The sequence below is a fragment of the Saccostrea cucullata genome, unplaced genomic scaffold (assembly GCF_032062105.1).
Source record: "Saccostrea cucullata isolate Sc308-1 unplaced genomic scaffold, CSIRO_AGI_Scuc_v1 ctg2188, whole genome shotgun sequence".
Lineage (NCBI taxonomy): Eukaryota > Metazoa > Mollusca > Bivalvia > Ostreida > Ostreidae > Saccostrea > Saccostrea cuccullata.
In genome coordinates, this window is record NW_026936388.1 from 1 (window position 1) to 71,574 (window position 71,574).

Below are 71,574 nucleotides of genomic sequence, written 5' to 3' on the forward strand. Positions count from 1 at the left end.
GGTTATTTATACTTTCAGGCTAATCAACCGAGTCTGTTTTGATATTTGAAATATCGGCACACTAATATTTGTGCGTTTCAATAATACATCAATATCTCATTGTGTGTTTATAAATATTGATAAAATAGTGTGCGTTTCTAGTTTTCCTCTTTTATATTTGTCCAGTTCAGTGGCCAGTAATTACTAAATATAGTACAGTGACGTATGCGGAGACTTGCCAAAGTTTTTGAGTCCCGGGCAACAGGAAAGATAACTCCAAAAAGGAACTTTGATACCAAAGATTTTGAAAATGTTTTTTCTACACCAGTGCATTTAATTTTAATTCAATTTTTTGATGTAATCTTATTCCTTAATGTATCTTCTCTACAAAAGGAGTCCTTATTGATTTTTCTCAAGATTATTTCAGAGAAAATGAGATTTACGTACTTTTTATATATAAAATAAATTTCTGTAAAAAATATGTTGATCGATAAAATTAAGTTTTTATGGTAATTCTGTGAGCTTAAAAACATACGAAAGGATGAGACAAAATTTGTTGTGCTGGGTATGAACACGCCTTGGGAAAAATTCTTGAAACTTGAAATAATTATTTTAAAAAATCAGTATAAATTACATTTTCATCCCTGGACAGATTTTAAAGGTTGATATGCTTGTTAAAAGTAATGCTCAATAATATGAGAACATAAGCTGTTGGTGTGTGGAGGACCCTTAAATCTGGGATCAAGTCACCTATTTCCTTTTTTATGTCCTCCTTCGAAGGGAGGACATATTGCTTTGCTGCTGTCTGTTGGTTTGCAAGTCAACCTTCAGTTTCTCTTCATTTTCTTCACAGAGGTTGTGTATATTGAAAAGAAATTTCATAATAAATTTAACATGAGAATATATCTAGGTCAAGTTCTAATTTGGGTATGATTGGGCCATTTTGGACACATTTATGCCTCTTGGATGTAGAAAAATTCTAATTTGCTGTTTTCCTTCATTTTCTTTGCAGAGATTGCATTTTTTGAAATGAAACAAATTAAACAATCTCATATTTTCACACAAAATGACCAGCATTCCTGTCTAAATATTTAGTTGTTGTAATTATGTTAAATACACTGTATATGTTTTCATTTGGAAGAAAAGCCGGCCCCCTATCTTTCTATTAAAAATGAATTGCTATTAATCTAAAACATTATCTTGTGATTTTGTCAGACTGGAAAATTCATCTTTTTAACAAAAAACTATTTTAAATTCTAAAATATTTTAACATGGGATGAACATTCTTAACACCCCTTAGGACAAGTTTTATTTTGGGTATGATAGGGCCATTTTGGACAGAGTTATGCCCCTTGAACTTAGAAAAATTCCACTAATTTGCAGTTTTGATTCATTTTCTTTGCAGAGTTTGCACATATTGAAATGAAATTTTGTATACAGATTAAACATAAGAATATATAGGTCCAGTTTTGTTTTGGGTACAATGAGGCCATTTTGGACAGAGTTATGCCCCTTGGACTAAGAAAAATTCCACTAATATGCAGTTTTTGTTAATTTTCTTTGCAGAGGTTGCATGCATATGTATTAAAATGAAATTTTGTATACAGATTTATCATAAGAATATCTAGGTCAAGTTCTGTTTTGACTACAATCTGGCTATTTTGGACAGAGTTATGCCCCTTGTACTTAGAAAAATTCCAATTATTTGGGGAAGGGGCGGGGTATAAGTGTTTTACAAATATCTCTTGCTGTATTCTAATACACACTATATGTTATTGATAATGTAACCCTTTTGATTCTGCAAGCTGTTTTTAAATATATCAATTTCGACCGATACATAAAAAGAGAGTCAGTTGATGAGAGTATGCAGAATATTATATATGTATATCTGATCATGATCAGTTTTGGAAGTTTCTGTTAAGGATATACGCCGACTATTTTATATTTTATTTATTTAACAAGAGTTTAAATTTTAAACTAAATTTATTTTTGTAGCTAAACCTTTGCCCACAGAATATGTCAACGCCTCATCCCTGGATTCCTGTGGGTGTGCCAATGTGTTGTGGGGCACGATTCCAGGAGGGGTCAAGACCTCTTCTCAGGTCACCCTGATGTCACAATGGAACAGTGTACCTCTGGTATAAATTATACACGTTTTTCTTCTTTTTAAGACTATTAAATAGCATAGTCGAGCAATCCACTGAGTACATGCAATATTGTATAAATTTTAGCAAGACGCAAATTTAGCAATTTGTCCTTTTAGATCAGTATTTTATTTTTAGGGAGAAGTAATTAGGGCCCTGCAAGGATTTGCGGGTGCCCTATAGTAATCACTCTGTCCGTCCGTCTGTCTGTCTGTCTGTCCGTCTGTCACACTTCCGTCCACAAATTTTCTGTTTTTTTTTCTAATAACTTTTTTTATGGTTGCCCAATCAAGTTCAAATTTGGTATGGTAGTTCAGTAGGCAGAAATACATATTTTGATGATGCTAAGTTTGATTCTCTATATCTTCTGGTTTGGAGAGAGGTACATTGTGCATTTTACGGAAGGTGCGGGGTTATCATTTTGCTTTGTGGGGTTATTAATAGTAGAGTGGTGACTTGAGAGGTTTCATTAGGAATTCAAACAAATGGTATATTGTGGGGTTAAAGGTCTATATTTGTGGGGTTAAAGATCTATGTTTGTGGGGTTAAAGATCTATGTTTGTGGGGTTAAAAATTAATTATTTAATATCAAGTCAACTTCACAGGCAACTAATTATAAGTACTTAAAATTGTTACTGTTTATCAGAAGAACTTAGAACGGATATAGCAATAACATTTTTCAACAACTGCATAGCAGTAACAATGCAAAAAAATGTTTTTATTTGAGGATAACTGTTGCATCAAAGTAAATTAACCCATCATGTTTTCACATGAAGATGATAGACAAGAATATCCCAGAAGTGTTAAACAAACAACCCCACTATGCTATATAGATATAACAGACAACACTAACCCCATAAATTATAAGACAAACAACCCCAGTATGTACTCTTAAAAAGATAATAGACAACACTAACCCCATTAAGCGTTTGGACAGCAACCCCACTATGTACTCTCATAAAGATAATAGACAACACTAACCCCATAAAGTGTTTGGACAGCAACCCCACTATGTACTCTCATAAAGATAATAAACAACACTAACCCCATAAAGTGTTTGGACAGCAACCCCACTATGTACTCTCATAAAGATAATAGACAACACTAACCCCATAAAGTGTTTGGACAGCAACCCCACTATGTACTGTTATAAAGATAATAGACAACACTAACCCCATAAAGTGTTTGGTCAGCAACCCCACTATGTACTGTTATAAAGATAATAGACAACACTAACCCCATAAAGTGTTTGGACAGCAACCCCACTATGTACTCTCATAAAGATAATAGACAACACTAACCCCATAAAGTGTTTGGACAGCAACCCCACTATGTACTCTCATAAAGATAACAGACAACACTAACCCCATAAAGTGTTTGGACAGCAACCCCACTATGTACTCTCATAAAGATAATAGACAACACTAACCCCATAAAGTGTTTGGACAGCAACCCCACTATGTACTCTCATAAAGATAATAGACAACACTAACCCCATTAAGCGTTTGGACAGCAACCCCACTATGTACTCTCATAAAGATAATAGACAACACTAACCCCATAAAGTGTTAGGACAACAACCCCACTAAGTACTCTTATAAAGATAATAGACAACACTAACCCCATAAAGTGTTTGGACAGCAACCCCACAATGTACTCTCATAAAGATAACAGACAACATTAACCCCATAAAGTGTTTGGATAGCAACCCCACTATGTACTCTCATAAAGATAGTAGGCAACACTAACCCCATAAAGTGTTAGGACAACAACCCCACTATGTACTCTCATAAAGATAATAGACAACACTAACCCCATAACGTGTAACAACCCCATTATGTTCTTATATAGATAAAAGATAACATTAACCCCACAAAGTGTTAGACAAGAACCACAATATGTTCTGATAGAAAATATCAGACATCTTAGTAACCTCAGAGTGTTAAACAAACAACCCCGCTGTGTTCTCATGTAACAGATACCAGTAACCATATGAATTTAAGTGTTTGAAAACCCCAAGTATGTTCTAATATCAAAAAACTCTACCAGGGACTGGTAATAAAAGAACAAGTACCCCCACTATGTTCAATCGCAACTTCTCGAGCCTTTCTGACTAGCTGACAAACGACCTCGAATGTATTAGTTAGACGCCATGGCAACAACCCCCCCCCCCCCCCCTTTCATGATCTTCGAAATAAATGCATGAAGACCTTTTATCTGTGGAATATGGAGTTTAACTTTATTCAATGCTATGATATTACATAAAATATACTATAAAAGGGACTTCTTAATTCCTCTATCCTATATTTGAAAAAAAAAACAAGAAAAGCAAAACCTTTAACATCAGGTGATGTTAATACATTCGAGGTTGTTTTTCCAAACTCTGACGGAAAGACCCTGAGTGAGATGATGCGATTGCCAGTACGTCATATCCTTTTTTTTTACTATTAAAAATACCAAACAATACTCATAATACTTTTTCCTATTTTGATAACATACTCGAAAATTTGTTTTAAATATTTTTCAAACTATTTTAAATTGGATAATCTCTTTATCTTTACTGCTTATTTCTAATGATAATTTTTCCTTTGAATCTGCTGGTGCATGAATTTGAAGTGTACATTATGCATCAAAAGCATACATAATTTCATTGTAAATTAATAATAATAAATAAAAGAGATGATCCTGATTTTTAAAAAAAAATTTAATCAAACTTTTCAGTTACTCGACAAGTTGAACACAGATAAGAAACATGTCAATAAATGTAGAACACAGAAAAAAAACCCTCAAAATTTGAGACAATCTTCATAGATGTAAAAAAAAAAAACCAAGTATATAGTGAGTTGTCAAATAACTCTAAAACTTGCATGTTATTGCTACTTATTTTAAACAAAATATATTAATTAAAATGAAGTTTTAAGAAAAAAAGTGTAGTCTAATATCTCATCATTTTGCATTTTAAAATTGATCTTAAAACAAAAATAACGATGTACATCCTTTTGGAAAATATACTCAAACTTAGAGCTGCACCCCCACTCCCATCCCCTAAAATAAAATGAAAAAAAAAAACCAACATGCAATTGATTTATAATTTTCAAAAAATTAAAATCAAACAACATAAATGTACATTTCAGTTTAATAATTATTTCTCACATTTAAAATGAGATCGCTAATTAAAAAAGACGAAAACTATGACTGTCAATGTATAGAAATTCGCCATGCCGAATGCAATGTTCATAAAAGATCCTTTTGTCTTAAAGCTGAACACTAATAAACATAAGTAATCAGAGATTACATAGCTCAATTCAAAAAATGATTACTTCAAGTTAAAGGTACTTCACATTTAACTAAATAATATTACGACTTATATATTTTAATAGCATTTTACACAAAAAGATATTGAAATTTCAAATTGGCGGGTTTGATTGACACTCTCACAAAACATAAGTTTTTAATCAGAGCAAAACAAACACACAATATATGTCACATACTTGAAACTCAATTCAAAAAAATCCACGATGATTTGTAAACTTCAAGTTAACACTCTCATTTTTCAGTTTTAAACTACATAATCAAGAAGTTAATGTTAAGGTTTGCAGTTTTAATAACTTTTCAATGAAATAAGATTTTTAATTACTTTTTGTGTGAAATGCTCTTAAAATATATAATTCGTGATATTATAAAGAAAAAATGAGAAAATATTAACTTCAAATCTGTGTCCAAGTACCTTTAACACGGTCTCACATTTAACTAATAATCAAGAAGTTAATTTAAGGTTTGCAGTAACTTGAGAATAGACATCCAAATACTTGAAACTAGTTGCCCATCAAGAAAATGTAATTCAAATCCACGACCCATGTAAATGTTTTCTTTTTAGATTAACTTTCAAAAATCGATTCATCTTCTTTTTTCTGAAAAGTAAGTCAGGTCCTGAATGTCGCCGTTTGGAGAAGGCAATGGCAAAAATGAATCGGGATTGTGCTTGTTCTTCTGAAAAGTCTTTAACTCATACTTCATGTATACCTGTCAAAAAAAAACAACAGTAAAATATATTTCTAAATGATAATGTTGAATTTTTTTACAGGTTATGTTTTAATTTATTGTAAAATAATATTGTTGTCTTGATTTTATGGGCACTTATAACATGTACTAACCACCGATCTGGATGTCTTTAATAGTTGCTTTCCTTAAATTTGTGAACTATATTCAGATCACAAATTGTGTGTTCAAGTCATAGGTTTGTTCTTTCAACTTTATGAATGTCCGACGCCTGCTGGTGTTGCTGCAACAATAGAGTGGCCTAGATCATCAAAGTTCCACTGATGTTCACTTTCAGTGGTATCTGAACTCTACAAAGGAATACAGAAGCAAATGTTTATTTATAACACACACAAAAATTCCGAGTTACTAATTAAAATTCATCGAAATTTATTTATAGCATAGTTGTCATGTACTGTGAACTACTTTCTTATATTGGTAAAAGGTGAAAAAGTACAGTCAAACTTGTTTTAAGCTTTGGGAAGTCCAGAAACTAGACAGGTGGCCTCTTATTCCAGTTTGCCAAAGAAGTAGCCAGTCGGTCAATAAATAAACAGCAATAACCACTACAGTTGATTTAATTAAACATGTCAATTTCACAAAACCTTTGTATGTGTGTATATATATATTAATCCATGCTTATTTAAAAAATATCAAATTAAAGAATTCCAAATTTTTAAGGTTTTGTGCATGTTCAGTGGCGTAGCTACCATGTATGCTTGTATGCTCGAGCATGCACATCATTTTGAAAAAAAAGATAATGAGACTCTATGACTTGACTCCTTCTCAGTCATGTACAAATTAAATTATAACTGTAGTATCAAAAGTTATGTTTCTTCTAATTTTCTTTACATGTACACTTGCGTAGTTTTACTACTTAAAAAAAAAATAAAGTCACTGACACTGTAAGTTCGAAAACCATTATGGCAGCTACCGTAAAAAATTGAGCATTTCATTTTCTCAAATGAAATTAAGTTTTAGGGTTGAATTTACAAAAATATTTATTTTATAAGATGAATTAATAAGTAGATTGTTCTGAGCCACTTTAATTTTATTTATTACCTTATGTAATATTCTTTTTTTTCGTAATTTTTGCGGATAAAAAACATCGCCGAAAATTTTTATACTAGCCAATCTACGATAGCATGTCCTGTATTACTTAAAAATTAAGTCTTTTTTTTTTTAAATCGTCTCTCTACAATTATAATTGCTCCTTGGGTTTATTTATAATGGTAAAACGTTGTCAAGATATGTATTTTCTTCACTTTCTTTTATGATTTTATGAGTGTTTAAATCGTCAGAATCCAGGAGCTTCCGGGGGCTTCGCCCCCTGGGCCCCCACCAGGGCTTTGCCCTGGACCCACTCGGGGCCTCAGGGCGGCCCCCAGACCCTTGCAAATTGGAGCATGCACTTCATTTTCAGCCTAGCTACGCCACTGATGTTTCTGTTCCTACAAAACAGTTAAACTTCATACATTCATAAGTGTTCAGAGTTCCCGAAACGCACCGGTCCACTAGGGATCCCCGTAAACTTTGAATGGGACCGGTAAAATCTTAATTTTATCGGTCAAAATGTCTGATGGTTTTTTTTTTTTTTTTACAGACTGTATAACGTTTACATATAATCTTAACAAAATCATTTAATTCAATTGTCCTGACAATAAACAAATGCAAAACTAAAGGAATGAAAAAAACGTCAGGGGCGCGCCAGATCTTGTTTAAATAAAATGTGTAAAATTGTCTACTATAAAAAGCTACATATTAAAATAATAATTTCCATAAGTCTGGGAGGAAAAACAGTTTTAAAAACACTGTCAAACAAATATTTTTCCCTCTGATATTAATATATGCACTCCGTAGTTCTGACAGTAAAAAAATGTGACAATCTACTTTCGTTTTGAAGGACGAATTTGCAGGGTTGCAAGAGTTGCCTGCTATTTCTGCTTGATTACAGACAATTTGTTACCATTTATTATTTTCTCTATAATTTAATCTATTAGCATGATAATATTATACCAACTTCTGGATTTTTTAAATGTATTTGATAGCATTTAAAATACATGCGCGTTTTTCCCCTTTTCTAAAAATAGCGGACTGACTTGAATGTAGTAAAACGACAACAAATTCACTTAAATCATCATTTTCATGATAAATTTGCATATCTTTATATCATTAGTACATATTTTTAACTGTGTGGAGGTTATATAATAAATTTTAACTAGTCAGAAATATCGGACGTTTTCCAGGCTTTTTAAAACGAGTTTGATATTTTACGTAATATTTTTCCTGGCACATAAAATACCAAAATCCTAAATCCAAAAGAAAAAAGCCTGGAAAACAACATATATTTCCCACTAATTCCAAACAATCAACCAAGAGTTGTCATGTTGCAGATTTTATTTTAAAAAAATTTTTTAAAAATCTGTCAGAAAGGACATAATAATTTTATACGATGAATTAAGCGTTGGTCATCACACGCCGTCGGCGACGTCAAATCCTGCATACACAGGCCTTATAGAAAATATTTTAATCATTTTTTTTTTTTAAATCTGCATTTGCCATCTTTTTATTTACACATATTATTTATTATATCGACACAATTTCCAATCCTATAATATGTTAAATTTACATACAAAAAATTAATGTCAGGTAAATTTTACAACTGTCCGGTGAATTTTGAATATTTACAAGACAATTGTCCGACATATTTTTGACTAGTTTCGGGAACTCAGAGTGTTCTTTTGTTACATTCAAATATATGATAATTGAATTACAGTATCATTCAAGAAGAAATACATGTGCCTTACTACTATCTATTTTTTTAATAAGAAAAAATACACAAGCTTTAATTAAAAGACAGTTTAATGGTGAATTAAAAGTATGAAAATTTATTTTAGTAAGTGTCAATAAAATCCATTTAAAAACTTCACTATCATATGTTCAGGTAATGATCAGCAGTGTAACCCCCCCCCCCCCCCCTTCAATTAATCCTCGATCAACTAGTTTGCTGAAGCTTTTAGAGTCTGGTAAATTTTTAATATTATTTTTATAAAGCTGTCAGAATTTCTATCTAACATGCAGACACACACAAAAAATTATTCAATTGACCAAAGATTTGTATTTACGCAGTTTAAAATCATTCTACACAACACAGGTGTCAAGTGCAGTAGAGCGTAACTAATCCCTATCGATCGTCTCCTGATAGTGAAATTCACGAGATAATCATGCTATACAAAACATTTGTTTTGACAAAAATTGCAATTAGAGCTTCTACACGGAATCAAAATCTAACAGGTGTGAAAATACTGATAGCCCTGTATTAGCTAAGTCACATACTCTCACTGTAAATATTCAAAGTAATGATGAATTAATATTGTAAATTACAAAATGTAGCTTTAAGCTTGAATTTCTTTAAGTTTAGCTATGGAAAAACTATTAATTGTGATTTAATTCTTTTAAATTTTCAATCGTCGATCTTGAAAAATAAGTACAAATTGATCTTACATGACAATTATATTTTTTCCATTAACACAAACAGAGTTATATAATTTTATATACGTATCTAAAGGTAATTTGTTTAATTTCTTTAATAGGTGAATTTTATTATCGGGCACATAATTACACAAGCGAATGTGAAAAAAATGTGACATAATGGGTATTTTAACAACTGATTAAAATGTCCTGCACTCATTTATAAACATTGATTGTCATTTATCAAATTGATATACCACTAAATTTTACAACCTAATTATACAACCCCATGTTGATTCCTACAAAGCCTACTTGCTGTGAAAATTTATTGCAGTGACATTGTTAATTCCATTTTTCCATTCTGATTTTCTCTCTATAGATTAAGGTACGATTACAAGTACATGTAAACAAATGTGTGAAGAGTAGATAAACAATTGGTACGTATCTAGAATGAATTCAGAGAGAGAGAGAGAGAGAGAGAGAGAGAGAGAGAGAGAGAGAGCAATTATACTACGAAACAGGATAAAATTAAAGCCAAAAATATTCAATTTGAAAAAATTTAAACACGGAAGATTTAAAAATTAATCGGGAGGGGCGGAACAGGCGTGAAAAATCCAGAGATTTTGTCTCCCGTCGGAAGAATCACATGTATTTATGTTATGAGATATCTGCATGTATTTACCATAGATATAGAGAAAATTCGAATTAAGAAAAAACACGATCGTTTTTTGAAGTAAATAAGCCAAGTAGTACTCAAATACGGATTAAATTATGGAGATTTATTGACAGTTGGAGCATGTTATATGGAAAATTTAAATGGTTTGGATTTTTATAGCAAAAAACGAGTGAAAATACGTACCAGGTGTGCTTTGCACGTATTGCATGTGTATAAATAATATTATCTTTTTTTACTGGCCAACGGGGCGACCTTCATGCAGAAAACCACTAGCCCGACCCCCGGGTATCGGTCGATTTTCATTGCAGACCTCTGATTAAAAAAAGAACTATCAGTGCATTCATTATAATTTTTTTCACAAAAGCCCGTTTTCAATAGGTATGTGTTTATGTGGACTACAGATGTCCTTTCCTTGACTTTAAATAAATTCTACAACTGCATAATGTACGTATGAAGCATGTCAAACAATTTACAAAGCTTTTTTTCAATGTGGTGCAACAAAATAGTAAGACTTACTGCATTTGCTTTTTGTGTTTCCGAATTTCCTCACTGCTAATACAAAGTGTCCAAACACAGCTACTTCCGTAATCTGCGCATGCGCAGTTAGTTTTAAATATATGCGCATGCTCAGGTATTCGGAACTCCTCGATTCAATTACCGAACTCCTCTAAACAGCAGATTTCTGAATGTCTGAGCGTTTTGGGCTAAGGACATGTCCAAAATTTGGACAAAGTCTTTGTGAGGTTAAATCTAATTTTAGGTTTTTCGACCTCATAGAGTAATTTTGAACGTAATTAGACCTCTTCATTATGGGGTTAACCCCACAGTACCCAAAAAACCCCACACTGCTGGAAAATACGTTAATTTTACCCCACAATGTACCTCTCGTAAGAACTTTTTATGGTTGCCCAATCAAGTTCAAATTTGGTATGGTAGTTCAGTAGGCAGAAATACATATTTTGATGCTAAGTTTGGTTCTCTATGTCTTCTGGTTTGGAGCTCGGGTGGTGGGGTAGATTCCTTAACTATGCATAAGAATGAATGGACAACTTTTTTATGGTTGCACAATCAAGTACAAATTTGGTATGGTAGTTCAGTAGGCAGACATACATATTTTGATGCTAAGTTTGGTTCTCTATGTCCCCTGGTTTGGAGCTGGGGTGGTGGGGTAGATTCCTTAACTTTATATACGAAAGCATTGGCAAAGAGAGATATTACTGCTGAAGATGTTCCCATTGCAAACTGAATGCTGTTATGAGTCCCTTGGGATTAATTAGCTTTCCTCCTGAAGAAAATCCAGAGCATTATCTTTATCTGTCAAATTGAGATGAATTACCACCTCTGTCTGCAAATGGAGTTTGTTTTGAAGTTAAGTCAATTTGGAATGCTATGAACACTCTGAAATGTGGATTTAAATATAAATTTTTATAATTTATTTTTGTTTAATAGTTATGATTTCATTGGATTCTAATAACAAGAAATAGATTAAAGAAGATTTTTTGATTTATTTTTTTTCACTTTATGTTAATTCAAGAATATTATTAATTTTTAGGATAGTTGTATAAAAACCCCATTCTATCGTTGATACTGAAAAAGTTCTTATTGTAACTTTAGAAGAAAATGATGAGAGAGGTACAATTAATCCCTTGGGATTAATTATCTAGCCTGCTGCAGAAAATTAAGTAGGCTTTTCTTTATCTCCCACTTTAAGATTAATGAAAACCTCTGTCTGCAACTGCTGTTTGTTTGAAGTTAAGGTCAAGCCTTCATGATATTTGCATTCATTGAAGGCTGCCATTTCATATAACACAAGCTTCATAATTGTTTAAATATACATTCAATGTTAAGTTGTTCTTTACTGCCTAATGTAAATACAAGGATATTATTTTCAGGTTTTTGAATATTCATGAATTATCTTGAAATTTTAAGAATACAGTTGCTGTTGCTTATTCTTCGTACATTTTTTAATTATTCCGTAAGCTGCACCCTATTAATTCTACCCCATGGCGGGGCCCTTGCTGACTGGTCAGTTTTCTAGTTTTAGCAATTTTAAATTGCTCACTAAAGAAAGCTATTAAAACTATAAAAACACAATTAATTTTTTAGCGATATTCAATTTTAGCAATATCAGCACTCTTGCTAATAACACCAAATTTAAATCCTGGCTAAAAATTCTGCTTAATATATGGTGTTTGAATTCACTTCAACATATTAGCTTGCACAAATATTGCACTTGTTAAAGGTTTCTAAATTGTTGCAATTGTATTCACAAAATGCAAAAAAATCCTCCCCCTCCCCCAAAAAAATTAAGATACATTAAAATATAAAGTTTTATTTTAAATATCTGCTAGGTTCATGATGTTGATGTTAATAAAAGCCTTGTTGTGTGTAACCTGATTCCTGCCACTACCTACACAGTTACAGTGAGGATTAAACCTTTAGGAGGCTTGTACTACAGTGATCCAGTTGAGAAGGACTTTGATACATGTGAAACAGGTATTGTTAACCAATGGTCTTACACGTGTGATTAAGGTATTGTGTACCATTAATGTTGGCTATTGGAATAAATCAATTTAGAGTAGCACTTTTATCCAAAGTATATTTGACTTTTTCTCTCTCAAAGCAATATACATAAAATAAAATAGATAAATGCTTTTTCTTTCAAAGTATATTTTACTTTTTATTAGGTGAAGGGAATTCAAGTTTGTTCAAATGAAGGGCCAAGCCCTCTTCCAAGGGGAGATAATTATGAATTAAATAAAAATTAATGGCATCTTTTAAAAATCTTCTTCTCCAGAACCATTAATAGGGCTAAGAAAGATGAAACTTATGTTGAAGCATCTTCAGGTAGTGTAGATTTAAGTGTGTTCAAATCATGGCCCCAGTGGATAGGACTGGGCCACAATGGCTGATCAAAGTTTTACAAAGGAATATATAGGAAATATCTTCTTCTCCAGAACCACTGTGCCAGGAAATATGAAACTCATGTGGAAGCATCCTCAGGTAGTGTAGATTCAAGTATATACAAATCATGACCCCCGGGGGTAGGGCGGGGCTACTATTGCCGATCAAAGTTTTACATAGGAATATATATAGAAAAAATCTATTAAAATCTTTTTCTTTAAAACCATTGGGCCAAGAAAGATGAAACTCGTGTGGAAGCATCCTCAGGTAGTGAAGATTCAAGTTTCTTCAAGTCGTGGGGTAGGGCGGGGCTACAATGACTGCTCAAAGTTTTACATATGAATACATAGGAAAAATCTTTTAACAATCTTCTCAAGATCAGCAAAGCTAGGATTGATGAAATTAATATGGAAACATCCTCAGTTAGAGTAAATTCAAGTTTGTTCATATCATGACCCCTGGGGTAAGGTAGGGCCATGATGGGCAGTCAAATCTTTACATAGAAATATATAAGAAAAATCTTTAAAACTCTTCTTCTAAAGTATGGCAAAATTAAACATGAATGCTTTATTGATATAGTGACATTCTCAAGTAATAAAATATTCAAATCCCCCCTCACCCAACAAGTAAACTTTTCAATACTGAGCTGATTTGTGTTTTTTTTAACTAGCCCATTGTGCTCAGGTGAGCAATGTGACCCAGGGGCCTCTTGTTATCATGGTAATATACATGATAAAAAAGATATTGCACATTCTTTCAAGCTATATTATACTTTTTCCTCTCAAAGTAATACACATAAAAATAGATAATGTGTATACCTTTTCACCTTTCTCCTTTTTTCTCTCCTGAATTTCTTCACATGAAACTTTCCTTTGTTGTAGCCCCATCTCTTTCTCCACCCCTGCAGTCCAGCGGTTTTTCCTCGGGGGATTGTACTTCAGGGTATAGATCTATAATTGTTTACTGGGAGGTAGGTTTTTTTTTTAAAAATTAAATATGGTACATCATCATTTTATATAACCATCATTTAAATAGCAGAATCAGATTTTGGACCATATCTATATTAAGACATGATCTTTTGAAAATTATTTGACAGCTTATAGAATGTGGGTGTCAAATCTGGAAAATTAAGATTTACTGTGATATATGTTTTTTAGTTCACTAATGAGATGATAGCTTAAGGTTTTTTTTTAAACACTGAATATTGAAATATTCACAAATTACCATACTGAAGTTAACTAAATTTTCGTGACACCTTATTTTCATGAGATAGTCATTAACTCTAAATTAGTGAGACGAAATTTTCACAGATGGGGATTTTTCCTCTATACATGTATAATCGTACGAATACTTATATACATGAGAATGAAATTTTTGCAAACACAGTCTTGCATAATTATGAGAAAATAAAGTTCTCACAAATAAAAAGTGATAAACCATAATTAATAGTAAATTTTGCATCTCAATTATTGCCTTCATTCCTCAAAAGCACTATCATCATAATTTATACTGTAGAAAATTCCGCGAAAATTTCAAAATGGACCTTTGAAGGAATACAGGGTGGTGTACGGTGATGACGATTGGAAGGGAGTAGCTCCTAATGCGACATCAGCTACTTTTAACATCCCTTGTGGAGGCCGTAACATAACCGTTCGAGGATGTAACCTTATTGGATGTTCACCTAACTCCTCTATATACATACACGCCTACACAGGTAAAGAAAAATATTGATAGCTCTGCAAGAAGTTTATAATTCAAATACATGAAGTTGAGTCAAAACAAAAGAAATGTTCAACTAAATATGTTTGTAGAAATTCATGGAAATTAATCTTAGCTCTTGTCATCATGTCATAAGCTTATTTTTGAAGTTACATATTCAGTGAAGGTCCTTAGTAATTATAGGGAATGATATCTAATTTTAAAGATTAATTAAGTACTTGCATGTGAATTTCTTAAAAGTAATAGAGCACAGGCAGTCAGGCACAGGGGTTGAGCCTTGAGGCCCATTACCTTTAAGGAATGAAAAGGTGTTTGGATATTGACAAGTTTTAAAATTTGTAATATCGTTTGTCCAAATATGATGAAACAAGATGTGTTTGTGAAACACACTGATGCCTTTATATGACTTTATATGACCATGCTTATGGTAAGGGTGAAAATTTCTTACATGCAAGTAAAACTCAAAGGTAAAAAAATCAACATAGTTGGTACTCAAAGAAAAGTCACAAAAAATACACCTGTGAAATATGAAAGCCCTAACACCAACTGTTCAATAGTTATGGCCAAAGTTAAAGTTTACAATAGTAGTTCAATTTCCAAGGCCACCAGGTCACAATAGTTGGTACAAAAGGGTAGTACATGTCATATGCAATACACTGTGAAATATGAAAGCCCTAATATTTGCTCCAACAAATCAAAAGAAATCAGCTACTAAGCTATTTATTCATATTGATTTAAGGTATTTGAAAAACTTTATATCACTCTCACTTTGCTGAAGTATATATAAAGATACAATTTTTATGTCCCCTACTTTTGTCTAAAAAAAAACTTTATCCTTGCATGCCCATACCTTTTGACTGATTGGAGCCATAACTTTCATATTTCACCTGTGTATTTCTTTAGAAAAAATCTTTTCTTGGGAATCCACTTTTAACATTTTTTATTTTAAACCTTGGATTTTGAGCCACTTTTGCAAATTTTACAAATCTCATCTGGGTATTCATTGTCAAAAGACATTTCCTTGGGTACCAACGATTTTGACCTTGATCTTCTTGAAACAAACTGATTTTGGCAATAGGTTTTTAAGGATTGTTGCTAGGACTTTTATTTTTCATGTGTATTTCTTTCCTTGGGACCAACAGTTTGACCTAGGTGTACTTTTGAAAAAATGTTAAACTTGGCTGTAATTTTTAAATGATTGGTGCAAGGGCTTTCATGTTTCACAAGTGTATATATTGTGGAAAGATCTTGCCTTTGGCACCACAAGACCTTAAAGCCAACAATTTCAGTACTTTGACCTTGACTTTGAAGTTTGACCTATCTTAATAACTTTAACATTGACCATAACTTTTGAATGGTTGTTGATTGGGTTTCATATTTCACTTCTTGTGACAAGCTTAAGGTCTTCTGTTTGGCACCATTAATTTTGATTTTGACATTTAAGGTTCACTTTACTTTTGAAAAAAATCAACTTTCACCATTACTTTTGAAAAGTTCTTGCTAGGGCTTTCATACCGGTAATTCACATTTTATTCCTTGAGACAAGACTTTTCCTTTGTTAACAATATTCTTGATCCCTTGACTGTGGCATTTGACTTGTATTTGTCATAAGCTGCCACTCAGGGGCATCAGTGTTTCAAAAACACATAAAACCTGAATAAATGTTGCATCTAAGGATACAGTCATCACCCGAATATTTGTTTGGATCCTAATTTAAAAGATTACATTCATTGAATTGAGCTTTGTAATTTTTGATTATATACCTATGTTTTAACTAGATGTGGTGTCCCCCAAGAGAGTTATAGTAGAACAGAAGGGACAATCAGAGGTGCAGCTGTCCTGGTTTGGGTTGGAGAGGGAGGCCATTGTTGCTACTGATGTGGTGTGGTGCAAAGTCAAACCAGCAGTGCTGCAGTGTCAGGTAATGAAGAAGACAAAATAATTATATAAAAAGCTCATTTGTAGAAAATCAAGGGCAGAATTTTAATCTATGGCAGGTATTTTCTGCATCTCAAACTTTTTATTTAGATAAATAGAAAATGTACAAAATTTGCTTATGGACTGCATTGTACAAATGTACATCATAATGGATGAAAATTACCGTTAGAACCAATTTTATTTAACCATGCCAGATATGTCAGAAAATGTTTAATTTTCTTTGACTTTCTTTGTTTATATACTGTAGAAGTACTTTTTTCTGCATGGTATTAATTGATGCTATGTAAACGGTTATAAATTTTCCGCAGAAATTTGTTCACACATTTAATATAAATGTTAGCATACAGTGACAGTCAAGAAATGATGTCATTTTCTACCTGCACATTAAACAGAAATTGAGATTTGGCGGAAATATGACCCCATTGAAAATAGTACATCTACAGAATTCATAATTGAACTTGAAATTTAATAATTCTTTATTCAGGATGAAATACATATACTTAGAAGACTGGGGAATATGAATCACACAGTTCTGAAGGCAGACATGATTAGTCAAGCTCTGGATGATGTCATATTTGGTGTGGCAGCCATCAATGATAAGAATTTCAGTAGTGGAATCAAATGGCAGGAGGAATGCAGATATGTGAAGGATGCAGGTAAGAAATGTGAAAGATGTGGTTAGAGGACTAGAAATGTGCTGAAGGCAGGTATAATGCTAGAAATGTTTATTGTACATTTTTGTTGTAATTTTAGAGCCCTCACCTGTGGATGGTGTGTCCCTCTCCCCAGACCCTCCTAAAAACAGCCTGGTGGTGACCTGGAGTCCCCTCAGATGTGAGTCAGTGGCCTCAGATAACGCCTTCATCAAGACATACCGGATCATCTACTGCAAGATGAATACACAAGAATCTTGCGAAGGTTTGAGCATAACTCATGGGGTTGTTTTAACTTAAATGTATCATTACATGTACATACAAGGAATATGCTCCTCAAATTTTATGTTACATACCAAATACAGTAGTATTGATATTAATAATGATTAATTGGTTTCATGATCTAAAACTAAATATTCAGTTGTAAAACTTGAGAAGAAGTTAATTTCTTTCATCTTTAAGGAAAAAGCTGATGGAGCTTTTTGATTTTAACCAATATTGATGATTTATAGGCAGGGAATATTCTGTGAGTGTTCCAGCAGACAGTACCACACAGTACACACTAAGAGACTTGGAGGCAGACACAGAATATGGTGTGTGGGTACAAGCCATGTCACTCACGAAGGAGGGGCGTAGAAGTAAAATGGTGACTGGACGACCTACCAATAACGGTAACATTATTTTTTCTTCTGCTTAAACTGTACTTTCATCAAAAATTATATAGAGGGATGTTAAACAACAAACAAAAAATCTAGAAGATTTATCTTTCTTTGCTACATATGTTGAGAAAAGTAATGGCCCGGAGGTTAATATGAATAAGAGCTTTCATGAACTGTATTTTCATGTGATACAGGAATTTATAAGGGATATAATACAAAGTTAAAATGAAAGAGCAATTTTACCAGATTTATTTAAAAAACCATAACTAATGGTCATTTTTAGAAAGAAATTAAGGTTCGGTCCATACTTATTGTGCGTGCACCTGTTTTCTTTTGTTCAAAAAACTCTGGCTTATCTCTAATTTCTTTAGAACATAACCTACTTATTCAGCCAATCAAATGCTTCCATTTCTCTCGAAGAATTGATTCTTCATGGTGAAGAATTTTTCTATATCTGAAAAATTCAACGGTGTCTGATTGGTTCGCTTGACAGTTATATGGGTGTGTCTTCGTTGGTCTTTGTTCAGCACACAAAAAGAAACTATTCAAAACCCACGTGCTGTTTACAATCATGATATTTAAACTTTCTAGGCCTTGCTAAATTTTTTTCCCTCTGTAATCTTTTGTCGTCTTCTTGAATATTATTTTTTTCACATTTCGGTACATACAGAAAATACAACCATTGTCATGTATATTAGAGACGAACCTTGTCTTTCAAGACAGATTTAATCACAATTTTCATCAAATTTTTATTTGATATTAGACAGCCATACCCACTCCTGCTGACTAGGGCCTTGTCATTTTAACACGATCATTTTTCAAAAATGTAGATATTACGATTTTATTACATGGGTATTCATAGGAATCGGAAATATTTAGCCCCCCACTTCTTTTGCAAATATATACATAATATAGGCATTGAAAATTAGGGTTTACCTTTTTTTGTTGGTTTAGCCCCCCCCCCCCCCACACACACTTTCAATTTGCTTCCGACGCCTATGGTATTCATTAGTTCAGTAACTTTAATATCTTCACCATACCATTTCCCAAGTAAATCAAGGTATTTCATATAATCCCGTGCTAACCTGAATGGGTTGGGAGTCCATTCTGAAACCACGTGTGTTCGATGTTGATTGCGTGCTCGATATATACATTATTTTAATCCTTGCATTTGATTGGCTGAGGTTCTGTTCTAAGTCAGTAAGATCATACGAAGAGAAATCTTCATCACGAAGATTTCTCTTCATATGATCTTACTATTACATAACCTTAAACATTTATATTATATTATAAGACTAATTCATTGATATTGTCTTTGTAGATTTACCAGGGGGATCAATAGCAGGCATTGCTATCGGAGGAATATTTGTTCTTATACTTGTCATTGCAGGATTCGTGTTTGTTTGCAGGTTTGTGTTTTTGCGCTCAAAGGTTTAAACCCAAAATATCATATTAATAATAAATAAATAGAATACATTTTTATTTCATGGATTACCTGAAAATGCATGAGAATTTTTTTTTATTCAATGAGTACCTTATTCTATTAAGGGCTTTATACAAGTACAGGACTTGCATGTATGTCATTGACTGCATTATTTGGAAATATCATGTGTTTGGGTTTATCCTTTAAAAATATTTCAAAGTTTAGGGCAATTTGCAGTTGAAACATAATCAAGCATGAGTTTGATGAAGGTGAACTTCAGCTTATATATAGATACTCATTTTACCTGAAGGTATTGTTTATCATTTTTTTTTTATCCTTTACAGACTCTTTAGACGTAAATTAGGTCTGGATGAAAAATTTGAAATAGAAAATATACAAGTTAGGCCCTATGAAAATCTGGTATGTATGAATTTTGTCAAAATATTTAATCATAGACAATCTGATGATCAATTTGGTATATAGACTTTGGACTTGCTGTAAATCATTTTTATTCACAAGTATTTTATATTAGCATAATCACAGGAGTCTGTCTGCTTGCGAAAATTTTTATTCTTGCATACATTTGAATAATAACGTATTATATACAACACAAATCACTGCTCTTTAAAAAATTTTTTCTAATAAAAACCTAATAGCTAACTAGCAAAAACCTAAGAGCTAACTAGAGAAAAAGTTCCATAATGAGCTTTATTTAGATTTACCGATATAAGATCAGGAAGTCTGTAAAGAAAAAAATATTATTGTAGTGGGGAGGAGGTATTTGCTATAAGTAAATAGCTCTCACTCTTGTAAATTATCTTTTTTGTTTTTTAGCCCACTGAAAGCAATTTGTATAATAACCTCACCACACCAGCTGACAGATCCAGCTCACCCCTCATCACACCTGTAGGTATATATAAAGTAACAGCTTCTCACTTGTATGTATATTACACATAACAGCATTTATTTATTACTTCACACCATCTGATACACTGCAGCTGAATGAAACTGCCATTTGTATATAATATTTGAGGTATCATTATCCTTTGTTTTCTTATTTATCCTCACTTTCATCAAATTGTCTTTTCGTTACTCCTCAGAATGGAATGTCATCAAATGGAGATATTAGACATAATGGAGTAAATCACAGTTATGAAGATATCTTACCAGTAGGATCCTCGGTGGACCTTGATGAAGAAGATGGGAGTGGTGAACCAAAGGACTCCAAACCCGACCTTAAATCCAGCATGGTAACGTTACCAATCACGGATGTTCCACGGCAGATCAGTAAGGACAGCGGTCACGGAAGCCTGTCCCCCACGTCAACTCACGGCCCACCCTCCTCTGAAGAGTCTGACAAAAAAGAGCGAATTCTGAGAGATATTATATTGGACCTTCCTCCCGATTATGCAAAGGCAACTTCAGTCACCACCCAATGTGTGCATGGTAATAGAATTATGATGATGATATGTGTAATATCAATTTTATTAAACATATTAAAATTTTTATTGAGATCTTTGAAAGATATCAGCAATGCCAAAAAAATTCCATAAAATTGTTCCTTTTCACGAATTCAATGACTGCAGTTTGCTGCAAGTTGAACAAATCAATATCTTTTCCAACACGATTCTCATCTGCTGTACAGTATTTGATTTTTTTTATTGCTAAGAACACATTCATATTGTTAATATTGAATAAATGTACTTTAAAAAAATATCATCACTAAGAACTTATGAAACATACAGCTTTTTTTTCTTGAAACAACCCTGTTCTGTAGTATAAATGATGTTTTCTGGCTGTTCCTCTCTGTATACTGGTGCAGGTTTCATTCTTAACAAGAAGGCAATGCCAGTCTTTATTGGCTTTCATAAGTGCCTCTATGTAGTCAGACCTATATAGCCTTAACCTTTCTGGTACATTTTACTTTGTAATTAAATGATCAATGTTTTTAAAAATTCTACTTTTCATGCTTATATATAAAAAATTAAATAACTTCAAGCTGACACTTTTTTGAAGGGTATAAGAAAGGTTCCTTTGATACTGAGGACAGTTTCCCGCCTGATTCCAGAGGGACATATAAGGATAGTTTATGTTCCTCTTCACAGTCCAGTGGCATTCCACTAGAAGATGGATACAAGAGTCAGGAAGACATCTTACAAGGTAAATACAGTCAAACTTTGTTATTTCAAACTTAAAAGGACCTAGAAAAAACTTCAATATATCAAGGTTGAAACACTTACATGTTAAGGACAAGTGGTTGAGACTTCAAAGTCACTTTTACATATCCATTGTATTCGAGATATTGGTTTCTGAGATCCCAAAGTTCAAGTTCAATTGTAGTTATAATAAGCAATCTTAAGTACAGTTTCATAACTTTATAAAGAAAAATCTTCAAAAACTGTGTAACCTTGTAGCTCGAGGCAGATAAGTCCATGGGATGTAGAAGGAGAGTTAATGGATATGAAGGGTATATGAAGGGTATCTAAATGTCAACCCTTTTGTGTGTTTTTAATAAAGCAAAGATCTGGATCTACTACCTGCACTAAAAAAAATAACAGCACACGTCTCATGTGATGTTTTACGGTTGACACAAAGAAAAACAAATATATTGCTTTAATATACTGTAAACCAATTTTAAATGACATTTAATTGCAAAAAAAATTAATTGAAATGTTTTGTGACAATCTCATAAACTGAAGTTTTCCATTTCATAATATTGTGTGTTTAAAATTAACTGTTTCACAATTATAAATGGTTGGTTTCTAATCTTGCAAATATTTGCATGTTCAAAGTTGGTTTACTGTATGTACCCAAGAACATCCAAAAACTCCAAAAAAAATTTGTAATTGCACTGCACTCCCAAACACTTTTAAATGAATTTATACTTAATATTGAAATTATGACCAAATACTGAATATGAAAATTCTAACTTCAAATTTACTTTACAAGATAATTTAATATTACATGTATTTGCAATTTACATATAAAAGAACATAAGAAACTAAGTTAACGTTTTATCTATTTAGAGTGTTTGAGCATTATTTTCTGCACTACAGAAGAATTTTTAAAATTCAAAAGATTTAAATTTCATTTTGTTTTCTGGTCATTTTAAAAGCTGGAAAGTTTTGCTTTTCCCTGAAAACTATTTTGTCCTCTTGCATGGATCTTTATTCAGTCATGATTGGTAGTAATGTTGGGGAAAATATTATATTCATTAAAAATTGTAGGTACTGTCAAACATTTTTGCAAAAATTTTATTTTTTTAGACAACAATGACAAACAACAAATTAAAGAATCCTCCAAGAAGTGCCCAGAAAACAATGAAGTGGGGAGGAATGGAGAGGAAGAACTTGAAAACAAAGAAGATGAAGTTGAGCAGACATCAGGTTATGTGATGTACTCATCCAATGATACAGAAACCACCACAGGAAGCCAAATCACCAATGTCCAACCCGGGAACTCCCTTCCTACATGTGACAAAACACAGACCACCTCTGGTCACCAACCACACAATGTCCAATCTACTGAGACCACCATGGAAAACCAAATCAATATTGTCCAAGATGAAACCACCACTCCTACATGTAATATTACACAGACCAACCAAGCACACCAACCATACAATGTCCAATTTAAGAATACTGTTCCCAACATTACAAAGACCATCTCTACAAACCAACCCAACAGTGCTAAAAACCAGACTGAGTGTAGCAAGCTACCAAGTTCAGCTGTTGATCAGCTGAAAAATGACGGACCAAATGATGTAATGGAAATTAAACAAGAGACAGATATGTGCCAAACTGACAAAAAACCAAGTTCACCAGGATACCATCCCAACAGAACACTGGATACAGAGCGCCGAACCACTGAGATGGGTTCTGGTCCACAGCTTCTAACAGCTGAATCAGAACAGTTTACAAACTACCTCCCACATAATACAAATTTTGGAGAACTTGCTGCCACTCATAATGATAAAGAGAATTCCTTGATCTCCAGTTGTGCAGCTGGTAATGCAAATGATCTTGCTGTGATGAATTTTGATTATGTCCCAAATGGGACATCAGATCCATTGCCTAATGGCAAAACAAGTCATTTATCTGATGGTACATCCGATATTGTGCCAAAAGATACCAAAGATTTCTCTGGGATGAATTATGTACCTACCTATGTTCCAGATGACACAGCTGATAATATTCCCAGTGTTACAAAACATGTGCCATGTAGTCCAGCAGGACATGTGTCAAATGGTGCTACAGAAAATGTGCCAAATGGCACAACTGACTATGTGCTAAGTGATGCAACAGGATATGTGCCAAATGGTGCTACGGACTATGTACCAAATGGTACAATAGACTATGTGTCAAATGGTGCAACAAATTATTTGCCAAATGGTGCAACTGACTATGTGTCAAACGGTGCAACAGATTATGTGTCAAATGGTACAAGTGATTAATATCTGCCCAATGGTACAAGTATGTGCCTCTATATCATTGGACAATGAAGAACAACTTCATTCTGATACATTCCAATTCTCAGGCCAGGTCACAATCACAACATAGCTGGTTATTCATCTGTATGTTGAGTTTCCTCCACAGTTGATTATCAAAAATGTGAAAAGGAAGTGGTTCCATTGATTGTCAAAAAAAAAAATAATATTGTGAATGGAAAGTGGTTCCATTGTTACCAGAGGGGGTTTGGAGAAGGGGGGGATTGGTTAAATCCATAGCTAGTTTGATAATGCAATGAACTTAAAATATTGGTCATTAGAAATATAGGAATTTGATGCTAAAGGTGTAAAGAAATCCAATTAATGGTACCCCATTTACTGTAAATAATCTAAAATGTAAATGATGAATGAATCGTATTCAGAAAGCACATTTCACTGACCATGGTTATCGTTTGTGTGTATCTATTTTTAAAACATGTTTATGTATATTCAAAATGTTTCCATAAGTCTATAAAACACATCATTACTTTTTCCAACTGTTTAAACCGCAATTGCACATTTGCATATGTAAAAATGTTCCTGTAATGCAGATATCGTCTACCGTCAACAGCAGAAGTTTTTCAAAAACAGTTGTACAAATCCGCACCATCTTCAAACTTCATAATTTTTTATCAAATGATAGTCCAGTATGTGTAGGTTGTGAAACAGTTTATTTTTTAACAATATCTCTTCTGGTTTTCTTTGTACAGATGTTTAAAATAAGCATTGTTTTCCAAATGAAATGCCAAGACGTCATGACGTTGACGTTAAAGACTTTGACGTCTTGGCATTAAAATTGTTTATAGGAGGTAACAAATTTACATTTATAGAAAGTAATCCACCAAAAGAAGATTTTAAATAATAAAAAAAATTATGAAAGCAATACCACAATTGTATTTTATATACTCAGGTAACTAATGGCAAATTCTTGGACCTTTCCGGCAAGGTTGTTTTTCCGAGCTGCCGGAAAGGCCACAGAAGTTGTGGTTGTAATGAAGATCTGTAGATATAGGAGTGAAGTCTTTATCTTTACACGTTTATTTTTATTTTAAATGATTACAAGAGGCAACTAGTGGTATTGTGAGTAATGAGCTCACTGAATGATACCCCCACCTCCCATATAATTATAATGGCAAAGTCCATCTTTTGCTGTGGCCGGGAAACCCAAAATATGCATCGGATCAAAAAGTAAAATAGGAGGTGCACAATATGGCAATATATATTATAAAATAAAGTTTCTGTGAAAGTTTCATTAAATTTCACTCAGTAGAAGAGGAGTTGCGGATAAGAGATGGGTACCCCAAAGCGTAACAGACAGACGGACGGATGGACATACCGATTACTATATACCCTCCCGCTTTTCAAGCGGGGGTATGAATAAAAGGGGAATAATATTCAATATAAATGGCATGAAATAATCCTACTCGGACGTCTTGGGATCCTGGTAGACAAAACATAGGTGAAAACATACAACAAAAGTATTGAACGATGCTATTAATATAGGCCGTTGAAAAGATTGCATATTTAGCTGAACAATTTAATTAAGAATTCGACTTACTTGCAATATTCTACATTATACAGAAACATGCATGGTATACTACACCACTTGCATAGTACAAAACGGTTTTCTCCGTATGTTTCATTTTATGCACAATTTATTTCGTTCTGTTCGCTTTATGAACGGTATATTTTTAATAAATGCAGTGGACTGAGCCTGTACACTTTAGTAAATAATTAGCTACTTAATAAACTAATCTATTTCTTAAATAATATATTTATATTTTAATAAAATGTAAGTACAATGTAATTCAAAGCTTGAAAAGGTCCATATTTGAGCAAAATTTGTCCGTTGGCTATTTACCGAAAACCAGGGGGAATTCCGTGTACGTGCATCAGTGAAAATCTTTAAACCACTGCACCCGATGTAAGACTCACATAATTAAGAACAACTCAGGGGATTACTTATTCATTATTACAATCGGCTAAAAAAAATTTACCATATTTTTTTAATTAGTTTTATTTGAGAGCACATTAACAGACTTTGAACTCAAACAGGGGTATATGAAATGATATAAGATATAATTGATTGTGAGGGAAAAATTAAATTTGTTGAATGGCTTATTACAGAATTTGACTTTTAACACGCGTTCTCTGTAAGCACCAACGAATTTACTATAGGGCTTGGAAACGACATGTCTCAGATTTTGATGAAATTTTTACCATAGGTGTGTCTTGGTACAAAACTAGTAAATATGTTGTCGGAAGTTCCACACGTACACTTGGTTGCCATGGAGACGGATCCATTGAATTCGGCCATTTTTCGCCCATTTTGACTAAATGAAAACATGAAAATTGAGGAAATGTAAATGAATATTTATCGGTATCTAATACACCCTAACAAAAATCATTGAATCGTATAATAACATGAACTTTTAAGGTACACAGAGCATATAATCGTTTATTCTAGAAATATTCCTTCTGTAAGAAAAAGGTCTTGCAAAATGAAATGGTTTCTAAAAATTTGAAAAATGGGGAAATCGGAATTTTTTGAGATCTTTGAGGCTAAATAAAAAAAATTGTCCGCGGAAATTCCCATATCTTTTGTGTGTTACTATACTTGGGAAAAAGTAGTGTCATTTCATGAAAAAACATAAGTGGGCTTTTGCTCCTATTTTTAGAAACATGTATCTATAAATAGATATATTTTAGAAACATGTGAAAAATCAAATTTTGGCAAAGTTTTAATTGTCATTACTGCAAAATTAGAACGTATTTTGTAAAAATTGAGATTTTAATGACAAGAGCTGGACACCACTAGCTGGTATGGACAACGGTTGAGGGGAATTCCCTTTTCTGTTTTTAGTATCAGGTGGCTAAATATAGAGATATCTCTGAATATTAGGAAAAATGGCATTTTTGTTCTAATTGGAAGCTTCATATAAGAAGTCCAAACAAATATTAAGCTTTCTACAGTATGCTTTCAGAATGTAAATGTGTTTGTACAAAAATTGCTACAATATTGAGGATGGACTCTTGTTTCATTTTATGGCAACGATGGTCTAAAAATAGATTACTTGAATAATTGAGAAAATGTAGATTATTGCACCTTTTCAGGCACTTTTAGATGTAGTTGCTGCATAATTAGGAAATATTTTGTAAAATTTTAGATGTTAATGACAAGATCTGGATACCACTAGGTGGTATGGATAATTGTTGAAGGGAATTCCCATTTCTATTTTTAGTACCAGGTGGCTAAATATAGAGATGTCTCTGAATATTAGGAAAAATGGCACTTTTGTTCTAATTGGAAGCTTCATATAAAATGTCCTAACAAATATAAAGCTTTCTACAATATGCTTTCAGAATGTACATGTGTTTGTACAATAATTTGTGAGGATGAACTCTTGTTTCATTTCATATCAACAATGGTCTAAAAATAGATTATTCGAATAATGGAGAAAATGTAGATTATTCACCTTTTTAATATAAGCACTTTATAGATGTCATTGCTGATAACTTAGGAAGTATATTGTAAAATTTTGGATGTTAATGACAATAGCTTGACACCTTTAGCAGGTGTGGACAATGGTTGAGGGGGTTTGCCATTTCTATTTTTAGTATCACGTGGCGTAATATAGATATGAAGTACTCTAAATATTACGGAAAATTGCAGTTTTATGCTAATTTGAATCTTCGTACAAAATGTCTTTATAAATATAATGCTTTCTACAATATGCCTACAGAATGAAAACTTGTTTGTACAATAAAAGCTACAATATTGAGGATGAACTCTTGTTTCTTTTTAAGGCAACAATGGTCTAAAATAGATTCCTGGTTTAATCGAGAAAATGTAGATTATTGCACTTTTTAGATGTCATAGCTGCATAATAAGGAAGTATATTGTAAAATGAGAGAAGTTAATGACAGTAGCTGGCCACAACTAGCTAGTGTGGACAAAAGTTGGGGGGGGGGTCCTTTTACTATTTTTAGGTCACCTGAGTAAACTCAGGTGACCTACTGCTATCCGTTTTTGTCCGTCGTCGTGCGTCGTGTGTTAACATTTGAACATTTTAAGCTTCTTCTCTGCAACCACTCAACCAATTTCCACCAAATCTTACACAAAGCATCTATGGGTGAAGAGAAACAAAAATTGTGAATTTCATGGTCCCCGCCCCACTGGGGCCTGAGGGGTGGGGCCAAAACCACTAAAATTAGTGCAATCTTTAAAAATCTTCTTTTTTACTCTTGGACATCAAGCAGTCAAACTGTTAGCATGAATGTAATGACCATTAAGTCCTCTACCAAAATTGTAAAATTCATGGCCCCAGGTTCAGGTGTTCTGATGTTAGGGTGGGGCTCTATTGATTATATAGTGAAAGTACATTAATTCTTTGAAAATCTTCTTCTCTGCTCCTGAGTATTAATTAAACTAACTAAGTATATAGTTATGATGAGCGAGAATGCCTCTTCCAAAATTATGGATTTTTAAGGCCCCAGGGTCAGGGGTTCTGGTCTTAGGGTGAGGCCCTATTGATTATATAGTGTAAATACGTGATTTCTTTAAAAATCTTCTTCTCTGTTCCTGGGTATTAAATAAACTCTCACTAAGTACATAGTTATAATGAAGAAGAGTGCCTTTGTGAATTTTATGGCCACACGGTCAGGGTTTCTGGTCTTAGGGTGGGACTGTATTGATTATATAGTGAAGATACATTATTTCTTTAAAAATCTTTTTTTCTGTTTCTGGGTATTAAATAAACTCACTAAGTACATAGTCATGATGAGGAAGAATGCCTTTGTGAATTTTATGGCCCCACGGTCAGGGGTTCTGTTTTAAGGTTGGGGCTCTATTGGTTATATAGAGAAAATGCAGAAATTGTTTGAAAATCTTCTATGCTCCTTGGTCTTAAGCAGATTAACTACCTATATAGCTATGATGAGCAAGGGCCATTCTTCCTGAATTGTGAATTTCAATACCCCTGGGTCAGGGGTACCATAGGGGGTTGGGAGCTCTACTTATATACTGAGAATCTGAAAATGAATTAATTGATTGAAATCTTCTCCTTTGTATTAATCAAATTTTCTTGATATTAAGCACGGGTGCCTTTTCCAAAATTGTGAAATGTGTGGACCAAGGGCCAGGGGTTCATGTATGGTAGTGGCACTATACTGATTATTGCTGAATATTACTGATTAGTCAAAATGCATTTTTTGTTCCCCTACTCTGTCTATGGGTATTAGGTAACCAAACTATACATGCTAAGTGTATTGTTATGATTAGCAATGGTGCCTCTTTCAAAATTGTAAATGCCATGGCGTCTAGTTTAAAACATGAACCAAAGTCAATCATTGTAAAGTTGTTGCATGATCCTCATGGGCCCATGGGCCTCTTGTTAGTATCACGTGGCGAAATATAGATATTTAATAGGCCATTTATAGGAAAACCTGTATTTTCATTTTTTTGTCCAAAGACTTTTAATTTTTTTAGACGAAGACTCAAAGAGCGTATTCTATATGGCAGTTTCTGTGGTCTGCATTTTTTTTGATAGTCACCATATTTCAAGAACTTTTCGTCATTTTTTGTCAAAATTGTCACAGAGTATCTATGGATTTTTGTTAATACATGTACCAAACATAGGGATTTTCTCTTTAAACAAGAGGAGATACTAGGGAATCTAATCTCTAATAACAAGACCTTGTTAAAATGCCATTTCACCGATCTATTACAGGGTTACTCTCATGACTGTTGATGCCCTCTGGTCTATTTTATAAGAAGGTACGGTTTGAGCTTTATTGTGCCCTAAAAATTTAATGTTCTTAAAAAAAAGTTGTTAAATTGGCTTTAACAATCATTGAGTAGATTAATATGATAGATCATTAAAGAATTTGACACGAAGGGGTCGTTCAGGATATATGACGTCTTTAATTTGGTACACTTTTAAGTTAAATCAGAAAAGCCTCAAAATGACTCATGTCTGTGCTGATTTTCCTTTAGCCATCGTCGCCCTCTTTAATTTTTGGATATATTATGCAAAGTGCTATGAAAAATCACATATTGGTTATCTCAAAATCTCTCTGGGCGAGAGAGGCAGAGTATGTCTTCTGAAAGAAAATATTCCACTGAAAATTGAGGTCTTCTGCAACTTTTTAAGAAAATACGGGAAAATACACAAGTTAATGACGACACAATTAGCATTTAGGAGGTCGTATAAATAAAACGATTTGTGTATTTTTACTGCAAGGAATTCTTTTGATTCAGAAAGAGTTAATTTTTATTTCCCATATCACTTTCATATTTTAGAAAAATATAGGGCTTTAAATATTTTGTAATAAAGCTGTACCTTGTTCTTTGTTTCTATAAATAGAACTGGAAGTCCTCATTGATTTCGCATATTTCAAATATAAGTAGAACTAAATATCATCATTGTTTTTATGCTTGTTAGTTAACGGTAACTACTGATATTACATATAGTTTATACTTATCAGTCACATGATTATTTTACTAGGAAAACTTTATTATACTCATGGAATATTGAACATGTTGAATACAGCAGTATATTTCGTAAATATGTTATCAATGAAGCTCCTTTAATCCTTTGTCATTTTTCTTCTTTTGATAAGAAGTTGCTACATATAAGTGGATGTGCTATAAATAGAAAAGAGAGCCCCCCGTTCAGATAGTGTGCATTTCACTAAATAGTTTGGAAGTATTTGTCAGTCACACAACGTCTACCGGTACATATGTATAACATTGATTTTTCTTTCCAACATTGCCTGAAAAGGTACAATAACCCATATTTTCTCGATTTTTCTAGGAGTCTTTTTAGACCATTGTTGGTATAAAAAAAAGGGTCAGTCTTAAACATTGTAGCAATTCCTGTACAAACAAGTGTTCATGTCGAAGGCATATTGTAGAAAGCTTTATATTTAAGACATTTTCTAGGAAGATTCAAATAAGCAAAAACCTTCCATTTTTTCCTAATATTTAGAGACATATCTATATTTCGCCATGTGATACTAAAAATAGAATTGGGAAATCCCCTCAACCATTTTCCACACCAACTTATGGTGTCCAGCTATTGTCATTAACATCTCAAATTTACAATATACTTACTAATTAAGCAGCAATGGCATCTATAAAGGATAATCTACATTTTCTCAATTATTCGAGTAATATATGTTTAGACCATTGCTGCTATAAAATGAAACAGGACCCATCGATCCTCAATATTGTAGCATTTATTGTACAAACACGTGCATTCTGAAAGCATATTGTAAAAAGCTTTATATTTGTTAGGACTTTTTGTATGAAGCTTCCAATTAGAAGAAAAATGTAATTTTTCCTAGTATTCAGACATATCTATATTTAGCCATCTGATACTAAAAATAGAAATGGGAATTCCCCTCATCAATTATCCATACCTGCTAGTGGTATCCAGATCTTGTCATTTACATCTAAAATTTTACAAAATATTTCCTAATTATGCAGCAACTACATCTAAAAAGTGCCTGAAAAGTTGCAATAATCTACATTTTCTTAATTATTCGAGTAATCTATTTTTAGACCATTGTTGCCATAAAATGAAACAAGAATCCATCCTCAATATTGTAGCAATTTTTGAACAAACACATGTACATTCTGAAAGCATATTGTAGAAAGCTTAATATTTGTTAGGACTTTTTATATGAAGCTTCCAATTAGAACAAAAATGCCATTTTTCCTAATATTCAGGGACATATCTATATTTAGCCACCTGATACTAAAAATAGAAAAGGGAATTCCCCTCAACCGTTGTCCATACCAGCTAGTGGTGTCCAGCTCTTGTCATTAAAATTTCACATTTTACATGTTACTAAAAATAGGAGCAAAAGCCCACTTATGTTTTTTCATGAAATGACACTACTTTTTCCCAAGTATAATAACACATATAAGACTTGGGAAATTTCCGCGGACAATTTTTCTTATTTAGCCTCAAAGATCTCAAAAATTCCGATTTCCCCATTTTTCAAATTTTTAGAAATCATGTCATTTTGCATGACCTTTTTCTTACAGGAGGAATATTTCTAGAATAAACGATTATATGCCCTGTGTACCTTAAAAGATCATGTTATCATATGATCCAATGATTTTTGTTAGGGTGTATTAGATACCGATAAATATTCATTTACATTTCCTCAATTTTCATGTTTTCATTTAGTCAAAATGGGCGAAAAATGGCCGAATTCAACGAATCCGTCTCCATGGCAACCAAGTGCACGTGTGGAACTTCCGACACCATATTTACTAGTTTTGTACAAAGGCACACCTATGGTGAAAATTTCATCAAAATCCGAGACATGTCGTTTCCAAGATTTTTTGGTGCTTACAGAGAATTCGTGCTAAAGTCATAGAGAAGAATGTGAAATGTATTATTTTAACATTAAAGACGTTGACTACACATTTAGTTTCTAACCCGGCAAGAAAAAAATATCACGCGAGCAACTCGATTGATCTCACACAATAAAATCTAAAAAAATAGACAGTTATTTCTTTATACACACACATTCTCTGACATGAAATTCAAAAAAGCATCTATTAAATTTTACACATGACTGTATTATTATATATGACCAAATCTATATCACCCCTCTCAGACTCCATCAAATACACTGTAAGCGCGAAGACCTGTCTAATATTGGTCAAGGGTTGGGATGTGATAAAATTTTGACATGTGTGATTATTTCTTTAATTGCTAATTTGAAGATATAAAGAACAAAATTCAGAATATGTGCACTTTTGATAATTAAGCATGTTTGTGCTTGAGTTTCTTTCTTTCATCAATCCATTCATAATAAATTCATTTTATAAATGATCCATCTAAAACAAAGGAAATAGAATTCTTAATTATATTAAAAAATTATTTATAGGATATTTAATGTTATACATGTTATAAGCAATAAACAATAAGAAAAAAATCCGAGTTGAAGATTAGTTTTCTTCCCATTTTCTTGATCTTAAAGAATATTCATATTATTTTTCCTTTTTTTTTTTTGGCCCACCCGATTTATTTAAAACGATCGTCCTGTTGCTTCCATTGCAATACAAGGTATCATCTCCTAAAGAAGGTAGAGAGATTGTCGTTTTTAAAATCAGCATATTATTTTTGAAAGATTTAAACAATAAAATGTTTGTAAGTACGGAACTTAATGTCGCAGCTGTTGCAGAAAAAAAAAATATAACTCGTGTAAACAATTATATTCATTATTAGATGTTAATTACATGTAATGTATATGAATTATTTTTTTATCTTAAATCTAAAGTACAAATAGCATTGTTTTGACAGAAAAAAATGAACATACAAAGCCCCTGACGGTTGCACGTTTTTTTTCCACGTAATCTAATTCACTGCGCGTTTAGCTCTCGAAAATTTAATTTTTGTGCAATTCATTGTGTTTATTTATTTAAACAATAAAATGCTTTATTTGGTGCAAGTATGCGGCGAATTAATGTTGCAGCCATTGCAGAAATAATGCAGAATGCGCATAAGGGGGGTGGGGGGTTCAAGGTTATAACAGTCCTTGTCTAGTTGATACGTTCGTAAAGAACCGTTAAAATCTAATGCCCCTCCCACTCTATAGGCCGTAGGTAGAAAGGAATTTTAGTTTGAGCTAGGGGAGGGGGCACCTGTAGGCCCTACATGAATTTCCAGTTTAAGGCACTATCAAGTACCCAGGCACATAGCATCGTTTTTGAAAGTGGGGGTGGGGGGCAACCAGAAAAAAATTACTTACTTGAAAAAAAGTTGACAGCAAAAAAAAAATAATAATAAAAAATGCCCAAGATCGAAAATCATATTTCGTGGGGTGGGGGTGGGAGGGTGGGGGGGGGGGGTGGGGGGTAGGGGCTAACTTTTTTCAAGGCCAACTTCCTTTCACTTACAATATTTTGCATTCAGTACTAAATTTCCTTGATTCATTATACTATGGTAAGAAGGGGGGGGGGACCTTTCAATAGACATTTTCAGTAGTAAAGGTGATGTTGGGAAAAAGAGTGGGGGGCAGCCCCCCCCCCCTCTGTTGCTACGTGCCTGGTACCATAAATTCCTTGACTGGCAAAAAAATCAGGTGTCTTTATTTAGGGGGCACGAGAATGTTTTTTGCAGTATATTGGCAAATTACCCCCACCCCACCCTCTGTTCCTATTGCCATGCGTGATATTCCTAAAGTCAGGATCTAAATAATAAAAAATATATATTATACTATAGATATCAAAATCATTCGTTTCAAGGTGCAGTTAGTGATTAATTATTAGTACGCTATTGGTACGGTACTGATTATTTTAACTTAGATCTATTTAATTTCGATTGACACGTCGGGCCTGTGTAGGCTTTCGGTCTATGGGTTGAACACGAGTTATCTTCCTTTAATTACATTGTCACCATGGCGACGAGGAGGGTTTGTCGGAACCGGGATCGAGTTGGAGACACAAATTCACACAAAGGACACATTATATTTGAAAAAAATTATAATGATTGATCCACTGAATTTAGATCAGCTTTGTCAAGCGAAATTCTGGGGTCAGAACCGAGGTTACAACTAGAGGTACTGTGAGCGATGAGCTCACTAAATGATACCCCCCGCCTCCCATATGGTTATAACTGGTGAAATAGTCCATCTTTTCCTGTGGCCGGGAAACCCAAAATATCTGTCGGATCAAAAAGTAAAATAGGAGGTGCACAATGGCAATATGTAATAAAGATTCTGTGAAAGTTTCATCAAATTTCATTCAGTGGTATGAGAGGAGTTGCGGATAAGAGATGGGTACCCCAAAGCGTAACAGACGGACGGACAGACGGACGGACGGACGGACGGACGGAAATACCGATTACTATATACCCCCACTTTTCAAGCGGGGGGTATAAAAAAGTCGACATTACGGCATACTGTAGACCAAATATTTTCTTTAGCATGTGATTTTCGTTTTCTATATATTCTTTTCTCATTTTAACACAAAATCAAATACATTGTATCTTAAATTAGATAGTTAAATTTTTATACCTTTTTCTAATAAAAAGCAAATTAAATCATTATCTTTGATTTTAAAATGAGATATTCCCGAAAATCAGCTTTGGTGATCCGTTTTCAGCTGTTTCGCGTCGAAGGAAAAGTTAAGTTTTCGATGTGGCCACATCCGACAAACAAAATAAAAATATGCCTCGTGTATCAATTTTTATATCCTCTTTTTAATTACATAAATTTTATTTTGTTTGTAGGGTGTGGCCAGGGTCAAATTTTGAATTAAAGATTAAAAAAACGTTAAATTTTGCTAAAAATTAGCAAAGTGCACGTGTTTAGACGTTTACTGTACAAATATGACGTCATCAGTAGTATAAGGGGTCTGGTTGGGCGGGTCAACTGAGTACACTTTTGGGGCTGGGGGGATAGGCGGGTCAAGTGAGTGCAGGTTTGGGGCTGGGGGGATAGGCGGTTCAACGGAGTGCAGGTTTGGAGCTGGGGGATAGGCGGTTCAACGGTGTGCAGGTTTGGGGCTGGGGGATGGGCGGGTCAATTCAGTACATATAGCCCCCTAAATACGGGGTGTGTTTACACTGTGTTTACATTTTACTATATACGCTGCTACTACGATTGACAACGCTGCTACTACGATTTTGGCAGCGAGTCAAAAGAATTTGATTATGACGTCACTCATTCACAGTGATTTTCCGAAAACGGAAAAAAAAACAATAACACACAATAGAAACAAGAACACAGATTTTATTCAAGTAAAAAAATACAACAATTACTTTTTCTTCTTCTGTGCCTTATCGGTCATCAGGGATAGTTTCCTCTTGTGAGTAGTGCTGGGTCCTGGAATCTCTCTGTTGTGTTCCTTTTTCTCTTTTTTGTCTCCTTCTTTCACTGGAGGTTTGGTCTGGTGGGTCCCTGAGATCTTGGGCTCTTGAGGCTTTTTCTCCAGTTTTTGTACTTCTTTGACGAATTGTTGATCCTCCTCATCCTCTGTACACTGATTAGCCCAATGGCCAAATTTCCCGCACTTGTAGCACAAATCTTTCTTGGGGCAATCTAGGGCCCAATGCCAAACTCTTTGCAGATGTAGCATGGATCCGTCTGTCTAGTTTTCTTTTTTTCTCCCGATTCCCCTTGTCCTTCTTTTTTCTGGTAAGTGCTTCCTCCTCCTCCTCCTCTCATTTTGTCTTGCATGTTAGTAACTTTCACTTCTAATTTGGATAATTTGGCACGAATCAAACAAAATTCACTGGCGTTGTAAGTTTTCAGATCAGTCAGCTTGTTTTCATGATCACCCACCTTCTCAGCAATATATTTCAGCTTGTTGTCATGATGTCGCACTTTCTCACCAATATAATTCAGCTTGTTGTTAAGATCACTCACCTTGTTGTTCATATCATTCATCTTGTTTTCAAGAGCAGACAGCATGTTAACAATCCCATCCAGAGTTGTATTTAATATGCCCATATCTTCTTTATTCGCATATTCTGGAAGATTATACATGCCCAAATCTAATCCCACTGCATCCTGTGACTCTGGCATGGGGGCTCCTACATACCCTTCAGGTGTCACATAGCTGGGGTTGTCTGGAGTATTCATCATTGCTTCTACCATAATATTTTTTTTCACGTCTGTCAAGTTCGAAATGTCAAGCAAGACTGATCTTCAAATCCCAGCTCCGCTTTATATACCTGCTGTGGTTCGTGTGCATCAATACGATAGACCTACGTTTTTTTATGCTGACTACACAGGTAAATACTTGGCAGCGATTCAAGTCAGGGCCGTGTGCACCTTTGACCTACCTTTTTATACCTGTTGCATCACCTGTAAGGGGGGCCGTGTGCAAAAAATATACGATAGACCTACGTTTTATACTGGGGGTATAAATGAGAAGAAAAGTCTGATCCTTTCTTCACAATCGACTATCATGTCAACCCTGATACACACTCACTCTCTGATTTTAGATGGGTATGATTGTTTAGTACGATGGGCACAAAACCACCAAGAATCTCTACCCCCGGAGGCAGAACAAGTATTTCAGGAAGCCACCACTATCATGGAAACCCCTCAGGATTTGTGGTTACAATGCCTAGCCTTATCACATCATGTGACGACCATGGGGAGACTAGCTACCATACATTTTCTATGTCGACATATGAAAACAATTCTGCCCCAGAAATGGTACGGACTGAACCTGACCCGTTATTTCGGAAAGCCTTACAGTTTCCTGACCCATCCCCAAGCGGGCAAAGTGATTTTACTGTGGCAGGACATAGATGCGATGGAGAAAGTATGTATTCAATACGGAATGAAATACCTGGAAATTTCACACAGGCTAGGAAATCCGTGACTTTTAATACCAGCCTCAATCAAATCTACGAATTATCCCCCGAAGAACGGAGAAGTCCCTGGATGCAATTAGTAGCGGATCGAATACGATTTCGGAGGAGAATTCGACAGTTAGAAGCATTGTTAGTTTTTAAGAAATAAAATAAAAAAATCATGTAATACATCATCAGTGTTATGTTATTGTATGACGTCATGAATACACTCGGGTTCGGCCTTTCCCCCCTTCAATTTTGCTTTGTCACTGTGATGGGGCTTTTTTTTGATCACATGATCAAAAGCGATTTTTTTGTTTTAGCCAATCACATTTGATCACATGATTGGATTGTTGATGTTTTGCCGCGATTGCACGATCGTCTGCTATTGTTTATAAATACAGACCCTCCGTGGTTTCAGTGTCATTCTGTTCGTAGCTGATTACAGTTTACTTCCAGAGAGAAGAAGAAGAAGAAGAAGAAGAAGAAGAAGAAGAAGAAGAAGAAGAAGAAGAAGAAAGAAGAAGAAGAAGAAGAAAGAAGAACATGGCTGCTAATCATCGTATTTTCCACGAGGATTTATATTTGATCCCCGGCATAGTGGTCGAATCTTATATTGTGGTGAGGCGGATCGATAACGGACGTGAGATTCTTCGCCTTAACATGTCAAGAATCCAAGTGAACGACCAGCATCGGAGGGCCCACCCTCGCCGGAGACGTGCATCCAGGTCCCCGACCCCACCACCCAGACCTGATGGACCCCAGGCCCAGGCCAGGAACCAGGGGCGGGTTCCCCGCTGGGGGTTTTCCGTCCCCACCGACCATATCCTCTGTACCATCTGCCTCGGGGACAACGAGCAAAACAACTTTGTATGCAGTCGGTGCTTGCAGCGCCCTGCCTGCTTGTTATGTGCGGCCAAATTAATTGATCACAACCAGCCGTGCCCCCTGTGCCGCAACAGTGATGCCATAATACAGCTCGTGGGCAGAAGACCCGAGTTTAGACGTCCGGACGACAGTGACAGTTCAGACGAGGGAGAGATGGTCCAACAGTTATTGGCCCAGTAAAGGGAACCCACCTGAGCCCCACCAGAATCCAAAACCAGAAAAAAAAAAAAAAAAAATTTAAAAAAACAAAAAAAAAAAAAAAAAAAAAAATACAAAAAAAGCCCTTTTAAGGGCTGCCCAATTGTTTCGAAAAGATGCCTACTTAAACAGTCAAAAACGAAACGTTTGTGTGTGTCTTAGAAAAAAAAAAGATTTTTTTTTTTCAAAATACAGTCAAAGAAACGATTGTATCTTAGAAAAAAAAAGATGATCTTTTTAAAAATACAGTCAAAGAAAAGAAACATTGTGTGTGTTTCTCTCAAGTTATAACACCAGGTCACTTTTACATTTTTATAACTTAAAAAAAAAAAAATTTTTATGTGTTCAAGTACGACTTAATTTTCTATGTAAATTAGGCGGCCATGGCGAATCTCGGCAAGATTTTACCCCAGTGAAAAAGGCTTGTAATCCACCTTGTAGGTCGTTTAAAGTTGTTTCACATTGTTTATGATTGTGATTATGTTATCACTCACCTATATGTTTAATGTCAGCTATGCTTAATAACCCATTTCTGTGTAATTTGAGATAATGTTTTGTCATGTGCTTAAAGTATGGCCTGCTATTCATGTCATCATTTAAAGTCTATCCTAAATAAATCTGTCTTAAAAAATACATTTTACAAATGACATTTAATTGATTAGAGTATAGGAATCCATATATATAAGAGATATTATTTTGCATTACATTTATAAGAGGCATTGTCTCATGTAATTTAAATCATAATAACAAAATGGGTTTTATTTTCTATACAGTCCTCAACCTGGAAGATATGTTTTGTTCCTAACCATCTATAATCCATTCTCTATGAAGTGAAGCCTGGCTGCTGGTCTTCCTTTGGAAATACACAGTGAAATAACTAACATAAAAACAAAAACAAAACTTGAACCTAAAAAGTTTCAATGAGATATCATTTTAATTTATTTAATTATTATTAAGATAATTATTAGTTTTATTTTAAATGTTTATATTTTTAAAATGGATTAAAAATAAAATCTGATAATGGAAATCAATACCATAAAGATAGCAAGTTTTTTATCTTTAAGTGCTGATGAATTTCTGAATTTTCCATTAAATATTGACATTATATCACAGGGGAAAGAAAACTACTTGAGTGTTTCTAATACCCCCCAGAGATCTGCTTGTGAGTGCATGGGGATTGCGGTGGACCTTCTCTCCTGTTTAAACAGACTTTAGAGTATGACAGATAAAAGGTACTTTTTTTTCTTTATTTTACATCACATGAAAACACACAATTAATGATGATGATGAAGAATGTACACATGTTTTTCATAAGTGTGTACAAATTGTTCAATATAATGTCTATAATGAATCCAATTTCCTCCTGCTAGTCCACAGGTAATCTTGTAAGGAAAAGCATAAGTCTGGTAAGGTAAACTTTCCCCCATTTCTTGTAAACAGGCTTGAAACCATTGCTCTCTGTTTTGTGGGGTATCCTGATAAGTGGAAATTCTTTTAGGTCGGTGACTTGCTTTTCCATAATCCCATTGAGCTAGTAAACAAATGACCACAGGGGTTTGTGAGGGAAACACCTTAATAGTGCCTGGAATTCCTCTATCTTCTTCTACGGCTAAATTTCTAGTCCCTAGAGGTCTGCGAGTGGCATAGAGATTAGCTTGTGGGAATTTCTCTGCAATACTTTGACTCAATCCATGAGCTTTTACAGTTAAACAATTTCATTGATGAACAATAGCTTCTACCTCACAGTTGAGTAAATCACCTTGTATCTCCTGGAGACTCATGATGTAAAATGAATCTATTTTTTAAAACACCCTTGTTTTTATAGAACAACAACAACAACACAATAAAACAAGATTTTTTTTTTATTATTCAGGTAAATCTACAATCTCTTGGAACTAATTCTTTGTTTCTCACATCAGGTTTTAAAACTCCATATTCTTCATAGTCACCTTGTCTATAAAAGGTTCTTTCCAATTCTGGAGTGCTGTAAGACATCTCAAAACAGGTTAATTTATGAATCTTTCTGTACAGGTATCTCCCTTGAACCCTGTTTTTCATTTGAATGAATCCTCTCACATGATGAAGTTTTCCAGTTTCTGGATGCATTTCTTTTTGTAAGATCAAGTATTGATAATCACTTCCAATGATTTGATCTACATCTTCCTGTCGGCACCCAGTTAAATTAAATATCCAATTATTGGCTATTCTACCTCTATCTTGTTTTAAGTAAGCAATATATCCATTGCCTGTATTTTCTTTCTGTTTATTTTGATAATGAGCCTTAATATCCTCCAAGAGTTTGTTTGGTCTTATGTTTTCTTTTCCTCCTCCTCCTGAGGTTTATATTCTTCAGGATGTTCTTCCATCAAGGGAGGTGGTATAAATACTGCAGGATGTTCTACCATCAAGGGAGGTGGTATGATATCTTTTCCTCCCTCCTGTATAAGTAACCATTCAGTTTCCTTTAATCTAGTGTTCTGACTCATTTCTTTGCTGGAGGTGTTACCCATAATGAAGCCAGTCCACAACTGAGGTGTGTTTTGTACCATGTTTACTATTTTATACTTTTTTTTATTGTATCTATTTTCCCCCCCAATCTTTAAAAAACCCTTACCATTTTGTTTTGTGTTTTGAAAAAAAATCTATGGTTAAAGGGAGATAACCTATTTTTAAAAATGACAAAAACCCACAATTTTTTTTTCTTTTCTTTTTATTGAGATCTAACAATAAATAACAGTTCAATCTTTTTTATTCACATCTTGACCAGCTCACATTCTTTAAGAACCTTTTCTTCCTAGCTTCTCTGGCTGCAATAGCTTCAGGTTTCTTCCAAGCTCCTATTTCCCATTCTATCCAATCTCTGGGCTCTAATTCCTTATTTCTCTCCTCCGGTTTCAGAACACCATATTCTTCATAGTCACCTCCTTGCTTGTAAAACATACTTTCCAATTCTGGGGTACTGTGAGACATAGCAAAATTGGCAGCGATATGAAGTCTGCACATAGTCAGTCCTCCTTCTGGTTCCTTCATTTGAATGAATCCCCTGATTTGATGCAGTTCTCCTGTCCAGGGATGTCTTTCCTTTTGTATAATCAAATACTGGAAACCGAAGAAGAAATCATCTTGGTTGCTCAGAAACATGTCTATATCTTCTTCTTCTTTGGGCTCTTTAATGGTGAAAGTCCAATTAATGGCTATCCTGTAACTTCTGTCTGGAAATTTAGGATCCTTGATAGGCACATGCAGGGGTAAATATTCATTCCTAGGTTCCGGATCCAGGGTTTTCAACTCTATTCTTCTTTTTGTTTGAGGAGCTTCGTGATCCCCCTCCATAGGTTCCGTCATTCTCTTTTCTAATAAGGTAAATTTATCTTTGTCCATCTCCATGTTTTCTTCGTCTAATATTCTTGGAATTCGTTTGCCAAACTGTCGTTTACTCAACCACATGCCCCCAACTGAGGAGCATCGTCTTTAACACCTTGTTTTTATACCCCCTCACCTTGAAAGATAAGGGCCGTGTGCAAAACATACGATAGACCTACGTTTTTTTTATGCTGACTACACAGGTAAATACTTGGCACCGATTCAAGAATGTCATTATGACGTCACGCTTCACAGTCAAAGCTCAGCCTAGCCTAACCAGTTCAAACTGGATTTTTTTTTTACTGAAAACAATAACACAAGACAAAGAACACAGATTTTGATTTTTTTTCATTCTTTATTTGTAACAACAAACAACAAACAACAAACAACAAACAATGCATTTACAATACATTTTGATAAAAACATTGAACTTTTGTCCATGACCCGTAGGTAATTTATGATAAGTGTTTTTAAACCAATTCGCCACGTATCTGTCCCTTTGTAAAGCCGTACTCTGGTCAAAGGGGAATAGCCACTCGTCAGTTTTCTTTCTTTTCTTGTCTCTTTGATGTAAATAATACACGCAATATTGTCCACACACATCGGTATTCCAGTCTTGATAGCGATACGGATTATAAGTCCATTGTTGAGCATGACGCTGGATAAAATCTTGAATTTCTTTTTGTAAGGGAGGAAATCCATAAGAATTGAAATATTCCACCACGGGATTGCTCACATATAGACACACCCAATGTTCTCCAGGTCGATCTTGAGGATCCGTATTGACCACGACAGCTTTTTCTCCAGGTCTTAATTGATCCGGTAATAAATCTACAGGATACACGCCTCCAAAAGAACTCTTGAATTCTCTGGATAAGACTTCTCTCAATTGCCCCGTATCCATTTTTTTTAGTAATCAATGCTCACTTCTCTCTGTTTGTTAATTTCTAATAGGTTATCGAATTCTGCATACACCACACAATTGATGGTGGTAGCCGTATTGTTGGTAAACTGCACTTCTACTCTCAGATTTCCTGTTTCTATGATGTGGAATTTATCCGATTGCGCTTCTTGATCTTTAGTGAAATCCCAGCCCCATAGAGTGTAGCCGCTTTTATACTCTTCTAGGGTGATGTCCGGAGCCCAATCTTCTCCTAATTTTCCCAGGGCTTGATACAGACTGAGATATGATCTCAGATATAAATCGTCGTTGAAATTAGGCTCAAAACAACGAGTACTCATGTTCTCTCCGTTGATACTGACATCTAATTTCTTGATCCCAAAGTTTTGGAAATGAAAGGGATTTTTATTTTATCTCCGTTGAAGGCCGCATTCTCCACAAAGCCTAAAATGAGACGTTTAGGCATCTGGCCTTGAAACAGATGATCTGTAATCTTAGACTGGGTCCCTATGGGGATGGTAAAGGTTTTCACTTCCACTCTTCTCAAGGGATATTTGGCTCTGTGGGTATTCAAACTCTGATTAATGGTATTCATCATGACTGCTGTGGGTTTGACTTTTCTCACCCACAAGATCATACTCAATATTTTCACTTTTCCTGTACTTCCTCCTTTGATCATCATGTAGAAAGAGGGTCTAGCTCGATTAAATCGCAAATGGACGTCCACTCCATTAGGTAGAAATCGATCTTGTTGAAACAAATCTAAATGTAAAGTATCCAGCAAACTGATTTTCTTACTGTCAGCAATAGCTTGGTGTCTTTTTCGGAATCCTTCGTTTTTAGAATTGGCCGGTAACGCTGTGAGGATGGGTTCGTTAATGGTCACTGTATCTTTACTTGAACCTTTAGTTACATCAAAGGTTTTATTTTGAGCTACACCAAGGTCCTCTATTCCCACTTCGTCCATGTGTCCTGCTGTATCTTTTTCCCACAGACTACAGGCCCTCGTCTGTGTCTTTAAAGTTCTGGGTCGGTAAGACAATAATTTCTCCAGATAAGCTTTGTAAGGATAGGTATCCGTCCCTGGAGTCACTATTTTTCCAATCAGACTGACATCGATTTCCGTAAACATGGAATGTAAGATATTATTCACGGGACTGGAAGTGCTGTTCGCCCCAGTCAGATTACTTCCATCGTCTTTGGTAAATTTACATACCATTTGAAGATAAGTTTGAGATAAATCCAGATAGTGATCTCCTTGTCCTTTAATTTCAAATTCGATGGGAGCGGTGTCGGAATCTAAAGTACTGGAAATGGGGTAATATTCTTCCCATTTCGAGTCTTCTAAAGCAATATTAGTCGGAGGGACTTGAAACAATTGTAAATTGTTCATCCCACACCCACAGGAATCGGGCTGTAACATGATGTGTCTACTAGGATTCAGTTTTCACAAATGAACCTTCTGTTCCCTGGACTGTCCTATTTTTACTCTCTCTCTCAGTCAAACACATCTAAATGACGTTTTCTTTTAGGAATTCCTCCTTGTTTTTTCCTTTTTCTCTTAGGACCCCCTCGGGCTAACAGGACTCTTCCTCTCCCTGTCTGCTTTCTTCTTTTTCTTCTTCTTCTTCCTTGACCTGTTTGTCCTTTCTTCTTCTTCTTCTTTCTAAAGGGTAAAGAGACTTCTCGATTGAAAGCAAATAGACCTGTATTTTTGGCCGCATTGAGTCCGTGGGTTAAAAGAGCATTTCGGATGTTTTTTCTTTTTCCCACCACATCCCTGCCTATCTTCACTCCGGCCATGATGGCTTGTTTTTTCCCATGTTGGAGTAAATCTTTGACAAATCCTCGACCTTTTTGTGCCCCCATGGCTAACTGGGCCGCGTCGTTGAGAGTCAAACCTGAGTCTATGCCTGGTATGCGTAAGTTAGGGACCGCTCCCGAGAGGAAGTTTAAAAAATTTCCTCCTTTTTGAGGTTTCATGTGAGTTTTTAAAATCCTACCCAATTTGAGTAATTGTGTAGCAGGAAGTAGGGGTGAAAAATTTGTAGAATCCAAGGGAAGGGCTCCCACCAATCCAGAGATGATAGAACCTACTGCTCCGCCTTTTTGACGTAATAAACCTTTATGAGAAGTCCAACCGTGTCCTCTTTGTCTCAGTAATCCGGGATGATACTGCATGGTTCATGTCTCTTGTTCAACTGACCTTTATATCCTCTGGGGACTTCCTTTTATACCTTTACGGCTGAATACAATACAGAAAACAGACCAGGCAAGCCATCACGCCCAATAAGATGGAACACAATAAGGGTACATTCATCTCAGTAGACTTTTCTGAAATGAAGTTTCACCACTGATTTACCACTTACAAAGGGCATGGGAGTCCCTAAAGGAGTCATGATGTGAATCTCAATGGTATAAATGTTTTTTACTTAGTTTCAAATATTCCGCTCGAATGGGTTCCCATTTGGCTTGTTTTGAATCCTCCAAATGAAATGTACAAGGCACCACTCATAAGAGTTTCAAGGCATTGGATCCTACCGTCTGGGGTTGAATCAAGTCACAATAGACATACATGGATTTCAGATTTTCATATAAATCCACAGTATTGTTTCCCAAGTAACTAATGTTGATCCATTTGGTCATGTTTTCTGTATCGTTCTGAAGAATGACTTTCTTACTGTCCATGCCTAGCTTATAAGCTAGGGATGTGGGGAAACGAATGCATAAGGGACTAAGCATTTTTGCATTAATTTGATACATCACTCGATCATAGGTCTCGTAATATACTAATTTCATACATTTTTCTTCATCTCCATCACCAAGGGTTTTCCATATTTTTTTCAATGATCTCTCTAGTCCTAGACTTATTTCCTCTGTTAAGGCCTTGGGGTGAACATAGGGCCCGGGTCTGAAGTGAATTCTTCTAATTTCCATCTTGCTATCTAGTTCAATGAGTTGAGGCCGTTTAGTATGGGCCCAATCGAGCAGTACAGGACATTGACGTAATGGCATTGAGTCTAAGGTTTTCATTTTAAATCTGCCATAAACATTGGGGTTTTTGATATGGTGAGCAAAAGACTGAGGAACCAGGATGTCAAAATAAGCCTCCTTTTCTGTAATGTTTATCAATGAATTGGGATACATCATTTCTGTTAAAGCCACTTCCCATTCTCCGTCGGTTAAATCCACTGTTTGTGGTAATAAGGTTTTAAATTGAGCAGTCGTATTGCTAGAAAAAGAGGCCATAGACCCATCACTGGGTAAAGTCATGTAAAACCCACTGCTCTCGGCCATGTTCAATCTAAGACTGAGACTCTAGACCTTAAGACCTTTGTATTTATAACAACACTTTTTTTAAAAAATTCAAAACATTTATTCAATGATTTACACATCTATTTCTTCTTCTTCTTCTTCGTCTTCTGATGATCGGTCCTCAATCACTCGAGTCAACAAATGTCCTTTCTTTTCCACCGAGTCTTTAATCTGGGAAAAGGGGATGCGACAATACAAGTACTCTGTAGGACAATAATGAGGTGGAAACGTCAGTCCTTTTTTCTCCATCTTGAAATAATATTTCAGACAATCTCCAATGTCCGAGTACCATGAACTTTCATTCTGAATGGTGTTGATGGGTGTCAGACGATTCCTTTGAGTACAAGTAACCCATTTGAATTGCTGATAATGTTGGTTGATTTTCACCCTCACTCTAAATCCTGTTAGAGGATAGGGAATTTTCATTCTTTTTTCCAACCACACATTGTCCAGGTAATAGCCTGGATGATTTTCAAAGAAATCCATGATGGCTCTTATTTTACTTTTCATCCACCCTCCTTGCATGTACATACACTGACTAATGGGACTCTCACAATACCAACGATACTGCATCTTTGGGAAAAACAAAAAACACGTCTGACTTGTTCAGTGTCCTTTTTCAGAATGAGAGAGGGTTTGTGATATACCTCTTGATAAAACCTTTCATCTATTTTATTTTCTTTTTCTTTTTCTTTTTTTTTTTTTTTTAAATTTTTATTTTTTAAGTTATTTTTTAAAAAACAACAAAACAACAAAGAAATAAAAAAAAACACAAATTTTTATTCAAGTAAAAAATACAAAAAATGATTTTATTGTCCTTCATATCGGCATAAGGGGCATTTCTTGTAGGAAGTCTCAAAGAGTTTCTTCACACACTTTTCACAACACGGATATTGCCGGCATTGTCCGCATTTCCATTTTCCTCGAGTCTTTTCCTGGTAGCACATCATACATTCTTTCAAAGGTCTGTTCCTGGTCATTTTCACCCATCGGGGAGGCGGTATGTTCTCAATTCCTTTCTTCCAGATGAAATATTTCAGGCACCAGCTACAACCACAAGTCTCCATGGAAGGGGGGTCTTGTACCATCCAGTGTGGCATAGGTTCTCTACATTTACTACATCCCCAGTACCAAGCAACAACTTCTCCCGCATCGTTGTAGCCGACGTATTTATTAACCTCTGTCGTCTTCTCATTGCAGTGATAACATATTGCCTTTTCTACATCAATCCAATAGATCAATCTCCACACAAAAGACATGATGGCTAAATAATGAGTGCGGGGTACTCCCAGCTCCGCTTTATATACCTGCTGTGAGCCGTGTGCACCTTTGACCTACCTTTTTATACCTGTAAGGACCGTGTGCAAAAAATTAGGGGGCGTGTGCATCAATACGATAGACCTACGTTTTTTATGCTGACTACACAGGTAAATACTTGGCAGCGATTCAAATCCGTGATTGTGACGTCATCATGACAAAGCTAGTGTATATAGAGCGCTCTGTTGTGTGTATATAGAGCGTTTAGTTGTGTGTATATAGGGAAAAATAACTAACAACACTAGAATTTGTGTGTTTTTCTTTTATTTTTATTCATAATCTAAAAATAGATACACCCCTCTATATAAAAAGGAGACACCATAACCCTAAGAAGATCATTTCTGATCTGAGTGAGGGACAGAGCACACATCATGGATTTTTTAAGCTCAGAGTATCGTTGGAAAATAGTAGAACCTGGTGGATGTGGTTAGATCACCGGGATTAACTGGGTGAATTGGTCTTCTTGGTGGTAGGGGTATGATGCATCATGGTAGGACTAGGCATGATGTAACCCACCGAAGAACTCACACAGACCATCCAATATTCTAGATTAGAATCGTGTAAAGCTAACATGACCACACTCGTGATGATGAGGGAAATACAAATGAATAATTGTGCAAAATACACAATTTCTTCTCGAGGAATATTCTCTCCACAAAATTTCCAATGAGGTGTTATTTGATGAGATCCGTTTGGGGAATCCATGAATCGAAACTAGGGGGATATCCTTTCCACCGGACTTTAACTTCTTGAATGATTTTCTTCCCGACTCGTCGGTTTTTATACCCCAAGATTTCCTCCACTTCGTACACGTCGTCTTTTTTAATGATCTGTTGTAATTCTTTCTCGTAAAAAGTCCTTTCTAATTCCTCCTGGTTGTAATCTTGTACTCTATACACGTAAGGATACCGACCGGGGACTTGTTGAGCAATAGTAAATATTTCCGTGGTCCAGTTCGGTAACTATCCTTTTTCAAAAGTGCGTTTAGCTTTACTGATGCGCACTTTATCTCCTGTTTTAAACTTGGGGGGTTTTGGTTTAGGTGATGATTCCCCATATAAAGTTTTCCAGACTTTTAACACATTCGAGGGCTTCACTTGAGCTGGGGCTCTTTGGATACTGCGATGATAGGTATGATTGTAAGCATACACTAAATCCGGTAAGATCTCTAAATACCGTCTGATCTTATTCCGAGTGAAATACCGCCACATGCGTGCTTTGAGGGTTCTCTGAAATCGTTCCACGATACTGGCTTTGGTGTCCGTATTGCGAGTGGTAAAGAAATGAATGGATTTAAACGCCTGTAAGAATTCTCGATTGGTAAATTCTTTGCCTTGATCCGATTGAATGCGGACGGGACGTCGACCGTCTTGTCGGAAAATCTCTTGTAATCCTCGAATCATTTCTTTCCCCGTTTTCTGTTTTAAAGGCACCACCCAAGCATATTTAGATAAGACGTCAATGGCACACAATAAAAAGGTATAGCCGTCATTATGTTTCTTTAAACTGGACACATCCGCTAAATCTAATTGCCATTGTTCGTCTATATCCGTCACTCTCGTCTGTTGTCTCCGGAATTTTCGGTGAATGGGTTTATGTAAAGTATAGGTATCTTGCTCTTTTAACCATTCTCGTATGGTGTTCAAAGAAATCTTATGTCCCAGACTTTTGACCTGACGATACAAAGTCTGTATGCCTCCATAACCTCTCTTGGGATCGTAATATATCTCTTTTAAAATGTCCCCCACTTCCTTCTTCTTCTTCATGTCTTAGGCAAATGAAGCCAATTTTCGTTGATTTGTTGTAATCTCTTTTGAAATGGATCTGCTCTGGCTTTGTTTTTCTTCTGGAGGGCCTCCTCTAACCTTAAAATAGGGGAAGTCTTGGATTTTACAGATCGTCTAATAGGGGTCAAAAAAGATGAAGCATCATGAAATCCGCTCTCTTCGTCCTCGTCACTCAAAGCCCCTTTAGGAGTACTGATTTTTCCCGGTTTCTGCATGGCTTTTATAAGGTTTTGATTTTGCAAGTAAACCATGGGAGTACGGGTCTCTTTTAAAGCTTGAGCAAATTCGTCTATTCCTTTAGGAACCGGTTGACTTTTGAGAGGTTTAGATCTCATGCTATCAGCCATTAAATCCACAATGTTAGAATCGGGTACTTTTTGACCTCGATAACTGATTTCTTCGTCTTTATCCCAAGTCAATACTTTGCTTTTCTTTAAATGACTTAATAATAATTCAGCTTTTCTTTGCATGGGTTTATTCACGCTTTGAATGATTTGTTGATCGATCTCGGGATCTGAGGCTGCTGGTGGTGCTGCTACTGCTGGAGCTGCTGCTGCGGGGGCTGGGGCTGGTGCTGCTGGGGCTAAGGGTGCAGGGGTTTTTTTGGTAGTCGTTGGCTCTCTCGCTTGTTGTTCTTGACCGTATAAAGCCACTTTTTCTTCTGGGGTTAAATCTTCACGTCTGGTAATCTGGTCCAATTCTTGACCTATACTCAGAGAAGATTGAAATTCCGGAGGTTTGGGGAGTTTTCCTTTGAGTTCATTCAACAGAACTTCAGGTACTAACACCATTTTACGACTCATTTTTGTATCTTGTTGTTCCTCTTCTTTTTAATGGCTTTATAGACAGAATGTCCGGCATCCAACAGTAAAGGTGCTGCTGAGATTAAAAGGGGTAAAAGACCTCCTCCTTTTTGTTGTACTAATAAAGCTCGTCGTTTCTGTATGGATTTGGGTCGGACCAGTCTCCTTAAGATGTGTTTCTTAGGAGCTAGTTTTCGTTTCTGAGCCGAATTGAGAGGTAACACCCCTTTTAATAGGTTGTAGACGATCTCACAAATTTTCAGAATACAATCTCCAGAACAATGTTTTAAAATCCCCGTTTTTAAAGACGAGGAATAGTGAGGGTCCGATAACACTCTTAAAAGAGGGGCATGCGCTCTTAATCGCGTACAACATCCCTTTTTCTTCTTGGCCATCTTTGAAAACAATGAAGAGAAGTCTCCCATGTCACTCCCTTTTATAGTCTTAAGGAGGGGCATATCCTCCGTGTTTGTCGCTCTCGTGTTTATCTCTCGCTTTCTCCCTGACATAAATTTTTCCGCAATATCGGCATTTATATCTCAGGCCTTTAGGTAGTTGTGGTGTCGAGGTTGTCCAGGGTTGAAAACGTGTGATTTTAGGGACATGAATGGGAACTTTAATTCCAGGGGAGGAGGAGGGAATGCCCACATTCACTCGAGGAAACACTTCTAAATCGCTGGCTCTTTGACTGCCTATGGGTCCCATAGCACGATCCATTCTCAGTTCTGCTTGTTTCTTGAGCAACTCTCCTATGGTCTTTTATCTTTGTTCCTTATAATACTGATTGATTTTGTTTTTCAGACTTTCGGGCATGGCTTTACGTTGAGCTAGAGTTTGAGGAGCAGATTTTCGCCTTTTCGCTGCTGGTGTTTTCTTGGGTGGGGCTTTTTTCTTCTTAGGAGGGGCTTTTCTCTTCTTCTTTTTTCTGCTCTTTTGAGCTGCTCCTCCGACACGGACCATCCAATCCGGAAACACTCTTTGTTTCTTATTATCGACTCTTACCACTACACTCTTTAAACGACGAACCCGGCGTTTTTTAGGACTATTCCATTTAAATAAATGACGAATGATGACTCCACCTAGAAATCCAGCTCCTCCGCGTTTTAAAATAGCCGTTTTCCTGTCTTGATCACTGGCCGATTGATCGGCTATGATCTTTAAATCTTGACGATGATTATTAATAAACTTTTGGGTCTGTTTATTGATAGGTAAGACCCCTTTCATTAAATTGCAAGCTCCCATGGCAAACCAATTCAATAAGGCTTTACGCCCTAATTCGATTAAATGGGCTCGCTTCGCGGGATCTCGTTCCCGCTGTAAACGTCGAAAGGTTCTCACTAATTTACTCTTGGCTGATGGAGCCATGATGAGATTGAAATGAACAATGACCCAGAAGAGTGTGAAACACTTTTATTTATACTCTTGAGGCATGTGTACAGTCAACATTTCAAACATTCGACTTCTCAATCGGTATTGGTCTGGGGTCTGGGGATTCAAGTCCACGAGAAGATATCCGTGAGGTACCTGGGTGGCTTCTTGATAAGCAGACATCAAATGAGGCAAAGCTAGCTGACGACTCAACACACTGATCTGAGATTTGTCTCTGGGATTTTTGAATAAGACTAAATAATGAGCATTCAAACTAATGGTGCGATGAGAGGCGGCTCGATCAAATAAATTCTGAGTGATGTAAATTACACTGGTATTCCGATGATGCGCTTTACGGGTAAACCAATCCACAATAGATTCGATGGCTTTTCCTCCCATCATGTCATCAAAAATGAGTAAATGGGGCACACTCAAATTGGCTACTAATTTCTCGTCGTCTTCTGGAATATTTCGGATGAAAGATACCTTCTCTTTTAAAGAAGTGTAAGCGGGTTGCCATTCCCGATAACACCAGACGATCTTTTCGGGCCTGGGGGTGATCCAGTCTCTATTGTTCACTAATGTCTTGACGAATTCTGTTTTGCCCGATTTCGAGGGTCCAGCAACCACCATGGTAAACTCGTGTTTCAATTGAAAAGAAGGGAGGGGTGTCTCCTCGGAATACATGTTGATCAATGAAGGAAAAGTTGGGTTCAGGGTCTTATTTATAGTTAACACAGAAATAGGCGTTTGGACTGTTGAATCTCGCCTCGACAGATGGGGCAAAACTGAAAGGAAGGAGCACACAAAGCACAGCAGCATACGTGTCCGCAAGGTAGAAAAACGATTTGTAATTCCTCGTCCAAACAAATGTGACATTTTCCTCGAGCCTGGACGTCTGGTTCTGGGTTCAGTAGAGGTTTGATCTCAGGTAAAGGTTTATATCCCTGCTGATCTAAACCCGCAATGAACACATTCATCACCCACCCTCGTCCTTTATACAGATTGATGTAAGGACAATTGGGGTTCCAATAAGCATGTTCTACATAAGGATCGTCCTCGGGATCCCAACTACTAAAAGTCATTCCACAATGAAAACAGGTAGCCTTATCTTTCACTCCCCTGTAGTAAAGCCCGGCTCGAGCTAGGTCTGGTATTTTTCCTGAGAGAGGTTCTGGCCATCCCTGCTCAAAAGTAGCTTCTCTCTTTGAGAGCCGAGCATACTGGGGATAACGCATGGGTTGATCTAGCAATTTCTTAGTCATGACTGAACTTTTAATTTGTATTGCTCCCCTTTTTATAGAGAATAGGAAGAAGAAAAACAACACATAAAACAACAATTCAATTTTTTTAATTCAAAAAGTCAAACATATCAACATATCAATAATCATAAGGTAAAGTGTTATAAGAGGGTAACAATTGTCTCTTATCATACACAATTCTATACTTTTTCTCTAATGGTTTGGTCAAGACCTCATGATCACGGGTCCTCTGGATTTTGTGGGGATAAAGTACTGTCACTTCCTCTATTTCTCCTTTGAGCATTTTTTCTAAAGTCTCTAGGGACACGATCTGGGAGGTTCGATAGTTGAGAGTGATTCCTTTGACTTTATGAACCTCGGTTCCTTTGGCCGTCCGGTAACCATAATTTTTAGGGCCTGCCGACATGAATTTGATGATGTGATCCCCGTCTAATTCGTCGGTCCATTCTCCTAAACTATTGCCCAAGGTAGGATTAAAGGCTCCTTCCCGATGTTGGTAAATGATACTGTCCGTATCGAAATAAAGGACCCGATCTCCTAAAGGTTGTAAAGTCTCGTAGAGGTGTAAGCGGGCATGCGCGGTGGTAAAACAAGCCAGGACCACGTTTCCAAAGGGACATTTTTCGACGAATTCCTGTTTGTCTTGATAATTCACTAGAATCTTGTCTTCATTGGGGTTCTCTTTATTGTCTAAGAGTTGCATGCCCTTTATGTCGAGAGTCGAATCTTGTACGAGTTGCTGTAATTCCTCTTCTTCGTTCAAGTATCTGGTTTTGGGTAATAACAAGCGTTGAGCAAATTTTCCCCACAGACAATTTAAAAAGAGTTTAGCAATGGTTCTTCTCACTGGATTCTTCTCGATACTGAGAATGTCCATTCGGATGCCTGTTTTGTCGAAGACTTGATATATGTAATCTTGTTCTTGTTCTGAGGTCGTACAGTCGGGGGGAAATCCAGAGGCTTCCTGTTTGATCTTGAGGAAGGTATTGATGTAAGATCTGAATAAATCCTGACTGCTCTTTAAAATGCCATACTTCGTAGATTCGATCTAAGGTATATCCCATGTCTAGGGCTTTATGTAATTCGGTCGTCACCCAAGTACCCGTGAGACTACGTTCCTGGTCGGTGTGTGGACATCGATCTTGAGAAGTAGAGTCCTGTCGTTCGGCACACGTGCGACATAAGGGAAATAATAACTTGCCTCCCGTCTGATAAGGTAATACGGGGTGATAGAGGTCTCGGGGAGGTAAGACCCAACAGTGAATGAGACCGAAATAATTTCTCACGTCCTGGAACTCGTCTGTGATGATCTCGGGATGCCCTACGGGAAAAGGTCTGTGTTTCAACACGTAAGGGTATAGGGAACAAACGTCCACGTATCTCATGTCCCCTTCCTCACAATATAATCGGGTGGCATTGGTCCGGCCTCCGTACAGGGCTTCTCGAGGGTTCAAAGGATCCGGAATGTCCAGGTCTCGTACAAAATGCTGTAAACTCACATCTTTTTGCACTTGCTGATCGAAATCGTGCTCCCAGATACTACGGACGGTATACCCCATATCCTCCAAAGTCAAAGTCCTTCTGATGGTTTCTTCGTGTAATTGCTGGTAAGTAAATTGGGTACGGTGAGGATGAGTTTCGGTCTGTAAACTGGGATAGCAGGTGGGGCATCCGTGCCAATAGCACCCGTAAAATTCGTAGACGGTGCGAGTTGCTTCCTGGTATCCGTCGACGGAATAATTTCCGATCTGGACTTCGCCCCCGTTTCTGGCATGTTGTATGTGACATCCACTCTGTTGACTCATCCAGGTGAGCCACCGACAGGCTTTAGCCGAATATTGTCGTGCCGGTTGATACCCGAGGTTCGGAATGATGGCAATGGTGTCTTCAGGCATGAATTGTCGACGGTAGGCTAAATTAACAGCACTGGCAAAAGTGATTGATTCGCAGCACTGTTAAGGCTTACTATGAGAAATCAACGGAAAAAAGAAGTACAAAAGCGGGAATTGTTTTTAAAACTGAATCTATTTTTATTCAGCTGTTCTATTATCACAGAGTTTAAATACTTATGGAAATAGCATAGTATAACCTACTCTGTACTGTATGGAGTTTGGTCCCATCGATGGACAGTCACGTGCTGAATGCATAGTAGGTACACGGAATGTAGGTCAATAACAAATTTCAATATCGCAAGGGCATACCCTAGTTGAAATTAAAAATTCAAACTATTAATTGTTTCTGCATACTTCGTACTTTCTGGAAAGTGCTGCTGCTTTGAATAGAATTCGCGTTTTAATAGTTATAATTTCAAGTAAATAGGCTGATGTCGAAATATGTTTGACTTTTACCAAATATTTTGTGTACTTTTGAAGTCATGCTCTCGATTTAAAGAAAGCAGCAGCACTTTTCAAGTTAAGGAACATATCCTTTATTTATATTCAAAAAATTGTCAAGATTTATTTAGTGTATGCCCTTGCGAAAAAGCGATTTATGAGGCACCTCGATGTAAAATATACCTAATCTGAACATTGAAACACTACAGAATTATTTAAATACATTCTCTCGATAGTTGATGAATAATCGCACTTAACAAAAGATATACATTGGTATTATTAGCCTATAAAAAAACCTGTTAATAATATTCTGTTTTATAATAAAACGCAATTTTCATTGTTAAAAAAGTCCCAAATCTGCCTCTCACAGTACATGAAATACGTCATTTTTACCAAAATGACGTCATGATTGACAAGTTCATCGAGATCGGTGATTTGTTTAAAACCAGCTATATGGGATTTAACTATCGACTTTTGTTAATGCATTGGTAAGTTTTATTGTTGTTTATTATGCTAATACAGTTTAAAGTTGCAAATTATTTCATTTTCGGGTAATATGATGAATGCATAAAAGTCATATTATTGTGTGACGTCACAGTAAACTTTTCCCGTATAGATTAGGCCCCGCCCCCTTTTTCTAGCCTTAACAGTGCTGCGTTCCTGGAAAGGGTCCACATTGACCAAACTCTTGAGGGTGGCTCTAAACTTTGCACAGCATCGGCGTAAAATGTCGACGTCCGAGACACAATACCCTACAAACTCTTTCTGGAAATCAAATACTTTTCCCCTCTGTTGTTCGTACCATTCAAAAAAAGCCCGTCGTCCACTGATAGACATTTCGTCCGGATTGTAGAAAGCTGCCGGTGGATAAGGTCCTACGTAATTCTGGTTCTGTTCCGTATTAAAAAAGTGGGGGAAATAGCCTTTCTTCAATTCGTTGAGTCCGAAAGCGGAGGGCATCTTGGCTAATGCAAACGGTAAGAAATTATACGAGTCGATGAATTTCAGTCCGCATATTTCCATGTACAAGATCTTACTCCCGTTCATGATGACGTTAGGTTTCAGGCAAGAGGAATGCACCAGGTGATTCAAAATGAATTGTCCGTCGTAGCCTTTGAAGTTATGGGCGATGATAATGGCCTCGTCGTGTACTAAAGTGGAATTCTTAGTACCTGTAGTGGGTTGTAATAACCAGTCCATGAACTTCTTTAAGGTGTCTGGTCCTTGAAATAGGTGCTGACGAGCTCCCATGTGTTGACAATGAGGACAGGGTTGGTCTATGGGTAAGTGACTGCAATGTTGACAGACGCGGTGTGCCACACACAGATTAGGGATATGAATGCCGGTTTCCTGAGTGCATTCGAAATCGAAATAGATGTAAAACTGTAAGGTCCCTTTCCCTTCTTCTTCTGGGGCTTCTGTTGTACGTAGCACTGATGATCGGCATCGACGATTTTCTTACAGGTCTTACATTGGTTCTGTCCTCCGCACTTGTGATGAGGGAATAATTTCTTAGGCATCCAGGAATGACACTTTTCGCATAGCTCCATTAAATTGCAGACAGTAGTGGTGGTCTTCTTACTATGGGGTCTTAAATGATTTTCGTAGCAGGTCCTGTTCTTAAAAATTCCATGGCATTCCTGGCATCGAATCTCGATCCCTTCATCGGGACATTTAGGGTGTTGTCCTAAACAAAAGGGACACCGATGAGGACACTTGGACCGATGGTCTGTGACATTCCTGTACCCCACGTCGCAATGATCACAGTAATAGGGGTTCCCCGTTACTCCCGGCATCGATAGGATGCCATCGTAATGATGGTCGTCTAACAAAATGTTCAAATAAGTTCCGTCTCCCCAACCTTTGTAGATAGGCTCTAAGGTGAGTTTAGTCGAAGTAGACTTGAACTGAAATATTTTCAGTCGATACTGAGGAGCTAACACCTGTTGTAATTTCCTCCACTCTGCATATCCACAAGCTTGAGTGATATCACACTCGGCCTGTTCCATGAGGGCTATGGCTTGGTTCTTCTGGTCATTAGCTCTTACATCTCCTTTCCGCATACGCAGCCATTGTTTTTCCCATTCGGGGTCTGGATGTTCGGGTTTTTGACTGTGTAATCGAGTCACGACGATGGCTCTAGCCAAACAAAATTTATCCCAGGGATTGACGATCCGAACGATGGCTCTTTTATTGTTCTTGAAAGTCTCCTTATTCACTTGTAAATGTTTGGTTTTCTGGCCACCACTTCCCTCGGGATACTTGACCCGAAGCATATCAAATTCCATGCCCCCGTCGCCCAGTTTGAACCCCTTTCTGGATTGTTGCACGGCTTCAATCTTGTCTAAAATAACGTCCTCGTTAAACTATTAACATTGAGTAAACTCGTACCAAATCTCTGATTCCAGAGATTTGTGGCGTATGTTCAGGCGGAGGTAATCGTTAGGATTACACTGCATTTTCGATTTGAAAGTTTGTAACATGTGTCTGAATAATCGCCGAACAAATCCTCTGTTTTCTTCCTCTGGAAACTCCTTAAAAATCACAGTGTAAAAATCCTCTTGAGCTTTAAATTTTCTAGAGTGCACCCTTTCATTCACTGTGACTCGATAATACTGGGATATGGCCTTGGGTTTGGGTGGTGAATGAACAGGTAACTTTGACCCCTCATGCGCCCTAGTCCTTTGCTGTTGCTGTCGTTGTTTTTCTAGTTGAGCTCTTCTCTGTAATAGTCTGGCATTTCTTTTCCTAAGCTTTAATTCTCGATCTTTATTCTCATTCAGAATTCGATCTAATTCTATCTCCCTTTTTTTTCCATTTTAATAATCGTTGAGCATGTAACTGTTTTTCTCTAGTAGAATCCATGACCCCCCGGCAGGGAGCTGGCTCTGACTGTAGAATGAGCCGAAAGTCGGAGAAAACCTGTATTTATACAGTGGATGACGTCACAATGCATAGGTAAGTCTATGGTATTTTTGCACACGGCCCTAAACAAACTTGAATCGCTGCCAAGTATTACCTGTGTAGTCAGCATAAAAAAAACGTAGGTAAAACGTATTGATGCACACGGCCCCTAATTTTTTGCACACGGCCCTTACAGGTGATGCAACAGGTAAACACACCCCGTATTTAGGGGGCTATATGTACTGAATTGACCCGCCCATCCCCCCAGCCCCAAACCTGCACTCCGTTGAACCGCCTATCCCCCCAGCTCCAAACCTGCACTCCGTTGAACCGCCTATCCCCCCAGCCCCAAACCTGCACTCACTTGACCCGCCTATCCCCCCAGCCCCAAAAGTGCACTCAGTTGACCCGCCCAACAAGACCCCTTATACTACTGTCATCAAATAAAGAATTTGACGTAAAACTTTTAAGTTCAATAGAAGTAGATAATATTTATACCGTTATTTTTCTGGTTTACTTTAGTTAAATTTTCCTGAAAAGTATAGGCCGATTGTGCACCTTCGTGGCTCTACTTCTTTAGATATTCTTGTCAAGCTCTCAATGCAAAATTAGGTAAAATTAAATAAACCATCATATCTAGAATTTTCTGAGGAATTTTTCTTTGGAGAATTCTTTCATTTCTGCATTAAGAATAATATTGCAAAAGAAGATCTGAAAATTCACTGTTATCCAAGAGAGAGATGAATTTTTCATTAGAATGATAGTATTATATTGCCACAATTATTTCATAGAGTGAATTTAGTTTGTAATCACTAACTTTTAATGTTTTCTGCTCTGTGACAATTGAAGAAATCAGATATTACAATTTTAATGATCTAATACTGATCTGTAAATCTATAGAACCGGTAGAAAACATGTTTAATTATTGTGCACCCTTTCCTGCAACTAATATTGCTTTTTGGCAGGACTCCATTAGATACCGTATCAAACATTAAAGGTATATATGCAGAAAAATATTCATATTGTCAACTGCCCTGTTATTTTTCAGGTTGAAATTTTATTCTTTGGAAATAAAGTATTTTACCTATTACAACCCAATTTAGCCCCCCCCCCTTTTACTGTAAACCTTTTAATATATTTCATGTGTTTAATAGATTTTTTATCTTAATGTCACACAATTCCCTCAGGTTATATAGAACTGTCTACGTTTATTTGTACCCGTGTATGTGAGTGTGCACTACATGTACATCCTTATATAAACCTTTCTTATGTCTTCATTTTCTGTGAAATGACTGAACAGATATCAGTATATATATACTGTAGTGTTTTGGCAAAAGGAAATGCAAGAATTATGAATTAATGGAAATCCCCTTCTGATTTAAAGTTAATATTATTTTCCTTAAATTTTAGGTATAATATCATGACTTACATGTTATTATAGCATTTCACATGACAATATAATTAAAAAAAAAATGTTTATCTGAAAATTATTGAATTTACGAATTTTGGGACGAGTTTGATTGACAAATATTTGCACTTTCACTAAGTAAACTTTATCCTTACAGCGAATTACGAAATACCAGTAAAATTTTCAATAGCTTGCTGGATAGTTCAGTAGGGTATTTATTTTGGTCTGACAAGTATCACATTAGGTTTGAATCTAGGTCGCAAGGTTACTCAGGTGTATCATTAGATTTTACAGGTAAATGTGAGTTGCTTTCAATGTTGTATGAAGCCACATGTATGTGCCAAAGTGTTCTGCTGTAAATAAATACAATATTTTTTTTTCTTTCATTGCAAATATTTTTTGCAGATTGCAGAACTAGTGAATGACAGCCCCCCCCCTCTTTCCAATCTTTCAAAAGGTATTATTTAAGGTTTCGTCAATGGTCAACATGTCTAAAAAAAATTTTTTTTACAATAGCTCCAAAAGTATCTGTGGTATAAAGTCAAAACGTTTACAGTTTATAAATATATCATTGATTAATAGATAGAAAGTATCACTTGATAACAAAAATTTTAAAAAAAGATATTTTTTGAGAAAAATTGTATCAGAAAGTGTGAAACGCACCTGCGTAATTTTGTCCTTTTTGTGAAAACCAACATTGTAGAAATAATAAATGTTTACCATTGAAGGGCAAGTTGGATGTGAATGGTCTCTGAAAGACTGTTATTGAAAGTATGACATGTATAAATACAAAACCCCTATAGAATCTGCCATTTGCAATGTACTTTCACTTTCAAGTCTTAACATTTTGACAAAATAAACAGGGAAAACAACTTTCCAGAGGCTATCCAAGTCCAACTTGCCCTTCATTGATAAACATATTTTGTTTCTGCAATGATGGTTTTCACTAAGAGCCCGGAATTAATTAGGTGTACTTTTTTGAAAATATATGCATTTTTAAGAAGAATATTTCTCAATTAATATTGTTCCAAGTATTTATTTATCAAGTGATACTTTTTATCTGTTAATCAATGAAAAATTTATAAACTGTAAAAGTTTTAACTTTACACCTCGCATAGGTTTGGGGCTATTGTAAAAATAAATTTTTGGACATGTTGACCTTCGACGAAACCTTAACAAAGTCAGGAAGTTAGCTTCCCACTCCAATTTTCTCCCACCTTATGGGTTATAAATAAACAGTCACATAAATAAAATAATATTATAGATAATCATATAAATAGCACATATAACATGCATTTCATTAAATTATGATTAAAATCTCTACACCCATTTCTATCAGTCTCTGAAAAATCTGAAAGAATTGATTAAGAGGTTGAATTACAGAATAACTTATGACTTAAAGACGGAGTATTTATTTATTCTTTACATTGATTTAATTCTTATTTTTAGCTCTTCTGAGCCAAAGGCTCAAAGAGCTAATGCTATGGCCATTGGTGCGGTGTGCGGTGTGCGTAAACTTTTTAGAATATGGGCCATTAATCAAGAACCCCTTGGCCAATCAGTACCAAATTTGTCACAGGGTATCCTTGGCCCAAGGGCTACCATTTATACTAAAATAAGGGTTGGGACCCTTAAACAAGGGGAGATAATCAGGAAAACAAAACCAAAAGTACTGGTTGCTAAAAAATCTTCTCTCCATAACCACTTGGCAGATTTTCACCAAACTTACATACAAGGATCAGGATATGTCGAAGATTAAAATTTGCACGGGGAATTACCCTGGGGCAAAGGGCGTCGTCTCAAGGTCACTTCAAAGTTGACCTAAATTTACAATTAATAAAAACGTGTATATTTTGCTTACTATAAGGACTAGGATCATCAATTCTTGTAAGTTGATGCATCTTACGACTTCACATCATGTTAACTCAAAAGTAGGTCACAGTGAACTACTTTTTAAATTTTGCGGGGATTTGTTTTCAAATTGATTCGAAGGCATATTTTGGACACTTTAAGGCCTATGATTATCAAACTTTGTCAGTTGATGCATCTTGGATCCTCGAATAATGTCAACTTAAAAGTAGGTCACCGTGACCTACTTTTTGAACTTTATGACTTATCCTTTTAAAAACATTAAATCCCATTATTTCAGACACTGGGAGGTTTAGAATCATGAAATCTTGTACTTTGATGCATCTTGGGACCTTAAAACATTTTTATGAAAAAGTAGGTCACTGTGACCTACTTTTTGAAATTTGCCGACATTTGTTTTCAAATTGTTTAAAACCCATATTTTGATTACCTTCAGACCTACGATTATCAAACTTGGTCAATAGATGCATCTTGGGTCTTTAAAATATGTCGACAAAAATGTAGGTCACGATGACCTACTTTCGACATTTTATGGCTATATTTAAGTATCTTAGGTATTTATTGGCTTAGAATCATCAAACTTTGTGAGTCCATGTATATTTGGTTTTCGGAGAGTGACGATCTAAAAGTAGGTCACGGTGACCTACTTTTGACATTTTATGGCTTTATTTAAGTATCTCCGGTACTTATTGGCGTAGAATCATCAAACTTTGTGAGTTGATGCATCTTGGGTTTTCGGAGAGTGACGACCAAAAAGTAGCTCATGGTGACCTATTTTTGACATTTTGTGACTATAATTAAGTATCTCTGGTACTTATTGACCTAAAATCATCAAACTTTATCAGTTGATGCATCTTGGGTTTCGGAGAACGTCGACCAAAAAGTAGGTCACAGTGACCTACTTTTGACATTTTATGGCTATATTTAAGTATCTCAGGCACTTATTGGTTAAGAATCATCAAACTTTCTCAGTTGAGGCATCTTGGGTTTTCGGAGAATGTCGACCAAAAAATAGGTCACAGTGACCTACTTTTGAATATCTCAGGTATGTGTAAGCTTAGAATCATCAAACTTTGTCAGTTTAGGCACCTTGGGTTTTCGGAGAACGTCGATCAAAAAGTAGGTCACTGTGACCTACTTTTGACATTTTATGGCTATATTTAATTATATCTGGTACTTATTTCCTCGGAATTATCAAACTTTGTCAGTTGAGGCATCTTAGGGTTTCATTGAATGTCCAACAATAAGTAGGTCACGGTGACGTAATTTTGAATATCTCAGGTACTTATTGGCTTAGAATCATCAAATTTTGTCAATTTAGGCATTATGGGTTTTTGAATAACGTCGACCAAAAAGTAGGTCACCGTGACCTACTTTTGACATTTGATGGCTATATTGAATTATCTCTGGTACTAATTGGCTTAGAATCGTCAAACTTTGTCAGATGATGCATCTTGGGTTTTCAGAGAATGTTGACCAAAAAGTAAGTCATGGTGACCTACTTTTGAATATCTCAGGTATTTATTTAATTAGAATCATCAGTCTTTGTCAATTAATGTATCTTGAGCCCTCAGAAAATTTCAATCAAAAGGTAGGTCACTGTGACCTACTTATGGTATTTTGTAATTATATTATAATATCTTCAGTCTTAACTGGCTAAATATTATCAAACTTTGTAAGTTGATGCATTTTGGGTCTTATGATTCTAATAGAGTTGGAGGCCTCTAATAGAAGTGATAGATTGTACAATTTATCAGAAGAGCGATTCAAGGCCCTTGGGCCTTTTGTATTCTTTCATATTTTAAAAAAATTAGTAAGGTAATTATATAAAAGCAAAATCTCACAATTTAAGAATAATTCAGTGATGAGAGTTAAAAACTTTGTTTTCATATATATATATTTTTAAAAATCTCAAATATGAAATCTAACCAGATTATCACGGAAGATTTTGAAGTACAAAAATAGTGTACTCAAGTTTTGGAAATTATTACAAATGTATTTGAATGCTGGATTGAGCAATGTTAAGCAATTTAATCTTAAGCATGGGTGCTGGTGCTATTGTTTACAAACAGTGATGAAACTTTTACCCTCTATATTTGTAAAATGAAATTACTTGCAAGTCATGAAAATAGATTACAATGGGTTTTATGTTGGAAGTGACAAGACTTTGAAGCAATTAGAAAGAATAGTATGCAGAAGATGTATGCATTACTGAAAGAGCTAGAATACAAATTTACTGAAAAACATTTGCAATTAAAGAAAAGTATTGCATTTATCATTTACAGCAGAACACTTTGGCACAAACAAGTGGCTTCATACAACATTGAAAGCAACTCACATTTACCTGTAAAATCTAATGATACACCTGAGTAACCTTGTGACCTAGATTCAAACCTAATGTGATACTTGTTAGACCAAATTAAATACCCTATTGAGCTATCCAGCAAGCTATTGAAAACTTTACTGGTATTTCGTAATTCGCTGTAATACTCTAGAAAAGTAGAGATTTTTGTAAAATAATGAATAATATTAACCTAAAATCCAGAAATGTTAGATATCAAAATCAACTCAGCAATATTGTCAGTCCGTGTGATGTGTGCAGAGTTTAACAATTTGAATACATCCATGAAACATAAATCGTTTTTGTAAACAGGACACAAGCTCAGATATATTGTTAATGTTTACGTTTCACAGGGTATGTTCCGTGTGTTTTACTCTGCACACATATCTCTGAGCACGGACTGACAATACTGTAGAGTTGGTTTTGTTTTCCACATTTCTACTCTGAATTATCTGGGGTGCGTTCAACAGCGTATCTCTCCGTCGTCCTGAAAGGAGAGCTAATCTAGCCGCTACGTAGGGAGAGCTAAATGTAGCTAGCATCATAAATATTTAATGCTAACTGATTTTATTATTCCATGTAAGGTTATAGTATCTATATAAAACAGTGCCTAACCTCTTATCTCCTTACTAATAGCAAGCGACTCAGAGTAAACGACGTCCAGTCTCTGAATTCGCAGATCTCTAACAAGCAGGGGGAGGATGAAGATCTTGCCCCCTACCACCCCTACCTCTTCATTTTGCTCGGAATTTTCACCAATCCTTTAACATAATGGAATAATTATTTGATAATAAATGATTTAATGTTTCCTTTGTCTTCCTTATGAGGTCATGCTTCAATAGGTGACCTCATCACTTTAACACTTTTTAGTAAACCCTGATTTTATTGATGTACCCCCTGTATTACGAAGTTTGGGGCTGCATGGAGTTCTCCTCCCCTTTCCCTGGAATTAACACATCAAATTCATAAATCAAAACTACGTTTAAAAAAAGAAATAAAACTTTAAAAAATGCACCAATTGTCATTTACTTTTGGGATACATGTACTGTATTGGAAGACAAGCAAGTTGACTAATCCTCCAAATTCCAATTACATACATTTAGAGAAATCGGAGAAATTGTGCACTTTTTTCCCTGTCCAAAAATTGGGATCACAACTTTTTTTGGAGAGGATTTGAAAAATAATTCTACACATACCATGATTGTAAATTATTGCCTACTTACAACTTAATTTCAGTTCACCTTATATTGTACATCAGTAGGGAGACCAGAGGTCACCTTATATTGTTCATCAGTAGGGAGACCAGGGGTCAGCTTATATTGTACATCAGTGGGGGGGGGGGCAGTGGACACCTTATATTGTACATCAGTAGGGGTCACCTTATATTGTAAATCAGCAGGGGGACCAGAGGACATCTTATATTGTACATCAGTAGGGGGACCAGAGGTCACCCTATATTGTACATCAGTTGGGGGACCAGAGGTCACCTTATATTGTACATCAGTAGGGGGGCAGAGCCTTCAGATCAGTTTTAACGTTCGTCACTAGGTGGACCAGAGGTAAACTAATATTGTACATCAATAGGTCGACCAAAGTCACTTCATATTTTATTTCATTATGGAGACTAAAGGTCACCTTTATAATGTTCAACAGAATGGGGACCAGAGGTCACCTTATACTGTACAAGACCAGACGTCAGATTATATTGTACATCATAAGGGGAAACAGAAGACACCTTATACATCAAAGGAGGGGGGGTCAGAGGTCACCCTATGTTGTAGATCATTATGGGGACCTTAGGTCACTTTATATTTTACAAAACAAGGGGGACCAGATGTATATTGTACATACATAGGGAGACCAGTGGTCCCCATTGTTGTACAATTTTAAGGAAACCAGATAAAAAATAAAATTTATATGAATGCAGAGATAAGGCATCAACGATTCTAGACCCGTCTTAACCAAGAGACATCTCAAAATAAAATAAGGGCGGACCAGAGGTTACAGATAAAATTATATTAACGGGATACTAGAGGTTCTCTTATAAAAACACGACAAGAGGCCTATCGGTCTTATAGGTCATCTGAACATCATGTAAAAACTTTAAAACAATTGAATTTGGTTCGCGCTTTGAACCAGAGGCCATGATATTCGCAATATTGAAAAAAAAGCACCATTGCTCATCATAACTATATACTTAACATGCTTAGTTTAGCTACTTAATACCTACATAGAACGTAGGGGAACAAAAAAGTGCATTTCAAGTACATGTAATCAGTAATAATTAGCAATAATTAGTAGTGCCCATTGACCACAAAAACCCTCATCCTGGGGTCATACATTTCACAATTTTGGAAAAGGCTCCCTTGTTCATAAAAATTTTTGGGTTTATACCAAAGAACAAATTTCAAAGCATTAATTCAATTACAGTATTTAATTAGAGTCCCCACCCCTCAATGGTACCCATGAGCCAGGGGCCTTGAAATTTATAAATCTGGAAGAGGCTTCCTTGCTTATCATAACTATATGTAGTTAGTTTAATAATATCCAGGTGCAGAGAGGAAGATTTTTTAAGAATTAATGAATTTTAACTTTACAGTGTATATAGCCCCACCGTAACACCAAAACCCCTGACCTTTGGGTCATGAATTTCAAAACTTTGGAGAGAATACCCTTCCTCATCATAACTATGCATGTAGTTAGTTTGTTTGATAACAGGGCCAGAGGGAAGATTTTCAAAGAATAAATGCATTTCACGATATAAATTTTTATAGCCCTGTCCTAACCCCAGGGCCCCTGAGGCTGGGACAATGAATTTCACGGTAGAGGAGGCAATGCTTATAATAATTATGCCAACAGTTCGACGGCTTATGTCAATGAGCAAAAAAGATTTTCAAAGATTTCATCAATTGTAGTAACTTCGCCCCAACTTTCTTGCCTTAGGGGGTGGAGGGCAGGGACAATGATTTAAAAAAATCCCCCTTCACCCATAGATGCTTTATGCCAAAATTGGTTGTAAATGGTTGAGGGATTGCAGAGAAAAGCTGAAAATGTTTGAATGTTAAAATAACGCACAATGCACAACGCACGACGCCAGAAAAAAAACCCAGATAGCAATAAGTCACATAAGTTGATTCAGGTGACCAAATAATGAGTCCTTTGGCCTCAATATTTATGCAAAATATTAGGTGTCTTCTGGTCTCCCTGTTGATTTACAATATAAGATGACCCCTGGTTTTCTTACTGATATATAATATAAAATGCCTTCCGGTTTCTTCATTGTCGTTCAAAATAGTGTTATCATTAGTTTTAATGATGTACAATATATTGTGACCTCTTGTCTCCCTACTGATGTACAATACGAGGGCTGTTCAATAAATAATGTCCTGAACTCTATGACGTACAATACAGATATCATATGGCATTAAGCTTGATTTTATTGAATATTTAATGAATTAATAACAATTTATGTGACCACTTTTCATCACATAGTTTCATTGTGAGAAGCTGGAAAACAAGGGTATTCGAGACACTGCATAAAAATTGAATGGTAAAGAATTAGTAAAATAGAGTGAAATTAAGCCGTTCATTAAAGCTGCTGTAAAACTTGTCAAGAATTCCAAAGAAATACTCACTGAAATATGTAAAATTTACAGCAATCAATGTTTGTTTTATAGACACTTGAACAGTTGGATTTCAATGATAAAAAATTATATAATGTCCATCAAAAATGGATACCGTCCTTGCAAACACTTGAAAACGACTGCGTGTAAGAATATCTAAACAAGCATTTAAAATATCAGTAGTTGTAGTTATCCACGTTTGTTTGAATTTCAAACAGATAATGAAACTTGAATCTATTGCTTAAAACCCTCAAAACAAAATTTACAATAAGATGTACTTGACAAAAACAGAAAAAGTATGAGAAGAGCAAAGAATTGCAAGAGTACAAAAACAGATTTATACGCAGTTTTCGTAAATATTAGTGGTCTTGTTGTTCAAATTTGTTTTCGGGGAGGCAGTTTAATTTCTGGAGGAATCTAGACAGCAAATTTTTTGCAAAAAATCAAAAGGTTAATGTGAATCAGGAATCCACTACATTAGATTTGTTCATGACAGCGTCCAAACCCGTACGCCCTGAAGAGTAACGGAATCTTGGGGATAAATAGAAAGTTAATGTTATTTCACATTAACAATATTCGCCAGATCTTTCGCCTTTTGACTTGTTTCCAAGTTTTCAAACTTGAAAAAAAACACCTTTCAGAAGGAAGAAACAAGTCCAGGAAATTATAGGATCTGCCATAATCCCTTATACATAGGGTCATACCCAAAAATGAGTTCTAAAAACAATCAGAAATTGGATAAAAAATGTTGCGGACATGTGTTTTAATTAAAAGATAATATTAGGTTAAATCATTATGACTAAATTATTGAAAAGTGTCTTTTGTTTCTTTCCGAGCACCGACGACATTATTCATTGAACAGCCCTCGTATAAGGTGACCTCTAGTCCCCCTACTGTTGCACAATATAAGGTGACCTTTAGTCCTCCTACTGTTGTACAATGCAAGGTGACCTCTAGTCACCCTACTGTTGTACAATATAAGGTGATTTCTAGTCCCCCTTATGATGTACAATATAAGTTGACCTCTAGTTCCCCTACTGATGTAATATAAGGTGACCTCTAGTCCCCTACTGTTGTACAATATAAAGTGAACTCAGTCCCCCAACTGTTGCACAATATAAGGTGACCTCTAGTCCCCCTACTGTTGTACAATATAAGGTGACCTCTGGTCTTCTTATTGATGTTCAATATAAGGTGTCCTCTGGTCTCCTAATTGATGTTCAATATGTGTCCTCTGGTTCCCCTACTGATGTACAATATAAGGTGACCTCTGGTCCCCCTTTTGATGTACAATATACGGTGTCCGCTGGTCTCCCTACTGATGTACAATATAAGATGATCTGTAGTCTCCTAATTGATTTGCAATATAAGGTGTACTCTTGTCCGCCTACTGATATACAATATAAGGTGACCTCTGGTTCCCCTACTGATGTACATTAGAAGCTGACCTCTAGTGCCCCTGATGTACTGTGTACAATATAAAGTGTCCTCTGGTCCCCCTACTGATGTACAATATAAGGTGACCTCTGGTCCCCCTAATGATGTGCAATATAAGATAACCTCATGTCCCGCTACTGATGTACAATATATGATAACCCCTGGTTCCCCTACTGATATGTACAATATAAGGTGTCCTCTGGTCCCCCTACTGATGTACAATATAAGGTGACCCCTGGTCTCCCTACTGATGTACAATATAAGATGACCTCTGGTCTCCTTATTGATTTTCAATATAAGGTGTCCTCTGGTCCCCCTACTGATGTACAATATAAGGTGACCTCTGGTCCCCTTACTGATGTACAATTTAATGTGACCTCTAGTCCCCCTACTGATGTACAGTACGATACAATATAAGGTGACCTCTGATCCCCCTACTGATGTACAATATAAGGTGACTCCTAGTCTCCCTACTGATGTACAATATAAGGTGACCTCTAGTCCACCTAATCCTGTACAATATAAGGTGACCTCTGGTCTCCTTATTGATGTTCAATATAAGGTGACCTCTGGTCCCCCAAATGATGTACAATATGAGGTATCCTCAGGTCCCCCTTATGATGTGCAATAAAAAGTTACCTTTGGCCCTGTATTAATTTAAAATGTAAGGTGACCTATGATCCCTCTAATGATGTACAATATAACAATTGGGTAAGGTGACCACTGGTCTCCCTACTGATGTATAGTATAATATAAGGTTACCTCTGGTCCCCCTAATTACTTTCAAGTTTCTTCTTATATATATATATATATATATATATATATATATATATATATATATATATATATATATATATATATATATATATATATATATATATATATATATATATTAGAAAGTAGATATGTATAAAGTTATAAATATGATTATTTTGGAGTAATACAAAGAAAACTGTCTATCATATAAAATTCAATCAATATATTAGGTGACCTGAGGTCTCCGTATTAATATCGATGAATTTACTTTTGTGCCTTTAATGCCTGAAGAGTTCCTAAAATGATTCATTACTACGCAAAATGACGAACTATTTGCGGGGGACCCGAGGTCCTAGTTGAGCGTACGTTTTATCCTTCTGCGGGTGTGACCGGTCGACAGGAAGTGCTTACTCTTCATAGACACTCTGTTTCCAGGGAACCGTATTTTTTTCCTTGTTTACGATTCGCTTTGCTCATTGGATTTATAAACAAGAGGCCCAGGGGCCACAGCGCTCACCTGAGCACATCAGCTAGGAAAAAACACATATCAGATCAGAACTGAAAGTTAATTTAAGTTGGGGGGGTTGAATTTTAACCCCCAAGGGGATCACAATTTGAACGAACTAGAATCTACATTACCTGAGGATGATTCCATACAAATATTACTAATCCTGGCTTTGAAGTACTTGAAAAGAAGATTTAAAAAGGTTTCCCTATATATTTCTATGTAAAACTTTGGTCGGCCATTTTGGCCACACCCTTACCCCGGGGTCATGACTTGAACAAACTTGAATCTACACTACCTGAGGATAATTTCACATGAGTTTCATCTTTCCTGTTTCAATGGTTCTTGAGAAGAAGATTTTTTAAGATTTTTCCTATATATTCCTATGTAAAACTCGTAGTCATGAAAGAAGTGTATATTAATTACCTTATGAAGTTAAATAATTATTATTAATAATTCAGTTTTAAGATAATTACAGGATCAAATGTGAGAGCAATTTCAGTTACATGTCATTCAATGTAATCTTATAGATATGGAGGTCTGGTCCCAGAAGCAACCGATTATTTGTTTACAATAAATGTTATAAGTATATAGAAATTACCTTCTTAGCCTTAAATTACAATCATAATAATTATTGAACAATTTCATGCGTATTTTTTTTTTAATTTTAGTTGAAATATTGAACATTATTTCTACAGACTCAAAATTAAAATCCACAGCCATGTAAGACCATGAAATAAACACATTAGCTCAAACTTTCTTTCCAACCTGCGTCACATTTTTTGGTAAAAGTAAATATGTATATGTCTCTCACATCCTATGACTAACACTATACATGTATTAATGAAAAATGTCAGATATGGTACTTTTCTGACCAATTCCGTTATTATACCCCATGCAAAATGTTACGGGGGAGAGAATACAGGCACGCAGCAGCTGGTGGAAGCGCTCCCCACACTTTTTTCCCAAACATCTCTTTACTTTTAAAAAATCTTCATTGAAAGACCATCGATAGCTTCCTCCCCCTTTTTGTTACAGTAAAGCCATGCATGGATGAAGTCGTCTTATATGAATAAAATTTGGTGCTGAAGGAAGGGGACCTACACCCCCCTCCTCTAACTAAACAGGAGTTTCGTTTTTTTTTCCCTGGCTTGCCCCCCTTCAAAAACGATGGTACGTCACTATAATATTTAATACTATTGACATGTATTTATGTGAAGACATTCTTATTCTACTTTTTTTTATCTTAATAAGAGGAGGTATTGATTTGTTTTAAAATATTGCAAGGATAAATAATCTATGAAATACATGTTGTATCTGTCAAAAATACATTTTGCTGAACAATTAATTTCAGCTGTGAGGTCTTGTATTTTATTATCTGTTATTCTTTATTGGATTATTGGATATTGTTTGTTAATCAATTGTTTGTCCTGTTCAAACCAGATATACAGGGACTTTTCTTTTGGAAATTCTCCGAATATTGTTTTTAAATTTATAAATGTATTTATTTTAATGCAATAAGTATTTTGATACCCCAGTTACCCATCAACTGGCTAATTTCTTTCCATAATCATTTCAACGCTAGAACATCTTATCTTATTCTCCTTCAATGAGTAAAAAGTCTGTAAAACAGTTTGTCGTGTGTTGCCACCTTTGTGACGTTTAATAATTTGTTTGAAATTCTCAAAAGTATTATTAACAATGACATATAATTTTTAGCAGACACAAGATAGCAAGATTAATTTAAACAATATTTTATTATGAATAAACATAATTGG

The 71,574-nt window shown here is 35.7% G+C and overlaps 2 protein-coding genes and 2 long non-coding RNA genes across 7 annotated transcripts; 2 read left to right on the plus strand and 2 right to left on the minus strand.

The window, feature by feature from the left end:
- Positions 1-1,961: 1,961 nt before the first annotated feature.
- Positions 1,962-24,157, plus strand: LOC134245422 (uncharacterized; the record flags this gene model as incomplete). The annotated part of the gene is made up of 14 exons (XM_062727705.1): positions 1,962-2,117; positions 12,660-12,804; positions 14,094-14,182; positions 14,728-14,926; positions 16,710-16,852; positions 17,354-17,525; positions 17,623-17,787; positions 18,035-18,193; positions 19,503-19,590; positions 19,949-20,024; positions 20,439-20,510; positions 20,705-21,050; positions 21,621-21,764; positions 22,871-24,157. Coding segments are annotated over 14 exons (3,141 nt in total), but the record flags the coding sequence as incomplete, so codon positions are not given.
- Positions 5,862-11,194, minus strand: LOC134245420 (uncharacterized). 3 transcript variants are annotated; one of them, XR_009987425.1, is made up of 4 exons: positions 10,825-11,194; positions 10,492-10,620; positions 6,278-6,472; positions 5,862-6,146 (listed from the first exon to the last, which is right to left on the minus strand). It is a non-coding gene; the product is annotated as an uncharacterized LOC134245420 (long non-coding RNA). The 3 variants fall into 3 exon arrangements; XR_009987424.1 differs by lacking the exon at positions 10,492-10,620; XR_009987422.1 differs by having other exon boundaries at positions 10,492-11,194.
- Positions 24,158-38,872: 14,715 nt separating the features above from the next.
- On the plus strand, positions 38,873-40,174 carry LOC134245419 (uncharacterized). 2 transcript variants are annotated; one of them, XR_009987421.1, is made up of 3 exons: positions 38,873-38,941; positions 39,278-39,372; positions 39,618-40,174. It is a non-coding gene; the product is annotated as an uncharacterized LOC134245419 (long non-coding RNA). The 2 variants fall into 2 exon arrangements; XR_009987420.1 differs by lacking the exon at positions 39,618-40,174 and having other exon boundaries at positions 39,278-39,404.
- A 2,958-nt stretch (positions 40,175-43,132) lies between these two features.
- Positions 43,133-44,191, minus strand: LOC134245417 (uncharacterized protein F54H12.2-like). The gene has a single exon (XM_062727704.1). It carries the CDS (start codon positions 44,189-44,191, stop codon positions 43,133-43,135), a length of 1,059 nt encoding a protein of 352 aa, XP_062583688.1.
- Positions 44,192-71,574: the final 27,383 nt, after the last annotated feature.

Coding starts and splice junctions, on each gene's coding strand:
- LOC134245417 (XM_062727704.1), bottom strand. CDS start 44,191: ATGTTACAGCCCGATTCCTGTGGGTGTGGGATGAACAATTTACAATTG.